Genomic DNA, 72,089 nt, shown 5'->3' with positions numbered 1-72,089 from the left:
TCTCTGAAGGAAATGAAATAGATGACACCAAGGTGAATGTGAGTCAAAAGAAAGGTGATGGGGATATATTGAAGGATATTAACAAAACTTTAGGCACCACCAAGTCAGGGAGGTCCCTGGAGATTACCTGAAGCCACTTAAGACAGAATTTACAAGGGGAATGGTTTTACCATTTGAAAACTTTGGCAACCCAGGAATTGACTGCTGAAAGGAAACTGAGTGAGAATACCTTGCAGGCCTCATCTCCAGTGGCATTGGGGGTAAGGATTCCCACTGTGGCAATACTCATGATGGAACTGTTCAGAACAGCTGTGAAACAGCTGTGCAGCATCTTCACTGTGAAAGATCTGGTGCAAAAATTTTCTGAAAGGGGAGGGAAATTCCAGATGTTTGATTGGCACATCACCCGTGAATATGTGAAATTGTTAACAAATAAAAAGATCATCATGAAATGGAGATGTAGGAACTAGCTAGAAGAACACTATACAACAGTTTCACTGAATTTTATGTCTGCTTCAGGGCAAATGGAATTACAGTTCAAATGTAAAGGAGTTTCTGTCTCGAAAGAAGAGAACATGAAATTCTGTTGGCAGGAGCAACATTTTGAATAAATAAAAGGTTTACTGCAGCTGACCACCTTAAATGGCTAATTGGAAGATTCTATAAGGGCATTACCTTCTGTAAGCAGAAAAGGTGTCAAGTTTACTTGTTCCCTATTGTTACTTTTAAAAAAGAAAACAAAAACTATTAGTTTATATTGAATGAAATCCATGAACTTATAGGAAATTTAAAGCATTGTTTCAATCTTTACTGTAGCTAGATTCTGCATCGAGTTAAAAGCAGCAAGAAACCCGAAATCAGATATTAATCTCACCTCCCATAGATGCTCCTGTGGGAACAGGTTGAGTCCCTGAGTAAGATAATTGAAATTTCCCAAGCTAAAGTTTGTCTGAGCCAGTTTAACTTGCACCTGTGGTTTTAGTTCAGGAAGAAAAAATAATAAATTGCATGCTGATACTATTTCTTTACTGAAAAATCAACAATAAGAAAAACCAAACCAAACCAAAACAAAAAACTCAAAAACCAACAATAAAACAAAACAAAACAAAAAACTCAAAATGGAAACCTTAAAACATATTTATTTCTTTTCATGTTTTTACATTTTAGTTGAGAAGTTCTACTTGACCTCTCATTAAGTTTTCTTGAAAAGAGCAATGCACCTATTATCTATTCAAATTGTTCTGCTAACAAAACAGGAAAAAAGCATGGTATTTACCAAATTATTAATACTTTAGAACTGTAATAGACATTTCTGTTTACATTTTGAAATTAGACCCACAAAGGAAACAGACCATACATTATGGAAAATCTTTAAAAGTTCAAACTACAATTTTAAAATAACCCCTTCATTCTCTCTATTCTGTTAATATAAGGTGGATATAGATAATATATTAGCTTTGAAAAGGAAAGGATTCAAAAACTATGAAGTTGACTGGCCTGGAAAAGGAGAGAGACCCAAGTCATGCCCCTAGGTTTACTGCTAGTTGTAAGAGCAACAATTGCTAACAAACTTCACTCTTGCCTTCATGCAGTGTGAAGAACCTTTACAAAAAGCTATGAAATGAAGCCCTTGGCTGTTCTTCAGTTTCAGCATGACCATAAAATCTCAGTCTGTGCAGAGCAGTTCTGGTGCTCCCCTGAGGGTTGGAAATAGTCATAGAAGAAGCCAGCCTTGGACCCAGCACAGTCAGAAGATTCTGTGTGAAATGAGGTAATGAGGTTTTGTTGAAGTGGGGATCAGTTTAGAATGCTCCCAAGGATCATGAACAAAACCGGATGGTCTCTGAGGTAAACTGCCAAAGTTCCCAGGAGTTCTTAGACTAGGAATGATCCATCCATGACTCTCCTATAAACTTCTCTGGTCCCTTAATGGGAATAGTCCTTTCAGAATTTCTGTAAATCTCTAAATTTACATCTGTGTAAAAATTCATGACTGGGAAAATTTCTGTGCTGCTGACTCCTGCCCTCAGATGCAGTCATCCCACACATTGGTACTGATCAGTTGCCTCAAATTTACAGAACTCAGAGATCTGATCTCACCATAGGACATCCAAACACCCCAGGGTCTAGTGCACAAGCAGCCAACACAGAGGGGTCTGTTCTTTGTGTGAAAGAGTTTCATATGTTGCCTTGTGTCTTGCAACCTTGTTATAATCACTTATTAGCTCCAGGAGGCTTTTGTTTGTTTGTTTGTTTGTTTTTTGGTCAATTCTTTTGCATTTTCTACATAGGTAATCTTGTCATCTATGTCATCTATTTCTTCATTTTCAATCTGAATTATTTAGTTCATTTTCTTCTTTCTTCCTGAGAGTTTTTATCATGAATGGTTGCTGGATTTTGCCAAATGCCTTTTTTTTTTTAATATGATCATGTGATTTTTCTTTTTTAGCCTATTGATGTGATGAATTACATCAATTAGTTTTTGAATGTTGAACTAGCCTTGCATACCTGGGGTAAATCTCAATTGGTCATGTTGCATAATGCTTTTTATACATTGTTGGATTCGATTTGCTAATATTTTGTTGGGGATTTTTGCAACCGTGTTCATGAAAGATATTGGTTTTAGTTTTGTTTCCTTGTAATATCTTTGTCTGGTCTTGGTATTAGGGTAATATTGGTCTTATAGAATGAGTTAGGTTTTATTCCTTCTACTTCTGTCTTCTAAAAGAGTTTTCAGAGAATTGGTATAAATTATTCCTTAAATATTTGGTAGAATTCATTTTCTGTGTTCAGAGATTGTTAATTATTGATTCAATTTCGTTAATAGATACTGGCCTATTCAGATTGTGCATTTCTTCTCGTGTGAGTTTGGCAGATTGTATGTATTAAGGAATTGATCTACTTCATCTAGGTTATAAAATGTGTAGGCATTGAGTTTTTCATAGTATCTAGTTTGCTTTATTGTTCTTTTACTGTCCAATCTCGATCTAATTTCCTAAGTTGAAAACATAGATTATTGACTTAGATCTTTCCTTTTCTAGTATATTTATTTAATAATATATATTTCCCTGTACTTACTGCTTTCACTACATCTCACAACTTTTGATAAATTGTATTTTCATTTAGTTCAAGATATTTTGAAATGTGTCTTGAGATACTTTCTTTGACCTATGTGTTATGTATTTTTTATTTTTATTTTTTTTAAGACTTTATTTATTTGAAGAGAGAGAAAGAGAGTGAATAAGAGAGCACAAAAATGGGGAGGGGCAGAGGGAGAGGGAGAAGTAGACTTGCTGCCAACAGGGAGCCTGATGTGGAGCTTGATCCCAGGACCCCGAGATCATGACCTGAGCTGAAGGCAGATGCTTACCCGACTGAGCCACCCAGGAACCCCACCCCATGTGTTATTTAGAAGTGGGTTTTATTTCTGACACTATTCAATATATAGTCCATTTTTTCCTCAATGCTTTTTTTTTTTAAGATTTTTTTTTTTAATTTATTTATTCATAAGAGACAGAGAGAGAGAGAGAGAGGCAGAGGGAGAAGCAGGCTCCCCGCTGAGCAGGGAGCCTGATGCGGGACTCGATCCCAGGATCCTGGGATCATGACCTGAGCCGAAGGCAGACGCTTAACCATCTGAGCCACCCAGGCGCCCCTCCTCAATGCTTTTAAAATCATACTTACAACAAGCAAATTTGTATACATACAAAAATATATTTCATGCTTCTTTTCTTTTACTGATATATTTGTCTATTCTAGTGATATATTTGTATATTTGCTTATTTGGTTCATAGTGTGACTTGATATTTTCCATATCACTAATTCTCAATATCATGTTGCTTCATATCACTAGGGAATATTTGGAAGGTATGGGGTATTTTCAGGTGTCACAATGATTGAAGGTGTGCCTTTACTTACTTTCACTTTTACTAAGTGAAGGCGAGAAATGTTAACATATTCCAATAAATGAGAGAGTGCTGTTGAGCAAAAAATTATTTTAATCAAAATGTCAACAATACCTTATTTGAGAAACCCTGTTCAAGGAAAAATAAAAATAAAACAAAGCAGAAAGCAAACAAACAAAAATCAAATAAAAAGCAGTTTAAAATCATTTGGTAAAGTTCAATTTTCAAAAATGAGTTTGACTTGGCATTCTTTTAAACCTACTAACTAATTTGGAGGAGAATTAACAGTTAAGGAGAATTAAGAATGAAGATTAAAGCTGATTATCCAGGAAAACCAGTGTCTTCAGGAAAGTTTATTTTTTTTTCCCTCTACTTAATTAATTAACAATAATCCTTGTCAGATTAATCTATAGGAGCCATATAGGTTTTCCTACTACTGTGAATGAAATTTGTCTTTTATTTTGCGTGATGTTTTCTATTATATATTTCCATTTTATTTTCTAGTAGTTATAGCCTGTGTGTAAGAATGGGAAAGCCATCAAATATTTTTTTTTTTCTGATACACTCACTAACTTTTTAGAACTCTTTTCTTGGGCCTAATTTTTAAAATTTATTTGGTTTATTAATTCTCTTATTAGCTGGAGATAGACAACCATGTTTTTTGCAAGAGAATTTTTTTTTTCCTACCATTCAAGTATCTCATGTATGTATTACTTTGTATAATTACATTAACTAGGAACTCAAGTAGTAGTAATACTAGCATCCTGTTTCTCACTTTAATGGAGTGTCACTAATATTTTATCATCAAATATACTGCTGACTCTCTTTCTATTAGATATGCTTAACCAAATTTTCCTTTTATTCCCAGAATGTTTACTATTTTTATAAATAAACTTTAATCTGAAGACAAATGTATAAACTCTGCAAAAAACACTTATTCAATTATTATGATTTAATTGTTCAATATAAGATGAAAAGTGGGAGACACCTAATTGACCAAGTTGTTCCAATGACAGTTTTAAAATTAATTGTAGTAACAATTCCCCAAATGCTCTCTTCTCTTTGTATTTACATATTTGTATTTATTTTCTTCAAATTTGAAGTGGCTCTAATATTGTTTTTACCTCAATATTACTACTACTAGTTAACTAACACCTATAAGGTACATTCTATATACTGGATACTACTCTAAGTGTTTTGTATATATTACTCATTTTTCCCATATGACGTTCTTATGCGGATATTATTACCTTCATTATAGAGATAAAGAACCAATCACAGGAAAGATAAGTGACAATACAACTGATAATTGACTATAATGGAAGATATTGGATGAAGATGGCATATTAATCAAATGTCTCTTAATATTCTTCCCACTTAATCTCAAATATTGAATGCCTTCATTGCATTCCTGTGTATCACTGACAGATATGACCTTTAGTTTCTCTTTGGTTTGCTTTGCATTCTTTCTGATACTTACCAGTGATCTGCATTTGGATTTATGTCCTTTAGATTCATGACCTATCATTTTCTGGGGTGTGTAGCATTGGTTGTATCCAGCAGCAGATCTGTACAATGGCACCAGTGGTACCTATGGGGCATCCAAACAATTGCATTTCTTCAGCATAATCTTGGATGTGGTTCCTCCAGCAAAACGTCTGTTGTTTTCTGCCAATTTTCCTAACAGGTCTTCCATCCTGCCAGCTAATTCTGTGAGCTATCCAGCATTCTTTCAACAAATTTATTTTCTCTTTTTATTAGCTAGAGCTATTTTTGCTGCCCACAACCAAAATCCCTAATTGAGAAAGTGTTACCAGGGAATGGGGTGCATTAGAAACCTGCAAGGGAATGTGGAGACTATCAATCGTTTATCTGGCATAGCTGGGTCAGAAACTAGTCAAAATCTTACTTAAATGTCAATATGGGAATTCAGCAGCAGTGAAAAAGCTAATCAAATCATTGCCTGTGGTCACATGGCATCAAGTGCTCATTGCAGGCATGACTTGTGGGGATTGAGTTGCTCCTACCATACAACAGTAGGATGTACATGAAGAATTTATGGACTTAGTAAGGGGGCAGCTGCTTTAAACATCAATGGGTAGCTTAAAGAAAGAGAATGACAAGTTAAAATCCTTGAATTCTAGGCTCATAGTACTGACTGAAATCCAGAGAGTTACTAGGATCAAGATAAAAAGAATCTCTTATCTTTTGTTGCTGCAGGGACTGAGCTGGGTAAAAAACAAAATGTGGTCTTGGAGATAGTAAAATCAGACTGTCAGTTGAATTGAGAGCTTTTCCTTCTCTCTTATGTGAAAACCAGAGAATCGGCAGAAAAAGAGTATGTTAGTGTTCTGAACACTATGAATGAACTTCCACTCATAGTCCATTGACACTGAAGAACATACTAAAAAACTTCCTCATAGTTGTCCCTAAAGACAGCTGTAGCCGCTTACCAAGGTAAAGGTTTATTCCCTGGGGAAGTGGAATACACAAATCTTTGGGAGATTCTTATATACAAGCCTTAAGCGTATATTGGCCCATTGTGCCTATTGGGAGGATTTTCTTTCTTTCTGACCTACAAGGCCACTTGTGGAGCTCGTGGAGCAAAATAATGCCACAAGAGGCCCAGTTTTCTCTGGTACTAGTATGGAATGTAGAGCTTCACAACTGTTGCGCTTTGCCAAAATCTACCAGAATTTATGGGAAGTGGCTGATTGTTTTCCTAGATAATAAGGAATCTCAATGGAGCTGAACATGGAGATTAATAACAAGGATTTGGGGGAGAAGGGAGAATTTTAAGAATTTCTTAAAATGAGCTCAGGACATAAAAAATGTCCATGCTGCATGTTAACTCAAAAGACATTTCTACTCATACTAATTAAGTGGACAAGAGAACATAATTTTTTAGTGTTAGTTGTTTCCCATTCATAGCAACTTCAGAATTTACTTAATGAACCAAGTGGCTATGGTGAGAAAGATGAGTGATAGTCACAAGTGCCGCAACACAGGATTCCCTTTACTAGTGTATGGGTATAATTTTACCAAAATGGTAAAAGTGAACCTATAATATTGTGCCATATGTTTTGGTGTCAGGTGATTTTTTTTTTTTTCACTTATTTTGTCATGGAGAGTTCCTATAATGTGGATTAGATACTCATTCTGGATTTGGATTTAGATTTGATTTCTCCATCCATCATGTCTCAAGTAATCATTACTATGAATGTCTGAGACAACTAGATGCCTTGTTCAACATCATGATATCTCTCATAATTTCTTCCAAGCAGGGAACCTAACTTCCCATAAAAGAAGAAAGACGATCAGGTAATGCCCTCAGGTAACTTTAGTCTTATCGCATACCTTATTGAAGAATCAGTTATGGCACCAAATCAGAGGATGCTATTTATGATTTGAAATATTGACTAATATATGTACCATTTCTTGCAGAGTTGCTATGTATGAGTCCAAAAACTGAGGATTAGAATTGGAATTAACACCACTCCCAAATATACCTCATCAACCACATTTTTTTTATTCCTACTCCAGAAATTGTGGCAACTGCTGGTTTAGAAGTTAGTAATAACTGAAAGAAGAAACAATCTACCAGAGAATTCAGCAATGTTACATGGAGGTAACCCATGCCATCTAGACCATTTAGAGTCTGATGACAATGAGTCATTAAGAATTGGGGGTGATATATCCTGAAAATCAAGAGAAAAAGAGGCTTGATTATGCATCAAGGAGGATGAGGACCCAACTGTTCCCTGGGAATTTTCATACAAATTCTACTTGTGAAAGACTAAGACTCTATAGATAGGCCTAGCAAGAGCTCAGAATCCCTAGGAATAAAGGGTTGGTGACACTACTGGCTAAAGAACTCTATAATAGCTCATAACAAAAGAAATATGAGAGAAAAATAGAAGTCATATATATAAAACTTTGAGACCGCTGTAAAAATGATTATGGCTTCAATGTATATATCTAATCTTCACACATGCACAATCTCTGCAAATCTGATTAGTTAAAATATATACCCATAATTGCAATCTATTTCTCCTTTCCTTTCCTTTCCTTTCCTTTCCTTTCCTTTCCTTTCCTTTCCTTTCCTTTCCTTTCCTTTCCTTTCTTTCCTTTCCTTTCCTCTCTTTTCCTTTCAGTCATTACTATGACAAGAATAAGTGATAGTAAAGGTCATTTATACTTTTGGTTATATTTTACTGAGTATTAAGACTAGCTCCAAGACAACTAGGGTCAGGGATGGACACTATTCAAGGATTCTGGTCTTGGAGTTAAACGCAGTGACTAAAGAGACTTAGTTTTCTCCTTTTGAGACACTGGTGAAAATGGATTTTTCTATGAAAGGAAATTGCGTTGTGTTAGACAGGAGTTTTTTTCTGTCATAATAAGAAGAAGATTTTATATGAATGCTGGATTGCCAAAGGGACAATTTTTAGTGGACATATTTGGGGACCATCATACAAATGCTTGTCTTATTTGGGGAATAAAGTCCCCATTATGTGGATCTTGGAGGGAGGCAGGGTTCAAGATCAGACAAATCGGGTCAAATACTTCTCTTTCTTTCCTCAGGCACCTAGAGCAGGACAACTGACCTAGGCTCTACCAACTGGATGCCCCATTTTTTTTTTTTTAATTTTGAGGAAATGATAAAAATAAGAATTTGTTAAAAATTGGTTGACCATAGTTGTTTTCCGTTGTAGCAATGCCCAGTGAAAGCAAGGCTAGTACAGAGATATCCCGGGGCAGCAGAGCAAGTGGCACCTGTGTTCTAACCAGGGAATTCCTCTGATGGAACTTACCTGTGGTTTTTGGTGCCTGACATTCCTGTTTTCCACAATATGATTCTCTAGCTTCAAGTCAACTCCAATCTCAATATCACCTCCAATGGAACACTCTGTCTGACCCTACATAGCTCATTTAAATGCCACTTCAAAAACCTCGTATTATTATCTCTATCATGAGATGTCTTATATTATAATTGCTTTATCATATTAACTGCCCAGTTAGAAACAGGACTAAAACTTTCCTTGCTCATGCTGTGTATCCATTGTCTAGTCTCACACAGTACCTGATATAAAGTAGGAAATCTGAAACTGTGTTTCCAGTAAAGGAATGTGACTGATTTTCTGGCCATGACCTATTCCAGTTATTAAGTATTGCCTTTCAGCTCAAACTCTTTCTTCTAGACTCTGTTCTGTGACGTTAGGGCTGGAAATTTGCAAACTATGTTTGCTTTACCAACTGCCTCTCTGTTAATCTTGGCCAGTAAAAAGCAGCAGAGGGAGCTGTAAGGATGGTGGAAGAAGAGGGACCCGCTGCATCTTTGCTTGCTGTTGGCTTCCTGTTGGCTTCCTGTGGCTTTCAACATCACCCTAGCCTCATCTCACCTCTTTTCCCTGGCAACAGCAGTTTGTTTCAGTAAAATGTTGGATTGAGTTTTCAGTGTTTTAACACTTGCAGAATCAGCCTCGATGTGCTGCAGGTGCTCAGTATCCCTCTTCAGATGTCTGGGTCCTGGGTCCCATGAGGCTTCTCCTCCAATCAAAGAGACACCAGCACAGGTCAAGGAGCAACCCCTTCTCCCAGGTCTTAGTTTCAGCTCTGTGGGGCCCCTCCTCCAAATTTGTGTATTTGCCACCTGCAGCCCTAGGATGGTAGCTGTAGCCTGTAGACACTCCTGTATAACTTAATTTTCCTTCTTAATTCTTTAATACCTAATTGTCAACTTTTTAAAAACGATTTTGTTATTATTTGAAAGAGAGAGAGAGTGTGCACATGATGGGGTGAGGAGTGGGGGAGGAGCAGAAGAAGACTATGAGCTGAGTAGAGCCCGAGGTGAGGCTCAATCCCAGGACTCTGAGATCATGACCTGAGTTGAAATCAAGAGTCAGACACTTAACGAACTGAACCACCCAGGCACCCCCCCGTCAACTTTTATATAAAATTATTCCTGTTGAAATAATTGTTCTGATTTTTTTTTTTCCTTCTGACGGGACCCCGACTGAGATAAACTGCTTTCAGGGTAGTGGATGCAAAAGCATGCTCTATTGTACCCTGAACTTCTGTTCTGGCCTATTTAAATCCAAACTAGCTCTGAAAAAAATGCATCTTTCTGCTTGCGTTTCTGCATGCGATACATTGACTCAGAGAACTAGAGAAATCCAGGTGCTTAAGCCGATCTGAATTGTATTTTCAGTATTCACAATCAAAATATGTAATGAGGATGTTCATGTTTTACTCTATTTTTGTATTGTTTGAATAATTTACAAGAAGAATCATGTATCAATCAAGGTCCTGCAGAAAACAGGTTACATATTCAAATCAGGTAATTTGAGATGAATTTAATAAAAAGACTATTTATGAAAGCTAGGGTAGGGTATAGGGAAAACAAGAGAGATGATGCAGTACCCCGGGGTGAGTTATGTGGACGGACCTGTTACCACCCTTAGATCTGAAAGGACTAAAACCCATAGGGAGACCTGTCAGCAAGAATCACCTGTCAGGAGCTGTGACCTTTGGCTGAGGTACACAGTCAACCTGCAGAGAAGGAGCGAGGGGGGTAAATTCCCCCACCCACGTCTGATCTCCTGCCAGGGATCCCCATTAGCAGAGCTCAACTGGAAACCGGAGGGCAAGGGAATTGCTTGATGCAGTTCACGGAGGTCAGTCTCCTGGGGTTCTAGCTGGGTGGAGAAGGGGGAACAGAGGATCTAGAGAAGTAAATGAAGGATACCTTGCACATATGGGTTAATTGCCAATGTAATAAAAATGCTTTTATTGACAGCAACATGTTTAGGAAGAAACTGTTTTTGAATCAATGAAGAAAATTTACTGAGGGCAGGGAGGGAGTGGGGCAGGAAGAGAAGAGGAACACATTCACAAAACATTTCTGGAAGCACAGAAGTTAAATATCAAAGAGAAACACTGTCATCTGAAAACATGAAAGGAATTGGAAACATAACCGTTCGAAATAACATTTTTATTTTTAACAATAAATACAGATTTTTTAACAAACTTCCATCTTGATTCTGGAAAGCATTTTAGTGCTAAATAGCACAAAAAACACTGAAACAGTTTGACAAATACCTCTACACACATGTGTATATATGTATGCTTTAACATTTCAAAATATAATATGTGATAAGTTGCAGAGCATTTATAATTAATTAAGCTGTTTTCACAGCCCTCTAGAAGAATATTTTTCCAGGATAGCTGACTGCATAATGTTGTGCATGATTTATTTATAGACTACTAATGAAGACATATCTAATCATCATAATTAATTGGAATTTTTGTGCTTTGGGGCCTAATCACAAAATCTTTCATATGCTGGCTCAAAGTAAACCTGGCCATGGGGCAAACATTTAGGACAAACCCTGCTTGTTTTTTCTAATATACAGCTCCATCGTATTGATTTATTTATTCAACATTTCTGGCTGTTATTATACAATGCCAGGGCAAGTAGCCCATTTGGTCAATCCAGTTTTTAAAAAGATTTTCTTGAATAAATCAACAAACAAAAAGAAACCAGAGGAGTTATATGTGGCGTAATAGATGAACATGTGGGTTGTTTACATTATTTATTTTGTTGTATTATTGTCAGATTTCATACTATTTATAAGAATTTTGATTATCTTGAAGTCAAAGCAGAATTTTGAAGGAGCTTTACCACTGTAGAATCAAAAAATACATTTTTCCCTTCAGATTTACTTATTTTTTTTTCTTTTTTTACGTATGTGAAAAATAATTCAAACTCATTGCTATGAAACAGATAAGGATCTTGTTTAGTCTATTATAATTATTGGGAGTTTCTGAGGAAGACCCTCAGAGTACTCTTTCATGTTTGGATACTGAAATAGTAAGGAATTACACAATGAGTAATGATGGATATGGTCAGGTTTAGGGCGTGGATTATATTTGCAGAATTAGGCTGGTTCTTACCCTCCATTCAGAGGAAGCCCCATGAGGAAGGCTTGTCCTGGAACAGCGTGGCAGAACCTAAGCTATCTTCGAGCAGCTTCCAAGAGGAGGAGGGGCAGAGTGGAGCCACAAATGCCCAGCTCTTCTTACCCAAATTTACAAATTCCATAAATCACTCCACCTCTGAATAATAGAATGAGTAAAGAGGTAGAGAGAGAACCAGTGTTATGCTGATTGATATCCTTTCAAAGGAGAGTTGGGGATAAAAGATTTGGTTCTGTGACAAAGAAACAGAAAACAATATTTTGTTTTTGCCAACAGCTTTTTTCAGTTTTAGTGATTTTTTGAATATTTTAGGATTAAAATATTCTAAGCATTTCATTTTATATGTCTGCTGGTAATCAAGCGATCTATACCATGGTTGCTGTTCCAAAGGAGACAATAGGCACTTGGGTATTAAGATTTCCAACCTGTACTATTCACCCCAGGTAAAATGTGTGGTAAAAAGGAATTAGCCATTTTGTGGGTCTAATGGAGCAAGAGCTGTGACCAGAACATGAGTAGATGGCCAGTGTGGTCTTCCACAGTGAATCAGTTTCTTCAAAGGTAGCCAGGTGACCTAGAAAGGCTGGGTGATCGGGTATGGACATGGCAGAAAGTAACCAAGGGCAACCCACTTATTTTGACAGAGTCCGCATTTTGTATTTTTTCAAGATATTCTGACACAGAACTTCATTTAGGATGTTCAGAACTTACTTTTACCCACACTGGAATGGTAGTGGGTTCATCCTAAATATCTAGGTGTCATGGAAAAACTGACATGTGCCAATCTGATCCTACTCAGCTGTAGGGAGGGGACAGTCAGCAGATATCACCAGCAGTCAGCTCTTTCAGGATACGTCTCAGCTTGAGAGAGCTACTTTGACCTTCCCAGAGTGAGTAGCCCCCATCCAGTTGCTAAGTGAAGTAAGGGTAAAAAGGCTAGCCCATTCGGGTCTAAAGCAAGACAACTCTCATGGGCACCATTGGCCCAGACTCGATTGGGTCTGCCTCATAATCTTACTTTTCTCTTCCCAGAGGGGTCAATCCCTAATAAACATCTTGAATCCCAAACTCCACCTCAGTATTTGCTCAGAGAACACAACCTGTGACAGGTGCCCCACCCACACTTTTTTTATGATTGTGAGCATGTTCTCATATTAAAATAATAATTAAAATAGATCATAAGGCAATGATCAAATAAAACAATATGGTAAGAAATTAGAATATACCCTTATATATTTAGCTTCCTATTTAGACTTAACCAAGTTTTTGACCACTCTTTTACTTTTTAACTAGAAACACTATTTGTTTGATCTTCTGCAAAGTATAGTGTATCTTCTGGACATTAATTTCTACTGCATTTCCTGGAATTGGAATAACTTTCATAATTAAATTAGTAAATCAGCTAATTTTCTTTTTTTATGATGCTTCTGTATCTGTGCATTTCATTTAAGTCAACTCCTTATTGATTCAATGTTATTTACTTACTTCTATAAAACTTAAAATAATTAAATCATTCCTACTGAAGACCTCCTGAGAAACCACTAGAATGACCAAAAAAACAAAAACAAAAACAAAAGTGAATACTCTATCAATAAGAAGGAATCAGACTAAAGGAGCAATAGGTTAACATAATTGGAATGAATTAATCTGGTATAAGTGCTTGAAAATTCAAGTATTAGGAAAAGCTGCAGTAAAAAGGGGGCACATTCCTAAAGCAATGCATTTATGAAGATGTGAATTATCTATTTGTATCAGTCAGCTTGGGCTATTAAAATAAAACACAGCAGACTGTATGACTTAAACAACAGACATTTATTTCTCACAGTTCTGGAGGCTGGGAACTCCAGGATTAAGGTGCTGGCTGATTCAGTTCCTGGTGAGAGCCCGCTTCCTGGATCACAGATGACCTTCTCTCTGGATCCTTACTTGTCACAGAGAGAATGCAATCTCTCTTTCTCTTCTTATAAAGCCACTAACCTGATCATGAGGACCCCACCCTCATGACTTTGATTTAAGCCAGCTTCTGTCCCAAAGTCTTATCTCCAATAATGCTTTGACATACAAATTTTGAGGGTACACAACTCAGTCTATACCACTATTCACAAAGGAACATTTTGAGATGAGCAGAAAAATGAGTTTTCCAGATTGTAGAGAAACATTCAGAATCCATTGGGTGTTGTTAGGAGAATGCTGAACTGAAAGTCAAGACACCTAGCACTGAGTTCCAATGACTTGGCCCAAGTTAGGAAACATCTAGGATTTTGACCTTCTATGGGAGTAAACTGGGACTACCAAAAGATTTTTCCATGGGGTTGTCATGTATTTCTAAATTAGATGAGAAATATACCGTGTCAAAATAATAATGGAAAATTACAGGTAAGATATCATGGAGATGACTTCTTCATTTTAGAGATTGACATATAAGTTTTTAAAGCATTCATGAGACTTACAAACTGTTTAGAGAAAGAGTAACTTGGAAAAAAGAAGAGTTGGTATGTAAGAAAGGTGTTTGGGGAACTCTCTCTCTCTCTCTTTTTTTTTTTTTTTGAAGATTTTATTTATCCATTTGTCAGCAAGAGAAAGAGAGAGAGAGAGAGAGAGAGAGAAAGAACACAAGCAGGGGAAGTGGAAGGCAGAGGGAGAAGCAGGCTCCCCACTAAGCAGGGAGCCCAACACAGGACTCAATCCCAGGCTGAAGGCAGACACTCAACCAACTGAGCCACCCAGGAATCCCTAGGGAACTCTATTTGAAGCTTTCTACCACTGATTGTCCTACTAACACTTCTATACTCCTTATTGGATATTGTTCTTCCCAGGAAGTTTTATTTCCTTTCTTTAAAATGGAATCTATGAGATTTTAAACTGTATTTTTTGCATTCAATTGCTCTAATCACTTAAACAGAGTTGAAGGGTTTCTTAAGCAGTGCTGTCAGAACTGATGGGTAATTTGTTAAAAAAACAAAACTGTAAGATTGGGAAGAGAGACAGGGCATATCAAGAGACCCTTGCGACTGTGTTAGAGCATTGGGTTAATTATTACTTTCCAGAAGTTAATGATGAGAACTATTGGCTCAAACATGAGAGTGAGGAAAAGAACACAAGTAAACTCAATAGTTGTTTTTCAAGTATGAGAAAGTATCATTTCCCTGGAATGTGACTATTTTTATGGGTACACAGTTAACCTTTAGGGACTGTGCCCAGCTAGCATCAGATATTAGTAATAGATGTGCTGCAATACGTTTGATTAGCACTACCAAGCGGATATTTTCCAAATGAACATTTTGTGTAATTTTATTAAATATAGTCCCACATTCTCTCCTCCCCCCCAATCTTCCCCTACTTGTTAAACGTGTGTCATCCATCTTTAAAAATTGTGTAGAAGACATGAAAGCCCTTTACAGTTTGAACAATAAATTGTGCATAGGAGATACACAAATTTAGCTAGCATAGGGACAGAAGACCTGCTGTGTTTTATTCCAGCTATAAAAATAGAAACGATCCCCAGTGTAGTTTGATAGATAATGATGGAGGTTGCAAAAATTATTGTGACTAATTGTGTTTATCCTTTTTGGTTAAGCTAATTGAAAATCAAAGTGGAATCTCCCTCTAGATAAATTCTATATTTTATTATGTTTATAAAATCATAAAACAGTATGTCATCCTCAATTTAAAAAAATAATTATATCGTTCTTGAAACTGTCAGAACATATTTTTCGATGGTATATTACATAAAGAGGTAAGCAATCTGATACGGTGACCTAAATGTTCCCAGTTTAGCCATTACAAGACTTGGTTCTCTGCCTTCTCTTTGGAAACAGTGAATTAATTGCATCTTATAACCTGTTTGCCTATGGTAAGGGATCTATTATGACAGCATACCAAATACTGTAGATTTTTGTTCTATAAAAGATCTCAGGATCTTAACTTCTTCATTAGGGTTATACATTAAACAAACTTTGATGAAACTAGTATCTTTTTATCTTCCTAAGATAAAAGGAATCATTTAAATCCATTTTGAGAATCCAAACTTTGGTGGTCAGTCGTCTTCTTTTGTTCTCTAAGTTTGCAATTAATGAGATTTAAATAAAACTTCAGTCTGGTGGATAAACCGGTTTGGGCTTTTGACTTAATTGATTGGTCAGTCTGAAAATTGTCAATCAAATAGTTTGCTTCTACCCGCCCCGCCCCCCCATCACCTCCAAGACCTGGATTGAGCTGTTTATCTGAATAACTTATTAGCCTGGTTTTATGTATTAGCATAGTCTTGGGTGAAGCAGTTTATCCAAATGTATTTGCACTTTGATAAAGCACTTGTTCAATAGAAAGGGCCATAAAAGTATTTATCATATTTCTGATGTGTATTAGTCAATAAAAAGTACGATTCATTGATATCTAACTGGGTGCAGTATTAGATGGGGTGTCAGCTCCAAAGGGAAAGTAGAGATCTTTCCCTGATGGTGAGAAAGCTACATCTACATCCAAGGATGCTGCGAAGCAGGCAGCTGGATGAAATCCTGAATCACCTCACACACAGCTGCTGCTTCACTTTCTGCGAGAGCAGGGTTAGGCTGATGAAGCTATGAGTATTTGAAGAGGTGTTGTTGTTGTTGTTTCTTTTTCTCTTGTCTGGCCATCTGTGGAACATGGACAAACAGGAATGTGTGGTTCTCGCCCTGAGGCACCACATTACCAATCCAGATACTCCTCTCTCACATATAATTTTGCCCTTGTGGCCAAACTGTTTTTCATTATTTGATCGGGTTCTGCATTTTCTTTATCTTTCATCCTGTGTCTTCTGCCTAAAATGATTTTACTCCAATCTTCATTTATCAAAAGGTACCAATGACCACCTTTTCACTGAAATCTTTGCTTATCACTTGTTCCCGTATACTTATAAATGCTTTGCCTATACCACCATTATGGGAGTTTTTATACATAGTCTCGCATTTCTTTCTTTCTTTCTTTTTAAGATTTTATTTATTTATTTGACAGAGAGAGAGAAAGAGAGAGAGCTCACCCAGAGGGAGAGGGAGAAGCAGGCTCCCTGCCAAGCAAGGAGCCCGATGCCGGGCTAGATTCCAGGGTCCTGGGATCATGACCTGAGCTGAAGGCAGACGCTTAACACCGACTGAACCACCCAGGGGCCCAGCCTTGCATGTCTTGTTGTTATTTTAAAGATATGTCCACAAATTCTTTGATACTCCCTGTTGCACAAGGTTCAGCTTAATTCAGCAGTCCCTTGAGTTGGGGTTGGACTTAGTGACTTTTCTAATGAATAGAATTTGGAAGAAGTAATGGAGTGTCACCTGCAAGAGTAGATTATAAAGATCTGTGGTTTCCTTGCAGGATGTTATGTCTTATTCTCCCCTGAAGCACTCTCTCTGGGGGAAACCAATATCATGAGAAGACTCAGACAAACTTCGGAGAGGCTCACGTGTTGAGGAGGGACAGAAACCTGCCAAAAGCAGTGACCTTAAAAAGGAATCCTTCCTATTGAACCTTGAGATGCCTCCAATTACAGCCAACAGCCTGACTGAAACTTCATGAGAGACCCCAAGGCAGATTTATCCAGCTAAACCACGTGGAACAGGTTTTGATCCTCAGGAACAGTGAGATAATGTTTGTTGTTTATGCTGCTAAGTTTGGGGTAATTTGCTTTGCAGTAATAGATAACTAATACACTTATATTTCCTTACTTTCTTTTTTATTTATTTTTATCTATTTATATTTTTTTAAAGATTTTATTTATTTATTTGACAGAGAGAGACACAGAGAGACAGGGAACACAAGCAGGGGGACTGGGAGAGGGAGAAGCAGGCTTCCCACGGAGCAGGGAGCCCAATGCGGGGCTTGATCCCAGGACCCTGAGATCATGACCTGAGCTGAAGGCAGACGCTTAATGACTGAGCCACCCAGGCGCCCCATCCTTACTTTCTTTTTTATTAAAGTATAAACTTTTTGACGACTATTGATATATTTTTAGTCAAGATAATACATGCCTACGGCTGTAAAAATGAAATCTCAGAAACTTAATCCAATAACAGTTTATTTTTTACTAACACCAAATCCAATATGGGCATATTTTCTCCAAGTGGTGGCTCAGGTATTTAGGCTCCTGATATCTTTTGGCTCCAGTGGTCACAAGAGTCACCTCAGAGGCATCTGTTTCTTTCCCTGCATCTGGATGGCTGAGAAACAAAAACAGAGTAAAAGAGGCATGCTGGCTCTTTAATGTCTTGGAATGGAAGAGATCCATTCCATTTTCACTCACATTTCATTCCATTTAGAACTCAACCACATGGATCCACCTAGTCACACAGGAAATACACCTAGAAAATACAACTTTCTTTTGTTCCTAAGGAAGAAAAGAACCAGATATGGGAGAAAACTAGCAATGTCTTGCACAGGTTTCTAACCTTTATAACATTTAAGTCAATGTTTTACAAAATTAGTGCTCTAAAGAATTTGTTGAATGGATGGATAAGTAAATTAATGAGTTATCATAGAATAAAATATTAATTTAAAATTAGCTGTATAAATGTTACATTCAATATTAATTCAAGTCAAATATTTATTGAGCAGTTACTATGTGACAGATTCGGTTCTACCAGTTAAAAAGTATTTTGTGGGCAGCAATGAAGAGGCTGGAATTCTTTGGACAGTTTTATGCAGAGAGATAACATAATTTGATATAGATTATTGAACTTTCACTATCTCAGGTTGGGTTTTCTAGAAGCAGAGCATGAGACAATAAGCAGTATCAGGAGGGAAACAAGAATGTGGTCTCAATGGAGACTAGCTTCAGTCTGATCCCATGGGAAGGCGCTAAAGCAAAAATTGCAGCACAGAGTTAGTCCCCGAGGCAGGAGCCAGCCTTTTTTATCCCATCTATCAGTCACTGGCCATTTTCTATCCTGGAGCTATAAGAGGGTATATAGCCTCTGGAAAAGCACCTATTTGATGTAAGTCAATACTCCAGAGGAGACCAGGATGAGCTATGTATTATCAGCCAATCCTCACAATAGCTGGAAAAGGAGGCCAACATGGGTCTCCAAGAATCTCTACTACAGTCACATTGGCTGTGGAGTGGAGAATTGATTGTGGTGGTGGTGGAGCAGAGCAGGTGGAGAGAAGGAACACCAGTGAGTGGACTACTACAATATTACAAATGAGGGGAGGGATAGATTAAACTGACACTGGACTTAGAGAAGTGCGGTTGAAGGAACCAAGAGATAGAGGATATATTCTGGAATGAGAATAATGAGACTAGATGTGGATTGAGAGAACGTGGGGATTAAGGATGACTTTTTTTTCTTTCATGTATGTATAACTAGAAACTGCCACTTACAGAGAAAACTTATGGAGGGATAAATAAGATTATACATCTTTCCAAGATCCCCCAAGATAATTTCTTTTTTTAAGAAAGACTTCATTTTCATATATCACTTGGGGAGAACAGGGGAGAGAGGTTTCAAGGGGAGGAAGGAAAAGTGGAGAAGGGAGGTACAGGTCTGAAAGGAGAGGGGTGTTTAAAGAGGTAATAAGATGCAGAACAGTAGGGCGCCTGGGTGGCTCAGATGGTTAAGCGTCTGCCTTCGGCTCAGGTCATGATCTCAGGGTCCTGGGATCGAGTCCCGCATCGGGCTCCCTGCTCAGCGGGGAGCCTGCTTCTCCCTCTGCCTCTCTCTCTCTGTCTCTCATGAATAAATAAATAAAATCTTAAAAAAAAAAAAAAAGATGCAGAACAGTAAATAAGGTAAGGAGAAAGAAATAAAAACATGTACGAAAGGGAAAAATAAAGACCAAGGATAATGAGTGTGAGAGGGTTAAGGAAGAGAGAAATGTGAAAGTAGAAGGGGATCTATAGAGCCATGGTTCTCAAAGTGTGATCTGAGGAGGCCTGGAGATCCCGGAAACACTTTTGGAGGTCTGGGGGATCTTTCTTTGTCCCACTCCACATCTGTTTCAGGTCAGGCTTTCTTCATATACTTCAACCAAACTACATCAAACTACATATTGCAACACATTGAATACAGAAAGCAGGTATGAGAATCCAGTTATTTTCTATCAGTGGGGCACTAAGGAGACTTGCGAAAATTCAAAACAATGCCACTCATTTTTTTTTTTAAACTATAGTTATTTTTTATAAATATTTTATTTTAACATGTAATGTATTTGTTATTTTTAAAAGGCTATTTTAAAACTTTTTTTCCAAAAAAATAAAAAATAAAACCTTTTTTCCGTTATGTTTTCTGATAAGGAAAAAATCAAGATATAACACAGAGAAACAAAAGCTCCTTGGGGTCCTCACTAATTTTTGAGAGGAAAAAAATTTCCTGTGACCAAAGAGTTTGAGAACCATTGCTGTAAAGATTATCTAGGTTTTGTGCTAAATGGCAATGAATATACTCTTCCACTGAGCTGCTGTTAACTTGGGAAAAAGTATGGTGTCATCTGGTTATTTAGTAATCATATTTCAGAGGTTTCATTCTGAAACAAATATCCAGGGTTGCTAGATAAGAAGTAAAATATTCTGCATGACAGCAATTTGCTCATAGCTATGTCAACTCAAAGTCTTTGCACTGAATGGAGTCAAGTCAACATCAGAATGGGCCCAACATAATAGAGCATTGTTTCTTTATCCTACTTTTTTTTTTTTTTTTGTCTATCCTACTCCAGTGTTCCATGATTAAAAATGTAGGTATTTTATAATGTAAATAACAGAGAAATTGAGGCATCCCAAATTCATTAGTATTCCAAGAAATTCTCTGAACTGATGAATTGCTTTTGATGAAGTATGAAACTCACTTAAGACCTCTTACGTAGAAGAGATTTCAGTATAAGGATAGTTGAGACCTAAGTATAGAGCAGTAGCATTACTATGGACAGAGGGCATTCTAGGAACCAGCTAAACACTGACTCTCGGTCCTGGTCCATGTTGTTTTTGCTTAATGCCCTTCACACTTCTTGTTTCTCCTCTTTTCACCGCATGGTACCCTGTATTTTCCAGGTCCAATTCTACAGAGGGTCACCTGCTCCCATCATCCCAGGCAAGGTGCCCACAGGTACTGTGGCAGCACTGTGCCCCCTCCCAGCCCATCCTTGGCTGCTCCGCTCAGAATTCATCTGCAATTGGCAACGGAAATGTTTCAGTGAGCGGGCAGCGAGGGCCACGGAAGACGTATAGTACATGATTTATTTTGTACATCTGTTTAATAATTTTTAAAAGAAGCTACTTTTCAAAAATCCCAAAATTGCAAGTTATTTTGAAAGCTCTCATGGTCGGCACTCATTTATAATAGAGTCAATGTCGTTATTCAGGCCGATTTTTTTTTTTTTTTTTCCATTTAATGTTGTCTTAATGTGGACTTTCACGCTTTGGCCTAAAATTAGAAGTGGAGAAATCGAACGTTTTTCCTCCAGGTCAACCCTTAAATATGTTAAAATTGTTCCTTTTTTTTTGGTTCAAAATATCCTCTATTCATTCTACTAAGGATAATTTTTGAAGAATTAATCAGAGGAAAGCAGACAGATTTAAAAGAAGATAGAAAAATCTGAAAGCAGGCAAACGCACAAAGGTCTTGACATAGAGGTTGTCATAATGTACGGTAGATATCAATAGCAGTCGTAACAAGTTACTGAGAAAGTGCTTGTCATTTGGGGCTTGAAGGCAGTTTCTATGAAGAGAAATCTTTCGCCATACACTAGGTCTTGTGGTAAATTTGGGCAAGAGAATACTCTGCGAGATATGATAGGGAATATTAGTCACATGGTCATTATCACCATGAGCCCTAAAAAATAAAAACATAATATATAAAGCATGAAGATACAGTCACAGCTCCCAAACCATGTGACTGATTCAGACTTGCAGCAGCAGGGCGGCTTCCGGTCCCATTGTACTAATGGAAGTGTGAGATCTCATCCACTGCAGATGTGCGCTCTAAGCGCACAATTAACTTCTACTGAGATCCATAATCAGGGATTGTTTCTAGTTTTAAATTTAGACTGTTTATCTGAAGAGGCTTTTCAGAGGCAGTTTTAAGCCAGGAAAACTGATTTTTTTCCCCAGCTTTATTGAGATATAATTGACTTATAACATTGTGTAAGTATAAGGTGTACAATGTGATGACTTGCAAAATGATTACCACAGTAAGGTTAGTTAACACATCTATGACCTCACATGGTTTTCATTTTTTGTATGATGAGAACATTAAAATGCTACTCTCATAGCAACTTTCAAGTAAATGGTACAGTACCTTAACCACAGTCACCACGCTGTATGGTACATCTGCAGAACTTACTCATCTTATAAATGACGGTTTGTAGCCTTTGACCAACACCTTCCCATCCCCCTCACTCCCCAGCCTCTTGCAACCACTAATCTACTCTCTGTTTCTATAAATTCAACTTTTCCGAATATTTTTTTAATTTGGCAAAAGATTATTTAGAGATAGATTTTATTTTTACAAGAATTTCTTAGACACTGTGAGGTTTTGATATGTTCAAATACTTTTGATTTACTTTAACTTTGGACCAAAAAACTCATTAATATGGGAAATCAATTACAGGGAGGAAAATTCAATTAGCTTTATAAAAAGTTCTTAATACAAAGATAGGTACACAAATACTCATGACAATATTCAATGAAAAACTGCTAGGTATTTTAAATCTATGTAAGATTAGCTTATCATAAATAATGTATTATTACACCAAAATATATTTTAAAATATATTAAATTTCTTCCAGATATCTTCATTGCTCTATTAGTATTCTTAATGTATCCTCTCCCTCCTCTTTAATTTCAGGTCTAATTCTATTTAAATCATCATAAATTCTCAGTTAGTGAAAATTGCATTGCAAAGATTTTACGGAATTGCTGAGAGTATCAGTCCATTTTAATTTGGAAATTAAATTATAAACTGTTTTGTTACATGATAAAGAGACATGTTACATGATAAAGGGACAGTGATTAAGTAATTTTAAAATAAACATGTATTCAGTAGTCATTTTATAATTCTCACAATTCTAGATTATAATCTCTCTCTCCCTGTCTCTCACATACACACCCCAAATGAGAAAATGTGGAAATAGAGATTCACACAGGTTAAGTAACAATGCTAAAATCACAAAACTAATTTCACTTTAAGTTCTGCTTGATACTAAAACAAATTGGATTTCTTCTTGCTTTGAGAAATTTAGTGAGAAAATGACAATTAGAGACAGACCCCTATACTCTGAGGTAGAAGACTTAGTTGTATAGAAGCTATGTGTTTCTTAAAAAAGAAAAAAAAAATATCCTGAACTTTTAGCCACTGGCTTTCTCTTTTGCAAAGCCGGTTGGTATTACCTACTTTACAAAGGTGTGAAGATTATATCCAAAAGTCCTGTTTTACCCAGTTGTATTTTTTCCTATGCTTTTTTTTTTTTTTAAGATTTTATTTTTTATTTGAGAGAAAGTGAGCGAAAGAGCATGAGCAGGGGCAGAGGGAGAGGGAGAGGCAGACTCCCCGCTGAGCAGGGAGCCCCATGCTGGGTTCAATCCCAGGACCCCGGGGATCATACCTGAGGCAAAGGCAGACGCTTAACTGACTGAGCCACCCAGGTGCCCCTTTCCCTGTGCTTTTTAAATGGATTGGGGCATAAAATGAGAAGCCAAAGGGGAAAGATACTCATTTGTCATGCCGTGCATGTGAGGAGAGAACTGCACTAATGATCAGCTTTGGCTGCAGAAACTCAGCTAGGTAGTGCAAAGCAAATGTTGTCACTCGTAGTAGTGATCAGTGAGGGTTCCATGACAGAGAAAAAGGGTTCCATGTACCTGGAATCTAGATAGACAACTGTATTTGTTTTCTACTGCTGTGTAACACATTTCTACATATTTAGTGACTTAAAGCAACACCATGTATTATCTCACAGTTTCTTTAGGCCAGACGTTTGGCCATGACTTAGCTGGGTCCCTGCTCCAGGTCTCACAAAGTTGAAATCAAGGTGTCACCTGGGGCTATAAACTTATCTGTAGACCAAAATCCACTTTCAAGCTCGGGTTGTTGGTACAATTCATCTCCTTGTAGATATAGGGTAGAGGAACCTGGTTGGTAGAGTTCATTCATTGTTCTCTGCCATATGACCCTCTCCACAGCATGGAAATTTGATTTTAAGGTCAAACATGAGCATATCTACTGCTGCTTCTTATCTTTTACCTCTAGATCCTCTTTTACATGCTTCACCTGATTAGGACAGATCCACCCAGGGTAAGCTTTTTTGATTAACACAAACTCAACTAAATAGAGACCTTAATTATATCTTCAAATTCCCTTGATCTTTTCCATATAAAGGAACCTAATCACAGGAGTGATCTCATTATATTTATAAATCTTACCCATCCACAACCAAAGGGGAGGAATTATAAAATGGGGTCATGTTACAGTTTCATCATAGTTGGTATTATGGTTGGCATCTCATGATCTATTTCACTTCGTGCCCTTATATAGCAGTCATACAGTTTGGGGACAATACTTTGTCTCCTAGAGTAAGTCCTGATTAGAATAAGCAAGTGCTTTTGAACATTTTTAATGCAATTGATAAATGAATAACTATGATGTATTGCAATCTAATGCAGATACACACACACATATATAAATGTATAAATGAAAACATCTAAGATTATGATGTGTAATTCACTCTATTGTTTTCTAGTCAAGTTTAGCTTATTCCACTCCATAATTACATGTTAGTTGTACTTCAGCAAATTGAGATCACAAACCCATTAATGTGTTACCACCATGGGAAGTAAAGAAACACTGGACTAAGACAATCATTGTTATTCTATTCCCTTGCCAGTGACCATTGTAAGAAAGCTAAGCATTTTACCCCTCAAAACAGGACAGACTAAAAATTCAGATGGAATGAGTTCTCCAGCGGGGTAATTAGTAGGGAAATTAGGGCATTTAAAAGCAAAGAATCTGGAATACATGAGAATACATGTAGAAATATTTACAAATATAAATGGAAGACACATTACAAATTAATATTTTGTTCTCCCTCTATGGCTGTCCTGGGTTTTTAGTAAGCCTTGCTAGCATTGATGGTGTCCCTATTCATTCTGTATATTCTTCTCAATTGAGTAAAGCAATATCGTGGCTGAAGTCTTGTCTCGTTTCAGTTATTTTATGTTGCCATGCTTAAGAATGTAATGGGAGACTTGGAAGCTGGTGTCATGGTTTTATGTGCACAATGGCAGTACCAGTTGTCTGAAATTCAGATTTAGAGGATCAGATTTTTGTACCACGTGAAGACTAATTGTATAAATGTCAATCTTTTTCGGGGGCTCATTAAATTATGATACTTAATTAACATCAATGTCAGTGAAAGAAAAAAATACCCAAAGCTTTCGTAAAAGCCGTTCATATTCAAATATATGTTGATTGATAGAAGCCTATTGTTTCTTGGTGCCTGGTAATGTTCTTCACTGCATATATTACCTGGAGATTCCACCAAACACTGAGATATTTGGAACTCTAATGAAAAAAATAGCTTCTGTTGTTAGATAGAAAGTGCAATTTTATGAGCAGACTTAGTGACTCTCCCTATCCATCTACTCAGCATGTATCTACAACTTGACTGATTTTGACACATTCTTTACTAGCTGGTTATTGGTCACAGAATCCCATGAATAAAAATAAGAATCTATTTATTGGTTGGCATATCAGAACATGTTAGGAAAGCATGGTTTCAATTTATGAAGTATCATCTTGACTCCATTTCTAGGTAACATGGAATAATAATAAACATACACCTATGTGATTTCTTAATTTAAATTGACTTATCCAATATAATTTAAATTAATTTTGTAAAACACTTAGTAAGTGATTACTAAATAATGAAAACAGTTAGGCCAGGAATAGGGTTAGACTCTAAAGAAACCATGCTGCTATCAAGTAAGAGTGTGAATGGAAATGTGAATCTAGTCACATCTTTCTTGAGCCTTATTATTGGCTACATAAAATGTATTAGTTCTATGATATTTGTAAACAAAAAAGTGATTCTAACTTCTTTTGCAGAATAGGAAGAAACATGAAGTGATGAAGCTTATTGAACAATGCGGATGGTAGATAGCCATGATCAGTTTCAATGCATATTTGTACTATTTGAGATGAATAGGATATAGCGATCACAGTGATCCTACAGCAGGGTAGAGTATAAAGAACAAAGCGACAAATTAAATAAAAATAAAACATATTCATTAGGAAGCACAAAATGGATGGCATGTTTTTATTTCACTTACAAATACATTGTTTATCAAAGCCTTCAACATACGGCAAAAATGAATTATTTCTTTCCCTGTACCCTAAAATGCCTTTAAAGTCATCAAAAAAAGAATAATGCAGCACTAGAGAATAGGCCTAGAAATACAAAAAAGAAGTAGAGAAAAACACAAACAAGTGAATCTATAAACCAGCAATTTAAGTCCTAATGAGAGAGGAAAACTATAAGAATAGATTCAAATAAAAGCTACAGTTATAATATAATATTAACCTCCAAACAAAATGTAATTAAGTATAGAGGCAAGACCTAGTTCCATAAATAGCCATCCATAATCATATACAATTGGCATGCCATTATTTTCTATTAGAAAAAAAAGTAAATGAGGATAAAATGCAATATTAAATGTCTGATAGAATTGAGCTCCTAATTAAGTCTTCAACTGAATTAAGTAAGCGTTTCCCTTTCACTTTTTCTTTATGTGTCATGTATAGGCTGTTAAAAATGCTTGGCATAATTACAGTCAAAATAGATGTATTTTTGCCTGTTCTGAACAACATGAAGTTTGGCAGGAAATGAAGCACCCAACAAACCACAGCCAAATTACTGAATCCTTGAATTGCTCATGCAAGCAAGAAAAAACTAAGGTCTCCTAAGCTGGAAAAATAATTATACTTTTGTGACTTCTCTGTCCAACACATAGTTTACAACAACAACTTCCTGCCACATCCAAAATAATCCTTACTGGCATTCAACTGTAAGCAGTAGTTTAATCTACTGAATATTTATGATAGGATCTTCACTAACATTTCTTATATTAGTAAATCTTAAAGAAATGTTTAAGTTCTTCACCATTTGGAAAGGGTGAATTTTTCCTCCAAATTGGTCACATTTCATTAAACTGTTACATTTTGGCCTTTTTAAATAAGCTTGAAATCTCTATATTTCAATTCCTAGAAAGGCTCAATTTTGTGGCTGAGGGAAAACATGAGGAGATATGTAGTCTTTCACCACTAAGTTTTACATTTAAATCCAGTGTCCATTGTCAGTAGCCAAGTATCCTTGCATCTCATGACCATCCTAGAGCTGCTACGAAAGATTTAGTTGCCTCAATTTAATTTCTAGTGAATATGCTGTATTTATTACTTCAAACTAAAACCATGTCTGGCTGAAAGTCTTAGCTGAGTCTGCAATCAAATGATTTGTCAAGAAATAAGCTACACTCTGAGTCTTAGTTGTGTGTGGAAATTCTAGTTCATTTGGGAAGATTTTGCTCTCTTCTATATTTTCTAAGAACTTTAGAAAGAAACAGAATATTATAACTCAAATTTTTCCATAAATATGTTAAAATTATAAAAAAGTTAGAAATTGACTAAGTTATGAAATTTTAAAGTAAACTATGTTTCCTCTATATTAAAAAACAAAAGCACTTAGGACTTCTGATTCTGGCCATAATGAAGTAGCTGGTATTATCGTTATTATAGGAGCTTCTTCTTTTTGTCATAAACAACTATAAATACTGGAAATATATATATATAACAACTTTTTGAGACGTTAGATAGTAGAGTGCCGTAGTTCTTGAGAAAAGGACAACACATGAAGTAAGCCACACATTTACCTTGACTTTCTCTCAGAAGCCATTTTCCAAGTTATGTAACAAAGTAGAGCTTAAGCTGAGAGCAACTCTGAATAGGGAAGCAGAGATTGCTATTCAGGCTTGCTAAATGGGGCTGAGTTGGGGGGCAGTGAATAGAAAAGAAGGGAATCATAAGAGACTCTTAATCTTAGGAAACAAACTGAGGTTGCTGGAGGGGAGGGGAGTGGGGGATGGGGTAACTGGGTGGTGGACATTGGGGAAGGTATGTGTTGTAATGAGCAGTGGGTATTATATAAGACTGATGAATCACAGACCTGTACCCCTGAAACAAATAATACATTATATGTTATTTTTTTTAAAAAAAGGTAAAAAGAATAAAACAATGAACAGTCATAATCTTACAACCCAGTTTAAGAAATAAAACTTTACCAGTGTAGTTGAAAAAAAAAAAAAGAAGGGAAACACAAAGACCAAATCTCAAAATTCTGCATAAAAACTCCCAACAGATCCTTGGCTAACTCATAAGTTATGCATACACAAGGCAAGACTTAAGGAGGCATAACAGAGCTGAATAGAGATTTCAAAAGCCGCAAACTGCTGTGGAGATAGTAGAGTTCAAGCCCAGCCAGAGTGGAATGAACCTGATGAACAACCTAGACATTGAGTTGAGACTTCAAAGGGCCAAGCTCTTGTAGTCAGGGCTATACTTAAGAAGTAAGGACAAAATTAAAATAGACCTGCTCCAGAAGAAGATTAAAACCAAGCCTTGAAGTGACTCAACTGCCCACTGGAAAATAAAATAACCTTCTTCAGAAGAATGTAACGTAATCTAGAACCTCAGCAATGGCCAGCATCCAATACAGAATCACTAGGCATATGAATAAGAAAAAAAACAAGTGACAGATATTCAAGAGATAAAGTAGTCTGTAGTCACAGACCCAAGGAGGAGCTAGATGTCAATATTAACAGCAAAACTTCAAATATGATTAAATGTTAACATTAAAAAATATAGAAAAATGTGAATGCAAAGGACTAACAGATGCAGTAATTAAAAAGAGAATAAGACCATTAAAAATGATTAAAAGACACTTTAGAATTAGAAAATAGAGTATCTGAAATAATTCTGATAGCTCTTGATTTTTATCAGCAGTGTTACTGCAATTGAATGGGGAAAGGAAAGTACTTTAAATAAATGGAGTTATAGCAAGTGGATAACTATATGGCAAAAACATGAACCTTAACTCATTGCATTCCATTAACAAGAATCAAATCTGAAGTGGATCAAAAACCTAAATGTGAAAGTTAGAACAATAAACTTCTATAAGCAAACATATGAAAACATCTTCATACTTCAGAGAATGCAAAGATTTTAGTAATACACAAAAAAGTCCTAACAATAAAAGGAAAACTATAAATTTGACTTTATCAAAATTTGAAATTTTGCTCACTCAAGATACTATTAAAATTGTAAATTCAAGGCAGATACTGGTAGAAAACATTTGCAATATGTATGTCTGACAAAGACTTTTATCCAAAGTACATAAATAACTCTTACCATCAGTTTGAAAAAGACAAACAAGTTTTTTAACAGACAGAAGTCTTGAACAAGCATACACACAAAAAATCAAAAGCAAAAACAAATATCTGAATGGTCAATCAGATTGTTCCTCAACATCATTCATCATTAGGAAATGAAACTTAAATTTATAAATTAGAGTTAAAACTAAAACATACTTTCCAGATTGGGTCAACTAAGCAGACTGGCAACATCAAAAATTGGCAATGATAGAGAGCCATATATCACTAGTAGTAGCTTGAAAAGCATAAGCAATTTGTAAAATGTTTGACAGTATTTTATAAATTGACACAGTAATCCCATTACTAGATATATACCCCAGGAAAAAAAGTACATTTTTCTAATTCAAGGCCAGTTTATTCACAATAAGCTACTACTAGAAACAGCCAGGCCAAAACTCAAAAAACAGGAGAATGGGTAAATAAATTGTAGTACATTCATTCAATGGAATACTACTCAGAAATAAAAAAAAGATTGAGATATTGTTACACATAACAACATGGATAACCCTCAAAAAGCATTATGTTTATTGAAGTTAGCCAAGCAACAGAAACATTGTGTGATTCAATCAATTTTAGGTAAATTAAAGGGAGAAGGAGAAATCTATTTATGGAAATAGAAGTTATAAAAATGATTACCTCTCTGAGGAGCAAAGGGAAGGGAGGCAATTGACACAAGGGAACATTCTAGGTAATGGAAATATCCTTATCTTGATCTGAAGGTGGTTACATGAGTATATGCATATATAAAATTCATTAACCTGTTTACTTAAGATTTGTACATTTCAATATATGTCAATTATACTTCAACTTTAAAAACTCATCAGATAGCTGTAACAGTTGCCCAGAAACTGCAAAACATCTGACTTATGACTTGAAATACAAATGAATAAAAAAGTATTTAATTTAAGCAAAAAAAGAAAACAAAAAGAATAGAAAAACAAAATGAACACGTGGGACATCATCAGATCTAATATATGCTTAATTGGAGTCTCAGGAGGAGAGTTGAGAGAAAATGGGACATAAGTGATACTTGAGAAAATAATAAGCCAAGAATTTTCTAAAACAAATAAAGAAATTAATCCACAGTTTCAAAAATGGCAGTGAACTTTTTCTAACCAGGAAAAAAAATAAAGGAAAATAATTAACCCATATTATGGTCAAAAACTGCTAAAAACCATAAAATAGACTATTAAAAACATCAAGAGGAAAAGAAAGACATTACCTTCAGTGGAACAAAAGAAATAGGTCTGACCTTTCAACAACACAGTAGAAGCCAAATGACAGTGAATAGGTATCTTTAAAATGGTAAAAGAAAAAAAAAATACCTAGAATTCTATATTTATTTAAAATATTTTTTTAAAGATTTTATTTATTTATTTGAGAGAGGGAGAAACTGAGAGACAGAGCACAAGTGGAGGGGGAGGGGCAGAGGGAGAGGGAGAGGCAGACTCCCTGCTGAGCAGGGAGCCTGATGTGGGCCTCTTTCCCAGGACCCTGGGATCATGACCTGAGGTGAAGGCAGATGCTTAACCAACTGAGCCACCCAGGCTCCCCTAAAATATATTTTTAAAGTAAAGATGAAATATAAAGATTTTTTTTAAAGCTGAATACCTGTCACCAAAAGACTTGCACTACAAGAAATACTAAAGAAAGTTCTTTAGCCTAAAAAATTATCTCATATGGAAGCATGAAAGTGCAAGAATGAATTAGCAGCATAGAATGAATGTATGTGAAAATGTGAGGGAAAATTGACTGTTTAAAACACCATGAATTTTAATGTTTTATGGGGTTTATAACATATGAAGAAGTAAAATATATGAGAATAATAGAATAAAGATGGGCATTATAGATGAAATTAAACACTGGGTGTTGTATGGAAGTGTTGAATGACTATATTGTATACCTGAAACTAATATTACACTGTATGTTAACTACCTGAAATTTAAATAAAAACTTCAAAAATGTTAAGTAAACTCTTTTGAAGGTTTTTGCATTGTTTGGAATATGGCTAGAATACTATATATAGTAGACAATAAGGTAAGAATGTATGTTGTAATTTTAGTGTAATTATTAAAAAAAACTAATAGAAGAGATAAAATGGATTAGTGTGAAATTCTTGTTTCACACAAAAGAAGGCAGTAATGGAGAAATAAAGTAACAAAAATACCCTTAACATAAATAGAAAGCAAAAACGGTGGAGCCAAACCCGTTTCATCAAAAATTACATTAAGCATCTGATGTAGGTGCAAAACATACTTCTAAAGCCTAACCATGTATTAAATATTCAAAAGTCCAGAAGCTATAAATAATTCTTAAAAATTAAAAAAGAAACAGATTTTTTTAAAGATTTATTTATTTATTTGAGGGGGGCAGAAGCAGAGGGAGAGAATCCCCAAGCAGACTCCCCACTGAGCCTGACTTGGGGCTCCACCCGGGGCTCCAAGAGGGGCTGGACATGGGGCTTGATGGCCCGCCCCATGAGATCATGACCCAGGAGATCACGACCTGAGCTGAAATCAGGACTCAGTCACTCAACCGACTGAGCCACCCAGGTGCCCCGAGAAGAGACAGATTTTAAAGTCTAGTTTCCATTCTCATGTTTATCTGTCATGTTCAATTTATTGTGTAAGTATGCTATATTATTATGAACAACAGGTGATATGCTGGATGGATATACTTGATATCACAGGAAATGCAATCATTCATGAAGGATAAATATGACATAAATCTATCTGTATATTAAGAATATTTTGTATTTTTCACATTTTGCTTTAATATTTTTACCACAGTTCAACAATTTTGTTAAGTAAGCATTTGTGTATCAGTGAGCATTTGTGTATCAGCATATAGCTACTGATTAAGTGAATATGGTATCCCAGAAAGATAGTGCCTTAATGTGATATTGGTATAAATCAGAGTTCATGAATACAAACAATACTGTGTGAAATCAATCAGTGTAGAGTTCCAGTCAATGGCCCTGTTAGATTAAAACTATGAAACACACTTGAAAACTCTTCCGTAGTGCTTAAGCAAAATGACCTTCATTGCTCAGTCAGTTCAAGTCTCCATTTGCCAGGACTTGATACCTCTCTAGGATTCTATGAATTTTTCTTTTATATTTTCAGGTAGAATTTTTTTCCAAATCATCCCAGAAATACAAATTTATAAATTTTGATAAGTACACTTACAATATTATTGTTGTATAATACAGAACACTTAATTATTAAATTGTGAATACAATTATCATTTTTCATCAGTTGAGAGATATTAAGAGAATTGAAAGATAATGTAAGCCAAATGCAAAAAATAAAATAAGGGAAGCAAGACTTTGCAGTGTTTAGAGACTAATTCTTTTATCAGCTTCTAAAATACAAACAGCTTGGTAAAATATGAACAGCTTCTATTCTGATAGTGTATTACTTCTCATTGCCTCAGCAAAACTATTTTTGAATCTACAAAGCTTTTGCCACTATCCTATTCATGGGAAATCTATCACAGTTCTGCAAATCACTCAAATTTTGTAGGAAATTATATTGCTGAAAATGATCACACAAGGCTCCATTTTAGCTTCAGCCTAGTTCTGTTCTTGGATATCAGAACATGCTGCAGGTGTTTAATCCTGAAATGACTCTATAAAATTTGGTTCTTACTACCAATGAGGCAGTCATTCTTTTCAAAAGTCATCAATTTCATATTAATCATGATTGTATCTTATGCAATTTTTATAGTTACAATATACATATTAAAAAGTTCATGTTTCCAATTATTTAAAATCAATATTTTTATATTTACTGCTAAAATTTAGTAGTAAAATATTACATTTTGAACATATTCTAATTCTAAATCGATCTGCCTTGAGGTTGAACATTACCACAATTTGCTAGAGGATAAAGTAGGGTAGGTGATTTGAAAGGAAGGAAAAATCTATTGAATGGAGTTAGGAAGTGGTTCATAAAAAAAAAGTAAATGGACTTGGGAAATGAGAACACACATACTTTGTGCAAGTAATAGCTATTCTTGTTGGCTGTGGCTTTACATATAATTTTGGAATATTAGAACGAAAAGCTTATTTTTCTTGTTATTTGATTGATTGATTTGGGGCCAGTAATGACTTACTTCTATCAAAGTTAAAACTTATTTAAAGGTATCATTTGTGGGCATGTACTTTTAAATTTTCTTTTCAGCTAAGGCAAATGAAAAGTTTAAGATATTAGAAAAATACTTTTCCAAATACTGCAATGTTCCAATAACTTCATAAAATTGCATTAAAATAAGTAAATTGACCTCATAGGCCACTAAAATAAAATTAACAATTAAAAGTTGGCATTTGAGATATTAGAAGATATTGAAATAGATTTATTTCATATGGAATATTTGACTCCCAAAATATTAATTAGTTTCATGATTACTATAAAAGTTTTAGACCAACTATGTATTAGAATTAGATTTAAATCAGAAACTAATTAAGGTTTGTTATAATTATATGCATTCTTATGTAGATTCTCACTTATCCATCATAACCAGATTTCTGTTTTTATAATCCAGAGACAAAATTGCTAAAATTCCCATATGAGATTAGGATAAAGTCAAGCAAATATAGGAAAACTTTGTTTCTTCCTCCCTTCTCACTCTCTGATGTGAAAAACGGGATGCTGAGGGAGTTCAACTTTTCTGAAAACTTTAAGGAGCACAAAATCTTGTCATTTTCTAGTAATTCCTGCTGCTAGGTTGGTATTACCAGGAACAGACCTATTTTGATGGTCAGACCTGTAGTAATTCTTGCATAACTATTTCGTAAATTATTTGAATTAATTAACCATAAAAGGCCAAATGTATTTGAGCTATGGTTTCTCACAATTCTAAAATTTCCAATACAGTTACCTCGGCTCATAAGACACATTCGTCACTGGTCACGTAATGTTTTATGGAAAGAAAATCCTGGTACCAACTTCAGCTCAAAACCAGAGTCGAGATGATCAAGCCTGTGAAAACAAGTTCTTGAGATCCTGTGGGCAAATAGGCAATACCTGAATTTTTAAAAGATTTTTATCAGGATCGTGTAATTCTAAAGGGGGTGTGCTTGACAGTTCAACAATTAGTTCCAGCTGTGCTAGTGGTGGGGCTTACGCTAGTTTCATAGCAGCCTGAATTCTTCGTTTTCTCAACATTAAAATGAGTTTATTAATTTAGCAAGGAATTGATTACTTTCAGGCAAAAAAACAAAACATCATGCAGTGAGTAAAAACAAAGGAAGTCTGGTGGTGTAGGAATATTAAAATAGGTATTTCGTAATACCCAAGGATGAGTCAAGCAATAGGGCCTCAGGACTATCTAGAAACAAGAACTTAGAAAGACATTAACCATGCACCAAAGACATGGCCCGTGTTACCTGGGGAAACAGGGGCTCACACTTTCACTTCTCTGTAGCTCTGCTTGGTTATTCGTTCTTTCTGCAGATTTTTTGTTCTGCCTCATTTACATAAAGTGGATTTACATCACTCTCTAATTCTAGCAACAGTGATATAGTACTCTTAACAATCTGCAAAGTAATTTCAAACTTTACTTAGTAGTTTACTGTCAACAGCGATATGATAGTGTAATTTTGAAGCCATCTTATAAATGTTGTCTGAATATATATGTTTGTGTAAGAATAAGTAGATAGATAGGTAAATAGGTAGGTAGATAGGTAGATTTATTATGAGGAATCAGCTCACATGGTTATGGGAGCTGAGAAGCCCCAGAATCTGCCATCTGCAAACTGAACACACAAGGAAGCTGGTGGTGTTAATTCCACACTGAATCTGAAGGCCTGAGATCCACGGGAACTGATGGTATAAACCCCAGGTGAAGAGCAAAAGACTGATGTCACAGCTCGACAGGCAGGGAGGAACTAAAATGGGTGAATTTTTCTTTTCCCTCCATTATGTTCTACTTAGGCCCTCAAGAGATTGGATGATGCCCCTACTTGACTAACCCTACAGATTCAAATGCTAATATCGTCTAGAAACATCCTCCCTGACACAGTGGAAATAAGATTTAATCCAGCCACCCCCATGGCAATGAAGTCAACACCCAAAACTAAATATCACACCACCTCAATATTGGTGATCAAATTTGGCATCATTAATGGTGGGACAACCTAACAATATGTGACTTCTGCATAACACAATAAAAAAGCATACTGCCTATAAAGTACAATTTTTCTGCTACAACAAGTATCTGCATAAGGCAAATGAACTTATACTCAATTGGTAAATTGGGATGTAATGTCAATGGAATATAGAAGGTGTGATGGTTCATTTATGATTTTTCTTAGTTAAGAAGAGAAGGAGTAGAATTATTACCTGGCCTAACGTTGCCAGAGAAAACCCTAGCTCTAAGAAGGAAAGATCCTCAGGGCTTAAGGCAGGAAGTTCTCAGCATGTATAGAACCAGTCAGTAACAGTCAAGAACAGGTACAGGTGTATTCAGAGGTGGGCTGAGGAAGAAGTTTGGGACATTATCACAATTAGCTGCAATCATAAATATATTCTTCCTTGATTTCTTCTAATAAAGGCTTTATATTAATACTTTTCACATTCAGTACTGCGATTCATATAGAATGAGATTTTGCGTACGGTCTGATAGAAATGTCAAAGTTTGTAATTTTTTAATATACGCATACTGTTTAGGTGGCATCATTTATTAAAGAGATTGTGCTCTTTCTCCTGCTCTGCAGTGTCTCCTTTGTCATAAACTTTCTCTGTTGGTGTGGGTTCATTTCTAAACCCTCTATGCTGTTTCATTGGTCTGTTTGTCAATCCTTGTCCCTGTTGTACACTATTTAGTGAGGTGTTACAAGAAGATATTTTCTCTAGTAGTTTAAGATTTCCAATTTGTACTTATTCAAGGTTCTCTTGACTATTCCTGCCCCTTTACATTTCTATATAGCATTTAGAATTAGCTTGTCATTTTCCAGCCCCTCCAAAACTAAAAAGGAACACTAGGATTTTTTAGAGATCATAATACCTCTCTATAAAGTTTGGGAATTGTTTTCTAATCCATTGGACACAGTATAGACCGTTATTTTTATTTTTCCTTGTACCTCTCCATGTTTTGTTGTTTTCTACATATGGTTCCCACATAACCTGCATTAGACTGATGTGATTGTAAATGGCATTATCTAAGAAAATAATTCTTGTTTGTGCTGGTATATATAACTACAATTGATGTTTATAGTAACTTCATGTCCAGTCCAGTGATGTAACTCAATTCATTAATTCTAGTAGTGTGAGTGTGTATTCTTTTGAACTTTCTATGCGAAAATCACGTTGTCTGCACATAGGAGATTTTTATTTTGGTTATCATCATCATCATCATCATTATCATCATTTTATTACTATTTGGTTTTTTGCCCTGGGTAGGACTTGCAGGAAAATGTGTAAACATCATAGGAACCATCCTTGTTTCACTCCAGAACTCAGAATCCTTCATTTTACAACTAAATTTGTTTGTTGTTTTTTTAAAAAATAGATGCTTTGTACCAGAATAAGAAAATTCTGTTTTATTTCTAGTTTCCTATTATTTAAAACTGTGAATGGGTTTTGAGATAATTATTATAATTACTTTCATTATTTTGTGCTAAATTGGAAAACTACATTGATTTATTTTAAAATTTTAATCGACCCTGGAAGTCATGGAATAAATGTAATTTTTACAACATATTGTCTTCCTTCTGGGGGAGGGGCAGAGAGAGAGGGAGAGAGAGAATCTTGAGCAGGCTCTATGCCCAGTGTGGAGCCCAATGCAGGGCTCGATCTGACGACCCTGAGATCAAAACCTGAGCTGCAACCAAGAGTCAGACACTTAACTGACTGAGCCACCCAAGTGCCCTTGACATATTGTCTTTTTAATTAATTGATGGACTCCTTTTGATAATATTTTCTAGCGTTTTTATATCTATTCAGGAAAGATAGCGGTCTTTTAGGGTCTTGGTATCAAGCTGGGGTCATAAAAAGAGTTTGGAATATTCCTTCTCTTGAGTTTATAAAAGTAGTTACTTAAGATTGGTATTTTTTATTTATTTGTTTGTTTAAAGATTTTCACTTGGAGTTTTATCTGAAACACTATTTTAATTAAATTCAATTATAAAAGGACTCATTAGATTTTTACCTCTATCAATTTTGAGAAAACTATTTTTCTAGGAATTTTGTTTAAGTTTCCATATTTATTGCCAGAAAAACAGCTTATCCTTTTTGTTTGTTTGTTTTTGGCCCCACAAGACCTCTGTGAAACAAACTACCTTAAGGATTATTGGCTTAAAACATACACTTCCTTTTGTGCGTTGACTCTGTATCCAGGAACGACATACATTCATTAATTTTAGAGGTTTAAATGTGGATTTTTAATTATCTATGTAGAAATATATCATCTTCAAATAAAAAGAATTTTGTTTCTGTCTTTCCAGTCTTACACATCTATCATCTATCTATCTACATCTATGTTGGCTTTGCTCTTTCTATTTTGTCAGCTTGGCATAGTTCTTAGGGTCTAAGCTGTACTTGAGGCGGGTCACATGCTTCATCAGCCAGCTGTGTTAAGCTGGGCAGTTTTGCTGATTTGGGCTGGGCCCCTCTCCACATAACTGGAGCCTCAGCTCTGTCTTTTGGGCTTATTCAGCTGTGCTCCACATTGTCTCTCATCTGTTCAGACCAGCTTGGGCTTGTTTATAAGGAGAAGGTAGGGGTCCAACAGAAAGAGAGTGGAATCATAGAAGGCATCCTGAGACCCGGGCTTAGAAGTCACATGCCATCTTTTCCACGATATTTTATTAGCAAAGAAAATTATAAGACCCAGTCCAAAGGATGTTAAAATAGACTCAACCTTTCTATAGGAGGAGCTAAAAAGTCACATTGAAGAAAGCAAAGGTAGAGGGAAAAATGGAGATAGAAGGCATTTTTGCAATCAATCAACTACACTCTTATTTTCATTGTCTTTATCAATGTAGTGTTTTCACTTTTCTCATTTATGATATTAATTGTGCCCCTTTCTTCTGTTTCTTGGTAAATTTTTTGGGTTTCTTAGTTATTGATCTTTGCAAAAAAGCAAAATTTAACTTTGCTGCTTTTTTTCCTTTTCTTTTTTATTTCATTAATTTCTGCTCTTCTTATTTCCTTCATTCAGCTTTTTTATGGCATTATTTATCTGTTGCAACTTTTTACAGAAATTTTAAATAATTGATGTTTAAGTGTTCTTAAATAATTGACTTTTACATTTCCCTAATATATATGCATTTTGGATATTTTCTACTTTGCAATGTGATTTCTTATTTGAAAAAAACAAAAAGCTACTTATGTGAGTTGCTTTATTTCAAAATACTTGGGAATTGTTATCAATAAGTTTTTATCATTTCTGTATAATTTTATTCTTGTCAATAACAAGCTACAAATTTTCAATTTTGAGGTGTTTTTTTGTTTGGTTGTTTTTCTGCCCAACATATGATTAATTTTTTTCTGTTTCATGAGTATTTTTTTTTTTTTTTAAAGATTTTATTTATTTATTTGAGAGAGAGAGTGAGAGAGAGAGAGAGCACAAGAGGGAGGAGCGGGAGAGGGAGAAGCAGACTCCCTGCTGAGCAGGTAGCCCGATGCGGGACTCGATCCCGGGACTCCAGGATCATGACCTGAGCCGAAGGCAGTCGCTTAACCAACTGAGCCACCCAGGCACCCCTGTTTCATGAGTATTTGAAAAGCATGTGTAGTAATCATTGTCGGCTGCAGTTTCTTATGTGTAGCATTAGATCACGTTTGTTCATCATTCTACTCAAATATTCTATACTTATACTGACTTTGTCTGCCTTTTTTCTTCTGGAAAAACTATGCTACAATTTCTACCATGATTGTGGATTTACTTATTTCTCTTTTTTAATTCCTTCCATTTTATTTTAAATTGTTAGGTATGAGCAATTTTGAATAAGAACTGGATATTAGATGATTTTAGGAAATTATTACTGATATTCTTAGGTATGACAATGGCATATTTATGTTGGCTAATATTATTTTTAGAAGATGCATAATGAATAATTTAGGGAAAAAGGCATATGACATTGAAACCTATTATCAGTATTTTAGGAAATAAATTTTGTTTTTTATACACATGTATAATTTTATAGCAAAAAATTGACAATTACTGATGCTAGGTGTTAGGTGTATGTGTGTTACAGTATAATTATTTCAATATTTCTATATGTTTAAAATTCTTATAATTAAAAATATTGGACAGATATTCAGAATGTTCTGAACTTGCTGAACATCCTGCTGAATAGAGAGAAAAAAGAATTCCTACAGCAGGATGGGTTTAAGTTTCTTTTTGTGTGTTAATGCCTGCACTTCAGTACCTATGTTAATCTTTTTCTCAAAATCTTTCCTAATATATTCAGAAGTAATCACCTAACCCATTTGTCTCTGTAATACCAATCCATTTAGAATATTCTATGACAGAAAGTATCTGATTCCTGATATCACACCCTTAGTGAACATGTGTTGAGTGACTTCAGACAAAGATCTATGTTCCACAGTATGCTAATTTTCCAATTTAGGGCATTAACAATTAGTTCCAATTTTATCCAATAGCAATTCGATGTACTCCATATTTTCTCTAAGGGTCTCATTGCTTGCAATTCCACTCAAGGAATAAATACCAATATTGAGCCTTGTTTAATTGCAGGAGACAGAAGCCTACTTAAGTTTGATCAAGTAAAAAGAGATTTATTATACAGCTATTAATGAAAAAGGGAATGCTGATCAAAGCCTCAGAAAGAGAGGAAATTTGGGCTGTCATAATTTGTGTGTGTTTTTTTTTTAAAGATTTATTTATTTATTAGACAGAGAGAGACACAGGGAGAGAGGGAACACAAGCAGGGGGAGTGGGAGAGGGAGAAGAAGGCTTCCCGCAGAGCAGGGAGCCCGATGTGGGGCTTGATCCCAGGACCCTGGGATCATGACCTAAGCCGAAGGCAGACGCTTAACGACTGAGCCACCCAGGCGCCCCTGTCATAATTTGTTAATAAGAGATTGCTTTTAGCTTCTTTTGGGTCTTAGTTTTTTGTTTTGTTTTGTTTTGTTTTTTATCTTCTTATCTCAATATCTGTGTCTCAGATTTATCAGGAGAGACTCTCTGATTGAATCAGTCCAAATGATGAATTTTTCTTTGGAGAAGGAGCCTTTCCCGTCCATTCAGATGCAGTTAGGTGGGAGAGAGCTTGTATGTCCCGTATTGCAGATGGAAAAACCATAGCTGTTGGCCAGAGAGATTCTTTCAGAAGAGATTGTGGGCTGGGAAATAGTGATCAACATCTTCAAGACATCTTGTCAACTCAAGCATTGTCAAGGTCATTAGCAAACTGAGCCAGTTTTCAGCAATGATTCTAACTTGGAAAAGTAAAAGGATTAGGTCTGCATGTGCATGAATTCAGCTAATATTTTATAATAAATGAGAAGAACATTTTAAAAAATCTTAGATGTTTCACGATCAGCTTCTGGAAGAAGAGACTGCCCTGAATACATTACTTCATTAGTATTATACTAAGGACCTCAGACCTTCATCAAGGTGTAGCAAAGTGTTTAGATAAAATAGCCAACTTGTAATTACAGCACTGATAGAATCTGCTCTGTTATCTGATCCACGGGTCTGGCACAGGAAGCTCCTTGAATCTATGCAAAAGAGGGGAGAATAGATTTACATTTACATCTGTCTTCCTACAGAAATGTGAATGAAAGGAATGTCATGCATTTTAAAGAGGTTTCCAATGGATGCACTCCGGTTGGACCCACCTGTCTCAGGGAGGTATTTAATTCAACTTGGCAATTACAGCTTAAGAATACTAAGTTTTGTGGGGAAATTAAATACAAAGTCAATGCCCTCATAGAACTTAAAGTGTTTTATGATTATAAAATACACATTAGTTTGTGAGCAAAACTGTTAATATATTAATGTATCTGTTATAAACTATGTGAAAGAGTAGTCTGGAGCAAGAGTTAAGAAATTTTCAGGCATGGTGTGTAATGACCTTGTCAAATAGGTAAATTCTGGATAAATGGAGATGAAAAGGGAGACACAAGCAGAATGGAGGAATATTATAAATAGAGTGTGATGAATTAAAGTTAGGGTACTAAAGGCCACAGGCTTAAACCATTTATAATTTTACGAGAAATATTTGAAGAAAGGCCAGGGGAACATAACCTCTCCACTATAATTTTATGGAGGGAGTTGTTGTGCTTTGTGGAATTAGGACTGGAAAATTATGCTGAACAAGTCTGGTGAATTTGAAAAAGATGTTTCATTTCTTTGCTAATCTAACTGAATATTTAATGACTCAGGAAGATGCAAGTGTCATTTTTGTGATTCAGTATTATCTATTTTCACAAGTACCGTCCAAATACTGAAACAAACACAAAGACAAACCATGGATTGTCTGCTGCTTCTTGGCAATAGTACAGTAAATTTTACTAAACAGTTTTACTAAATTATATGTTGTTTTTCAAATATTGTAATGAAAGTCTGACAAAAATTCTATTAACTAATTTTTTTCATTAAATACTCACACTTTATAGGGATCTTTTAATTTGAAGTACCAAGGATACTTTTGACTATTTTTCCTAGGAATCTCTCAAAACCCCGAAAATTCTTTTTCATGTAGATTAAAAGTTCATGTTAAGTAATAAAATGTGTAATTTATTGTTATAGCTTATCACTGAAAAATAATTCTTATCTTTTCCTTCCACTGTATCTTTAGAACTTGCACATTTAAAAAAACTATCTTCCCCACATTTTTATTTATCAAATGTAGTTAGTGATATCTCTCTGTAGGATTATAGCGGGAATTAAATGAGATATTTGAGTAGATTTAAATGTATAAACCTGAGTAGCGGCAGCTATAATAATCTAAGCAATAAGCTAACAACAAAGTATATCTATAGAGAGCCATTTTTAACATTATTAATGTCACGTCAAACACATCAGCAGATAGTATAACTACATTGTAAACACACTACCTTTTTACTCCTCTCTTTAGACATTGTTTCAACCTATCCTTTATTTCTAACCAATATTAATACTCTTCCTTGAGGGGCACCTGGGTGGCTCAGTTGGTTAAGCGACTGCCTTCGGCTCAGGTCATGATCCTGGAGTCCCGGGATCGAGTCCCACATCGGGCTCCCTGCTCAGCAAGGAGTCTGCTTTTCCCTCTGACCCTCCTCCCTCTCATGTGCTCTCTCTCTCTCATTCTCTCTCTCTCAAATAAATAAAATCTTTAAAAAAAAAAAAATACTCTTCCTTGAAATATCTCTTTTTCCACCAGCCAAACTATTATTCATCAACAAACACTCCTTCAATATTTAGAATGTAAGCATTTAAATGCCAAGTTTTATATAATTCATAATATATCTGGGCTCTCTGTTGTGACTTGAAGATGTGAACTGGTCTTTAAGAATTCTGAACAGGGGCACCTGGGTAGCTCAATGTCTGTCTTTGGCTCAGATCATGATCCTAGGGTCCTGGGATCTGGCTTCTCCCTCTCCTTCTGCCCCTCCACCCCCCATTTGTGTTCTCACTTGCTCTGCTCTCTCTCTCTCTCAAATAAATAAATAAATCTTAAAAAAAAAAAAAAAAAGAAAAGAATTCTGAACAAATTGAAGAGTAAATGTAGCTTCAGAAATGGCCCAAAATATTAACTTCTTTTTTGGATTGGAGGATGAGATAAGTCATTACTGTTACCACGAGGAGGGGTTAGGGTTAAAGCTGGTAAGAGCTGGAGGAAAAGTGGAAATGTTTTATCCATATTCCCCTGGAACAGCAGAGGATGTTGAAAGAAATTTCTTTTTCATGGACCATGGGAAGAAAGCAGAAAATCGCAAAGACATGTCCTTCTACACCATGCTACCTGTTCAGTGTTGGGAAATACAACCTATATGCAGTTCCTTAGTGATCAAGAAAATATTTATACCAAAGGGGTTGTTAACAAATATTCCTCTGAGGTTTCAAAATGCATGATTCCCTGATATGCCTGTGATAATTCTACTCTTGACCTTCTGTCTCATCCCAATATTAATGTTTTCAACAAAATTTCAATCTCTATACTATTTTAATAGATTGTTGCTCTTGAAACTAAGAGACTACTGTTTTAAGTGAATCCATAAACTTCTTCTTTTATTCTAAGACCTGATAATTCTTTCCTTGAGAATAGCCTAAGGAGTCCCATTACAGCAAAACTTGTTGTGAAAGTCCTCAGATCTTATTGAGTAGTCCTTAAATTAGAATACCTTCATGAGGGCGCCTGGGTGGCTCAGTTGGTTAAGCGACTGCCTTCGGCTCAGGTCATGATCCTGGAGTCCCGGGATCGAGTCCCGCATCGGGCTCCCTGCTCAGCAGGGAGTCTGCTTCTCCCTCTGACCCTCCCCCCCTCATGTGCTCTCTCTCTCTCTCAAATAAATAAATAAAATCTTTAAAAAAAAAAAAAAAAGAATACCTTCATGATTAGTTAAACAAAGCTTTTCTTTTTATTTAAATTTTTGGGCCTTTTCTGGAGATTTAGCATAGAGGTTTTATTAAGAAATAGGCCTATATTATTTGAAACCTCTGTGAATACATTCACAAGGCTGATATCTCACAAAATAAATTCCCTCTGTATTCCACTCTCCTACCCTCTAGTTAATGTGACAATCTTTTTTGTTTAGATATCAATCATTCATCATCCATTTAGGTTTTATTCTTCATACACTGAAGATAAAGCTACTAACAGCATAACATATTTAATTTACTGTTGGTATTGTATAAAATGACTTCAGCTACATGTCATGGAAACTGATTCAAACTGGCTCCAACAGTCAAGAAATTTGTTGTCTCATAAATAGTTGTCCAAAGATAGGATAAATTTCAGGGCTAGCTGATTTCAGTTTCCCGGTTCCACTTGTGTGTGTGTGTATATGTATCTTACTTGTCTGGGGCGCCAGGGTGGCTCAGTCGGTTAAGTGTCTGCCTTCGCCTTGGGTCGTGATCCCAGGATCCTGGGAGTAAGTCCCGCAGCGTGATCCTTGCTCAGTGGGGAGCCTGCTTCTCCCTCTACCCCTCCCCCTGCTCATGCTCTCCCTCTCTCTGTCTCTCTCAAATAAATAAATAAAATCTTTAAAAAATATATCCTGATTGTGCATATTGGCTTATACCACAGGCTGTATTTCTTACAGTGGCCCCATTTTCCACACTAGCATATTTCAGCATGCAAAGAAAGAGATGAAAGCTTCTGTCCTAATATCGCTGGGAAAACTCTAAGATTCACTAAAACTGGAATGTTTAGCTCATATATGCACCCTGATGTTTGTCATGGGAATAGAATACACTGATTAATTTAATCCAAAGTTAGTTATTAGGGATATAGTTGGTTATGCCCAAGGCCTAGCTATGGCTAAAACTTGGATATCTTAACCAGTTTAGGATTTATATTACTAAATGGGAAGAAGCTGTGTAAGTGATCAACCTGCCCACTAAAATGATCCTCTTTTGAAACAGAACCTTTTGTCCAGTGTCCTTTTTTAATGATCAAAGGCAGTTTTATTCCACATTGTGCAAAGGATAAGAGTTGCTATGTGTTGGTGTAGAGAATTTTTTCCCCTTTATAAATCTTGCAAGTACATATTTAGTTAAATATCATGATCCTTAGCATTTCATTTAAACCCTTGGGCTAATTATCTCAAAGGTGATCCATTATATGATTAAGGACAACATTTAGGTTACTAAGGTCTATTGATTATTTGTCTAATTTATTCACAGTGATGGTGTTTCTAATCATTTCAATCAGAATGTGCCATCTACTCATACTTGCTAAAACTGTGTTTTAAAAGTAATATTTTACAATCATCCTTCAAATATTCTGAGGTTTGTATTCCCGGAAAAATCAGTGTATGTTAAAATGAGGAATATCAGATCCAATGTTCCCGTAGAAACAATTTTATAATGGGAAATTATGTTGCAGACCAAGAGCCTGATGCATTTTTAGTTTTGTTTTGTTTTAGAAATGGCTACAAATAAACTGCTTTATGAACTCTTAAATTAAATATAAAAAAATATACTTGTAAGACAAATAGTATGTTTTTCAGTGGGTTTATTGAATTGGGCAACATCGTGCCCACATACATAAAATGTTACGAATTCTGATAGAATTCTAGAAGAATTTTTTTTTTTTACTTTAAGAAATTAGAGGTATAAAAAAACGTGAGTCAGGAACATAGAATGTAAGTGTCTCCTTTGAAACAATTTTAGCAGGAAACTTTAAGCTATTTTTAGGGATACAGAAGATGACTGCTGGATTTTGTTTGAGTATTTAGTTGTCTGTTTTCTTGTTTGTTTGGAAGTTGGTTCATGAATGCTTATTTTGATAATTTCTATTGATCATTGTAATATTCTCTGCAGCAAAAATAAGCTTAGAGTCCTCTGTATCTGACATTGTATCTATTTTTTCATGACTGGGTAATATAATTGTGTTATATCTAAATTGTTTCAGAAAATTTATATGCACTTAAAGTGCAGTGTTAGAACTGTCATCGCCAATACTTAATGATCTGTTTTTATTTTTCCACCTTTATTTATTTATTATTTTTTTGGAAGCAAAATATTGTAGAAGGAAGGAACACAGATCTTCCCATCCAAATGTTTATTCATTGGGAATTCCTTTTTTGGGGGGTTGGGAGGGTTGGGGTGGCATTCTTTTTACTGCAGGATTGACAATGCTGTCCATGAGAGATGTTAGGGAGAAACTCAGTTCAAGCTAGCTGAGGCCAAGACAGGGGTTTTAATCAGCTCACAGAACTAAGAGAGTCAGGAAAGTAGCTAGGCTGAGGCAAGAGTGGACATCAAGAGCCCTCTCTTTCTGTTCAGATTGTCTGAGTGCTTGTCTCCTTCTTTTCTCCTCTAAATATGCCCCCTGCCCCATACTACTGCCAGCATTAAGGTTTAATCAGTTTAGCTCCAGATTCCAGTAAAAGAGAGCCTTTCTCTCTGTCTCCATATATAAAACACCAGGCAGTAAAGTCCAAATAGTCAGACTGGACTCATGAAACGACCTGTCATATCAGTGTGACATAAGCCAAAGTCCATGTGTATAATCCTGTGTCCAAGGAGAAGTAGAGACCTGTGATTGGACTCCCTCCATCAAATCTATATGCAGCAAGAGAGAAGAAGTATTTTATGAAATGAGAGTGAATATAACAAGAAGACAGGATGAAGAGATGATGGGCAAATAGAAACAGTAGGTACCCAACTGTCTCTTTATACCTATGGTAGGTTGAATAATGGCCCTAAAAGATAGCCACGCCCTAATCCTTGGAATGTATGAGTGTTACCTTATGTGACAAACAAGGACTTTGCAGATACGATTAAGTTAATAATTTTGACAAAGGGAGATTATCCTGGTGCTCTAAATGCAATCTCATGTTTTTGTTTTTGTTTTTTTTTTAAGATTTTATTTATTTATTTGACACAGAGAGAGAGAGAGAGAGAACACAGCAGGGGGAGCAGCAGAAGGAGAGGGAGAAGCAGGCTCCCCGCTGAGCAGGGAGCCCGAGGCGTCTCCATCCTGGGACCCCGGGATCATGACCTGAGCAGAAGGCAGACGCTTAACCAACTGAGCCAGGCAGGAGCCCCCATTCTCATGTATTCTTATATGAGAGAGCCAGAGAGCAATTGACACATGACAGAAAAGAAAAGATACTGCCCCACGAGGGTAGAGATTAGAGTGATGTGACCACAAGGCAGGGATTGCTGGCGGCCACTAGAACCTGGCAGAGGCAAGGAGTGGATTCTCCCCTAGGTCCTCAAGAGGGCGTGCAGGCCTGCCCACACCTTGATTTGGGGCCAGGGATACTGATTTAGGACCTCTGGCCTCCAGAACTGTGAGAGAGTAAATTTTTTTTGTGTTAAGTTACCCAGTTTGTGGTAATTGTCCCAGCAGCCACGAGAAACTAAAACACTGCCTGGCAGATTGATATTTGCCTCATTGTAATTGTTCTTTGATGATTCCCGACTGGATGTCTCAACAACCAAAAGTAGGTGAATCTGTTTTTCTTTCTTCTTGGTCCTTGTGGAAGTTTTTCAGAAGAACACTCGTGGATTTTCTTGTTAAGGCTGCATGTAGATAGCTTTGTGTAATCCTGATCCCTCAGCTTCCTTCCACTCTACTATAGTGCCTCAAATCCTTTTAGGAAGGAAAAATGGATGAGAAGAATGACCGTGCCTATTTTAATGAAGAGAAATAGGTTCAGTGCTGGTTTCAACCTTTTCAATTATTTGATTTTGTATATATTAACTGACTTCTTTGATGGAAATATATGCACACATTAATGGCACTCTTATATCGGAAATTTGGCATACTGTAGGTACTAAAAAACTCTTAGTGACATTATTCAATTCACCATCACCTTCCTGTCCATACACATGTAGAGATATTCCCTTTTGTAAATGGTCAACATATCTCTTAAAATATTGCACCAAAATCAGTGTAATTATTAGCATAATAAGCCATATGTGGACTAGTTAGCATATAACTAATTCATATTTCCCATTATCTGGAATACACACACACAAGTTATTGATTACAAAGTATTTCAAGTGATCATAAAATAACATTACAGATACTAATTGCAAGATTGTGATTTATAAAGAAATATACATTTTTGGTCAACCAGATGACCAAAAGATATTTCTTATATACGTTTGTCTTCATCCATGGCTCCTGGCTCATAGCTCCTAAACCCTTGGAATTTCCTAAGTGTTGAGAGTGATAAAGGTGTCTTTTGTTAGGTCAATAAAGCAACTTTTGGAAAGTACGTAAGGACGGAAGCTGGTTGCCGGTGGAGCCAACCTGTGATTAGAGTGTTGGAATTTTAGTCCCACCCCTTGGACTTTAGAGAAGGGAAGGGGCTGGAGATTAAGTTCAATCACCCATTGTCAATGATTTAATCAGTCATGCCTATGTAATGAAACTTCCATAAAAACCCAAAAAGATGGGATTCAGAGAACTTCCAGGTCGGTGAACACAGTGGTGGGACTGGGAGAGTGGTGTACTCATGGAGCATGAAAACTCTTTGACCTTTCCCCATACCCTACCTTATTTGTGTCTTTCACCTGGCTGTTTCTGAGTTATATCCTTTTATAAGAAACCAGTATAATCTAGTAAGTAAAATGTTTCCCTGAGTTTTGTGAACCACTCTAGTAAAATAATTGAACCCAAGGAGGGATTCGTGGGAACCTTTGATTTATAGCTAGTTGGTCAGAAGTCCAGGTTAACATCCTAGACTTGTGAGTGGCATCTGAATGTCAAGGAGGAGGTCATGGGAACCTCCGATCTATACCGAGTTGGTCAGAAGTATAGGTAACAACCTGAGTTTGTGACTGGCGTCTGAATGTGTGTGTGTGAATCTTGTGGGACTGAACCTTTAACCGGTGGAATCTGATGCTATCTCCAGGAAACAGTGCCAAACTTGAGTTGAATTCTCAGACACCCTGCGGGTGTTTGATAACTGTTTGTTGGTGTGGGAAGATTACACACACACACATTGAAATCGGGTCCAGGAACCCTTTTACCAATATACCCCAAACCACAATAAAGTAGATGTTAACATTGGGTATTATATCATTGCTTCATGAAAAGAAATAAAATTTGACAGGCTTAATAAAGTCCATCCTCACTACCCCCACTCACTTTCTTAATCTCTACAGGGAAAGACTCACCTGAAATCGGTATATTTCAATCTGATATAGGTTTTGGTCACTCGGCAGTGACGCAAATAACCATTGCGTTATTGCTTTCTATGGTTTAAAAATACAAAAATGGTGTATTGTATATACTACCTTGTAATTTCCTTTTATAACTCAAAAAGATTTTAAAGATTTATCCATGCTGAATAGTGCAGAAATTGTTCATTTATCTTAACTATTTTTTATTATTCAACTGTTTGTTAAATGCATATATTCAAATCATTTCATTTATACATTCCCTTGCTGAGGAATAATTAGGTTGCTTCTGTCTTCCCCTATTACCAGCAGTCATGCAATTAACATGCTTAAATATATTTTCTTGTGCAGTGTTGCCTGTGAACTCATGAGTGTAAATTATTAAATAATAAAGAATATGAAAATTTATAATTTTATTACGTATTTTCAGATTGCTTTGCAAATGAATTGTACCTCATTGCTCTACCGACAGCTATGCAAGACAAATTCTATTTCCCCATAGCTTCGTCAACACTTAGTGTTTTCAAGCTTCCTATTTGTGATCATATGATTTAATGATATCTTATAATTTTGATTCACATTTTTTGGTTTTTAGTGAAATTAAATTGACTACGTGTTTAATATTGTCAATTTAATTTTCCTGTTCCATAAATTGCCTTTTTATAACTTTGCCTATTTTTTTTTGATGGGTTTTTTTTTTCTTTTTCACTTAATAGATCTATGGAAGTTTCATATTCCCTAAATTTTGAACTTTTATTAATTAGATGTGATGCAAATATTTTCTCCAAGGCTTTCCTTTGTTTTTCATTTGGTTGATGGTTGTTTTTGTTTTTAAGATTATTAATGTGAAAAGTTAAATGTCAATGTTATCAAATTTCATGACCTTATCTGATGTCATAAAGATATCTTCTACATCCTATTGTAATAATATTCATATTTACATCTTTAACCCATTTGGAATTTAATGTATAGGTATGAGTTAGGATCTGATTTAAATGTTTCCGTATAGATTGCCAGTTATTCCATTCTTTCTCCAGTGTTTGTAATGTCATTTCCCATATATATACAGATATCTGTCTGTTTCCAGATTCTCTCATTTGTGACATTGCCTCCGTTTTTTTATAGCATTCTTAAAATTAGTCTAATTTTATTGTGAGTTTTATATGTTGTTGGATAACTCTTCAAAGCAGCTGGGCTGTTCTTGGACTGTAAGTCTCACATAGACATTTTAGCATAGCTTTACAAGTTCATAAAATATCATGTTGGGATTTTAATTAAAACTGCTTTATATTTAATTTCATATTTAACTTGGGCGAGATGACATCTTTATAATTTTGAGTCTTCTGATCCTGAATATGTTATAATCTCTCCATTTATTTGCCCTCTTTTATGCCCTCCAATAAAGTTTTATATTTTTTTCCATAGAGAATTTGCACTAATCTTTGGTTGGATTAATTCCCAGAAATCTTATGATTTGGGTTGATTTCATGAATGTTACATTTATTAAGCTGCATTTCTTAATTATTTTATTGTGGCAAAGTAATGCTATTGATTTCAGAAATTGTTCTCAGATCCATCGAACATAATTAACTATATAGTCTATCAATTATGAATAATTATAGCTTTTTTTCTCACTCACTTGCAGTTTTTTTATTCTTGTCTTGTGCTGAATAGGATCTCCAGTACAATGTGTATAGATTCAAAGATCATGAACCTTTTGCCTTGCTTCTGATTTTAAAGATAATGCCTCCAGAAATACAACAGTAAGAATATTTTCTATATTTTATTGTTAGTTACAAATACCTGGTTAAAGAAGTTTATTTTAGTAGTTTGCTGTGAGTTTTCTTTATAAACGGATGCCATGTTTTTTTCTGCATTTAGTGAAATTATCTTTTGTTTTCTCCTTTAATCTGTTAATATGGTGACTAATATTAATAGATTACCTTATATCCAATATCTGAATTGAGGAGATAAACTTTCCAGAAGTCAGGAAATATGTCTTAAATTTTCCAAATGCAGGGAAATCAGAAGCTAGTTTTTCTTTGCCTGTACTACTTTGCATAGTTTTGCATCATGGACAGGTAAGCTGACCAACCATCCCAGTTTTCCTGGGGCTGTCTTAATTTAGTACCAAAAGTCCTCCATCCTGGGAAACTTCTCTCTGGAACTCAAAGAGTCCCATTTTCACTGATACATGTGGAAGTTTGGGAGAAAAGTACAAAAGTTATATAGCAACCAAAAATAGGTTCTGGAAGCAACATTGTTTTTAGTATTAAATGAACACAGCAGGGATGGTTGCCTTCCATTGTCCCTGTTGCTAATTTTTCCTGACCACTGATGTTGGCAGTCATGATTTATAGTTCCTGATAATGAATCATCCAATGTTGCCATCACTTGATTGATGCGAGGTAATTGTGTAACTTAAATGTGTTGTATTTGTGAACATTAACAATTTGCCTTTTGCCTGTGGATTAATTATTGTCCTTGTATTAAGATACCACTAGTTTAGTTTTAAACATTGTGAATACTGTGACCAGCTTTTCCAAGGGTTTAGATAATGAAAATGAGAAAAAATATAATATTAACATCAGCATTACCTAGAACTCAATGGAAAAGAAGACTAAACAACTGTTTAATTTTAATGACAAATAAAAAAAGATTCAGGAGCTATGTAACCAAACAGATCATACCGTAATATATGTAGAAAATAATTTGAGGGTGGGCATGAGGGGGAGAAAGCCCGTATGAAAACTGAATCCATAAGTCAAAACCAGCCAAGTACTTCTAAATCAATCATGGTATTTTTTTTTATCTCCCAAAGACACCACTACTTAGTCAAAAATTATGGTTGCTGAATTAGTTTGAACAGATCACATGTGTAAACACACATGACCATAGCTATCCCTTGATTGCTCAATGGCAATGAGTAATGTTACATTTCCTGATATAGAGATTGCAATTAAAATGTGTTGTGTTTAAAAAATAATAACAAAATGTCTAGTGTTTGTTCCTTATCAGGTAGAGCTGCTTCTGTCAGATCTTACTAATTATCATGGTTTTTTATAGTGTATCAAGTGAATAGGTCAAATTACAGCAAGAAAAACAACAATAATGACAAAAAATGTTCCCCTTAGCTCCTACATACTTTAATTTCTGAAATGAAGGTTCAAATAGTCTGCTTAATTTCTATGAAAATTTTAATGAAATCATAGAAACTACAAAAGCATAAATTGCTGATATCTCGTCTAAATACAAACTAGGCCATGCTCATCTGTCTGCATATTCAGCAGAAAATGTACATATAAAACTTGGCAAATTCCATTCATCTATAAACTTCTTGCTAAAGAAAATGAACAACTCTAATATGCAAAAATATCCTGCATATCTTGTATACTAAAAAGAGGTATAATTTGCTTACCTATGATATCGATGCTGTTATAATAAAAATTTTTTTTTAAAGATTTTATTTATTTATTTGACAGAGAGAGACACAGCCAGAGAGCGAACACAAGCAGGGGGAGTGGGAGAGGGAGAAGCAGGCTTCCCGCGGAGCAGGGAGCCCGATGCGGGGCTCAATCCCAGGACCCCAGGACCATGACCTGAGCCGAAGGCAGATGCTTAACGACTGAGCCACCCAGGCGCCCCATATAATAAAATTTTTTTGTCACTTTTCATTTCATTAAAAGTACATAACATAATGAAGTCTTTAACTTGTAGAAGTTCTTATAAGATGTATATCATTATTGCCTCCCATAGAAAAGATTTTTTAAAAATCTGCTGTAAAATCATATTTTCAAAATGTGGGAAAGAAGAATGTCCTTCTCCTGTTTGGAAATTCATTAATGATGAGTGCAGAGAAAACAGTTATAGCAAGATAAAAATTCCTATGCTATTTCTCTGAAACTCTTTGGTGGTCTTTTGAAGAAGCCATAGGAAGTCTAAAAAAAGAAGTTAACTAACTGCGACCTGAATTGCTAGCTGTGATGTGAAGGTTGTGAAAAAAACTCATATTGGGAAAAATGAGCAATTTTTTAAATAGAAATAAGACTGCTTCAGAACCCAAGAATGTGATCAGAAAAGGACAGTGAGGTAAGCAGGACTTCTTCAATTTCTTTATTAAAACTGTAACTTAGTGGGATGTAATTTCAATTTCACAAATTCTAATTGCCTCTATGCTTTAAAATATTTTTTTTCCTGAAAAAGAGGTTAAAATCTGATGACATTCAATGTGATTCAGTGTTTAAAAATGTTGGCTATTTTAGAGATGGATATTCTATATGATAAATTTATAGATGCGAAGGACTTGATTGCAAAAACTGGCTTACTTAAACAAGACTGTAGATACAAGGTATAGGGCAATTTTGGAGAACCAGAAAGTAATTCCAACAAGTTTAAAAATTTGCTATCACAGGGAAGGAAAATACTAGTATTCCATGCTCAAATGTTATTATTGAGAGGTTATTCAGCTTGATGTTATTAGAATGACACCAGAAATGAGTGTAATGGGGACTTGCTCAAAACAGAAATGGAAATTGAAATTAATCTTATGGTTGATTGTATTCAGTTTTACCTCTAAATAAAAGAAAAGGATGATGTCCTAAAGGCAGTTCAGGGAAGAATTGTCGGAAAAGGAAACAGAAAGGTAAAAACACCCTACTGTATCTTGAAATAGAAGGAAACATGCCGTTATTATTTCATATAGGTAAGATATGTTAATTAGTCCTATTGTATTTATAAATTTTAAACACAGCATATCTTATATAATTTAATAGTCAATAAAAGTAAAAAAGAAAATAACTTGCTGTGTCAGAACGCAGAAACAAAATTTCAAGTGAGCACCAACTGTTCATATTTTTTAAAAGAATAACATGTACGTGTGTAACTATTCTATAGTATTTACTCTTACTTATTGTTGTTGTCATTATTATTATCGTCTGGTGTGGCTGTGTTCTGAATTTACTCTCTAAAATATTGACTATGCAGGGCTCCTGGGTGGCTCAGTTGGTTAAGTGTCTGTCCTGGGATGGAGCCTCCCCCAACCCTGGGCAGGCTCTCTGCTCAGTAGGGAGTCTGCTTCTCCCTCTCCCTCAGCCCCTTCCACCCCACTTTTGCTCTCTTTATCACTCTCTCTCTTTCAAATAAATAAATAAGTCTTTAAAAAATAAAAATAAAATAAAATACTGACGAGGCTAGGTGCAGTTTATATAATATGATCTTTGGTATTTGTGGTACTGTTTAATACATGCTTAATTTTTGCTTGAAGAGAATATAATCATTAATTGTAAGGGTTAAGAGTTTAATATACATATCAATGTATAGAGATTAATATTTGTTTTGTTTAAGTCATTTATATTCTTACTTTTATCCTGATTGATCTATTAGTTTCTAAAAAAAAAAAAAAAAAAAAGAGTTATTATTGTCCCCCACACTAACTGAAGATATGTCCAGTTTTCCTCACAATACAGGCAGATTTTGAATTATTTATTTTGAGAATGTTTTAAGTTCATACCTGTTTTGAATTATAGCATCTTGTCAAATTATTCCTTTAATCATTGTGTAATGATTTTATCTCTAATAATCATTCTGCCTTAAATTCAAACCTGATTAATACCATTATATCAACTTAGCTCTCCTTAGTATTTGCCTATGTCACTTCATATGCTTTCACATGCAATCTTTCACTGTCATTTTGTTTTATGTGTGCTGCTTATTTACATCATATAACAGATTTTTTTCTTTTTTTTTTTTTGAAGATTTTATTTATTTATTTGACAGAGAGACACAGTGAGAGAGGGAATACAAGCAGGGGGAGTGGGAGAGGGAGAAGCAGGCTTCCTGCGGAGCAGGGAACCTGATGCGGGGCTCGATCCCAGGACGCTGGGATCATGACCTGAGCCGAAGGCAGACGCTTAATGACTGAGCCACCGAGGTGCCCCTAACAGATTTTTTTTCAAATACATTTTAAGAATTTCTGTCAACTAATGATATTGACTTGTATCTATTTATTGTGATTACTGATATATTTGGATTTATTTCTGCTGTCATATTTTATACTTTCTATTTACCATGCTTTTAGTTCCTTTTTCCCTCCTTTTTAAAAATTTAATAAATTGTATTTTTAGAGCAGTTTTAGGTTCACAGCAAAATTGAGTGCAAAGTATAGAGAGTTCCCATCTACCCCCACTTCCCACACATGCACAACCTTCCCCACTATCAATATTCCCACAGTGGTACATTTGTTACAACTGATGGACCTACACTGACACATGATTATCACTCATAGTTTGCATTAGGTGACTTAGTTCCTTCAGGCTTATATAATAGAGCGTCATAAACTGAGTGGCTTATAAACAACAGAAATTCATTTCTCATACTTCTGTAGTTTGCAAAATCCAAGAAAACGTTCTGGAAAATTCAATATCTGGTGAGAGCCAGCTTCCTCGTTCATAGATGGCTGTTTTCTTGCTGTGTTCTCAGAGTGGGAGAGGTGAGCAGATCTCTCTGGGGTCTTTCTATAAGGGAGCTAATCCCATTCATGAGGGCACCACACTTATGATTTAATCATCCCCTACAGGCCCCATCTCCAAATATCATTACGTTAGGAAGTTCAACATATGAATTTTGAGGGGACATAAACCTTCAGCCTATAGAATTAAGGTTCAGTCTTGGTGTTGTACATTTTATGGATTTGGACAAATGTATGGGGTATGCATTCACCATTGTAGTATCACACAAAATAGTTTCACTGCCCTAAAAATCCTCTGTACTTCTATTTATCTCTCCTTCTCCCCAACCACTGTCAACCGCTGATATTTTTACTGCCTCCATGGTTTTGTCTTTTCCAAATTGTCGAATAGTTGGAATCATACAGTTTGTTGCTATTTCAGATTGGCTTAGTAATATGCATTTAAGTCCCCCCTACCCCATGTCCTTTCATGGCTTGATAGCACAATTCTTTTTAGCAGTGAATAATATTCTATTGTCTGGAGGTTACAGTTTATTTATCCATTCACCTACTGAAAAACATCTTGGTTCCTTCCAAATTATTTTCAATTATAAATAAACTTGCAATTTTTTGTGTGGGTATGTTTTCAATTCATTTGGGTAAACACCAAAGAGTATGATAGCTGGATCATATGGTTTTATAAAAACTGACAAACTGCCTTCCGAACTGGCTGCACCATTTTGCATTCCCACCAGTAATGAATGAGAATTCCTATTCCTGTTGCTCCACATTCCCACCAGCCTTTGATATTTTTAGTGTTTTGGATTTTGGCTGTTCTAATAGGTGTGTAATGGTATCTCATTGTTGTCTTAATTTGCAATTCCCTAATGATATATGGTGTTGAACATCTTTTCACATGGTTATTTGCCATCTGTTTATATTCTTTGGTGAGATTTCTGTTAAGATCTTTGGTTCATTTTTTAAAGTGGGTTTTTTTTTTTATTGTTGAGTTTTAGGAATTCTTTGTATATTTTGGATAACAATCTTTTATCAGATGTGTCTTTTACAGATATTTTCTCCTGGCATATGGCTTGTCTTCTCATTTTATTGAAAGAGTCTTTTACAGTGCAGAAGTTTTTAATTTTTATGAGTCCAGATTATCAATTATTTCTTCCATAGATCATGCCTTTGTTGTTGAATCCAAACAGTCATCACATAGCCAAGATCATTTATGTTTTCTTCTATGTTATATACTAGGAGTTTTGTAGCTTTGCATTTTACAGTTAGGTTTATAATCCATTTTGAGTTAATTTTTGTAAAGAGAATAACTTTTTTATATGTGGATGTCCAATTGTTCCAGCACCATTTGTTAAAAAGATTATCTTTTCTCTGTTGCATTGTCTTTGTTCTTCTCAAAAATCAGTTATATTAATGGGGATGTATTTCTGGGCTCTCAGTTCTGTTCCACTGATCTATTTGTCTATTCTCTCACCAATACCACAGCGTCTATTGCTATTTTATGGTAAATCTTGAAGTTGTATAGTATCAGTACTCTGACTTTGTTCTTCTTCAATATTGAGATGACTATTCTGAGTTTTTGGCTTATCCATATATACTTTAGAATCAGTTTGTTGATATTCACAAAATAACTTGCCTTGGATTTTGATTAAGATTGTGTTGAATCTATAGGTCAAATTGGGAAGAACTGACATTCTTATAATATTGAGTCTTCTGTCCATGAATATGGAATATCTCTTCATATATTTAGTTCTTCTTTGATTTCATTTATCAGGGTTTTGTAGTTTCCCTCATATAGTAGATCTTGTACACATTTTGTTAGATTTATATGTAAGTATTTTGGGTTTTTTGAGTGCAAATGTAAATGGTATTGTGATATATAGTTATATATAATTTCAAATTCCATTGCTTTATTGCTAGTTTATAGGAAAACAATTGACTTTTTATATATTAACCTTATATCTTGCAACCTTGCAATAATTGTTTTATTAGTTCCAGGAGATTTTGTTTAGTCTTTGGATTTCCTAAATAGATGATTATGTCATCTGCCAACAAAGACAGTTTTATTTCTTCCTTCCTAATCTATAATATGGGATGTTAATGATTAATAAACATTAATCTTATTTATTAGAGTTTACTAACCTGTGTGCTGAGGAACATAATTTGCTTACAAATAGGCTAGAAAGGTGCTGATTTAAGACCTTTGATGTATTTCCCACCATCTGGAGGAATTCAATGGGCAGGGAGAAAAGCTGATATACAGGGAAGAGTTAGTAAAAGTGGCAGAAAGATTCCTGGAATGATTTTGAATGCCTGGTAGTTTTTGAGACTGAGCAAGAACACTCCTCTTTTCAGAATTTGAAGGTTAAAATTCCCTTCAATTTTTTGATGTAAGCTACTGTCTTTACAACAGTTGCTTCTTCCCCCCCTAAACCAGTTTGAATGACTTTTCTGTCACTTGCATACAAATGTGTCTTGATATAATCACATTAGAATGTTAGGATAAAAAAAATCAATGGAAATAAAACTGTATTTACATGTATAACAACAACATGAAATATGCAAAGTCAAATATTTTTAATTGTATAAAAAATCAGAATTCATTAGTTCATTCACTTTAAAAATATTATTGAGCACATACTCTCTATTAGCCATGTCTTTTTAGGCCCTGGGGTTATAGGTCTTTTGATATTCGGATTACTGTTAATTTTATTTCTTGTTTTTCTTTTCAAAATGTTTTAAAATGAACTAGTAATTTTAAAGAAAATATAGGAAGTGTAGAGGGGAAAATATAACTTTTGTTACAATAAAAGAAATTAGATACAAACACTAGTTGTAACAAGTGCGCTGAGATTATATTGTTAAAATGATAAAGAATGGAGAGAGCAAAACATTAATATTATTTATTAGAGTTTACTAACCTGTGTGCTGAGGAACATAGTTTGCTTACAAATAGGCTAGAGAGGTGCTGATTTAAGATCTTAGTTTTCCTTGGAGCTGAGTGGAGGCTGGGGTAGCCAGGAGCCTAGATTGGTTTCCACAAACTTAAAGAAGACTTACTCAGTCTACCTCTATTACTACTTTCTAAGTGGGCCATAACAGAGGTTTGGGGACATTGTTTTATGTGATCACTTATGTGATGTCTATGAATTTTTAATATAACATTCAGTTCCATTTAGATGACAGATGGACAAAATATGAAACCCTTCTGCCACAAATAGCTAAAAATCTTTGAAATAAAATAATTAATCAAGATAATGTGAATGCATGTCTGAGTTCCTAAAAATGGAAACAAAATTTGAAGTTTCCAAAATTGGAGTGAAAGCAAAAAAATAAATATCTGATGAAGTTATCACATGAGGAGGGCTCCCCCTACCTCCATTTTGACATGTATTCCCTGCCTCCCTTTCCTGGCTGCCAAAGCCATTTTAGGGCTGCTTATAGGTGGAAGATGAAAAAAATATATATCCTGGGGTGCCTGGGTATCTTAGTCGGTTAAGTGTCTGACTTTTGATCTCAGCTCAGGTCTTTCTTTTTTTTTTTTTTTAAAGATTTTATTTATTTATTTGAGAGAGAGAATGAGATAGAGAGAGCATGAGAAGGGGGAGGGTCAGAGGGAGAAGCAGACTCCCTGCTGAGCAGGGAGCCCTATGCGGGACTCGATCCTGGGACTCCAGGATCATGACCTGAGCCAAAGGCAGTCGCTTAACCAACTGAGCCACCCAGGCGCCCCGATCTCAGCTCAGGTCTTGATCTCAGGGTTGAGAGTTCAAGCCCTGCACAGAACCTACTTAAAAGAAAAATCTGGTGTGTGTGTGTGTGTGTATATATACATATATATATATAATAAAAATAATTATTATTTAAAAAGAATAGTATTTATTATTATTAAATAATAATTATTAAATTAAAAATAAATAATAAAAATAAAAATCATATATATATAGATACATGTATATCTATATCTATATATCTATATCGATTTCAGATCCATAGTTCAGGCCCAGGCAAACTGTTAAGGGCTGGGTGAGGGAGAATCTGTGTGGCAGCTTCTATCTGTTCAGAAGTCCATGTCTTTATTTGTTCTCCCATACTCCCATCCTATGCTGATATGCTGTGTGGCTCCCAAGACTGAAAGTAAGGGGCGGAGTGGAGGGATGTGAGGAGGGCAAGAAATCCCTCCACTTCCAGGATTTTTGTCACCCCTCCCCCAATCTTATTAGAGGCCCATATACTTTTTGAACGGCTTTTGTTTCTGTTTTTCTGTCATTTAACATTATTGTTAGTCTTTGGTTTATAACATAAATGTTGAGTCCTTCGATGTGCTGAGCTTTAGCTTTTAAAACTCATGAAGATCATCTTCAGCCTATTGTTGGGACCAAGAGGTCCAAAGGCCTAATTTGCATTTCAAAGCTGGGAATTTTTTGTTTTCTTTTCTAAAGTGACAACCCTTTCCTGCAGCCCCAGATGAATCAGCCTCACATCTAATTTAAGGAGAGAGTCCACAGACTAATAAGGGAATTACAGTAAATAAATAATACATGGTCTGATATCACAAAAGGTTATTCTGTCAGTTTGTTATAGTTTTGCTCTCCTCTCTCTTGTGGAGCAGACCACCTTCCTGGATCATTGCCAGTACAAGAAGATCCAAGGGAAGCAAAGACTGACCAAAAGGCTGAAGTCTGGTCAACTCAGACAAGGCTACAAGGCAATAGACTTCCAGCTTTTCTGAGATCTATGGTTGCCTTCTACAGCGGAAATACCTAGAGAGTAGAACAGATTAGGCCATGAGGAATTTGGCCACAGGCTTATTAACTACACTGACTTAATTAGAGTCAGCAGAAGGATCAACAGAAGATAGTATTTGCCCCATTTTTACGTGAGACAAAACTCAAACTTTGCATACAAAACTCACTGACATTATGGCAATGATAGACAAGCACCCTATTTCATTAATTTTCTGTTACTGCCTTTACAAATTATTCCGAATTTAGTGTTTTAAAACAATAACTATTTATTATCTTTTTTTATTTATATCATTTATTATCTTATAGTTTCTACAGGTTGGAAATCCAGGTGGTCTCAGCTAGGTACTCAGCTTAGAGTCTAACAGGGCATAAACCAAAGTGAAAGCCAGCTGAGTGCTTAAGACTCTAAGATCCACTTACAAGCTTATTTTGGTTTTTGGCATAATTTGGTTCTTTGCGGTTATGGTTACTGATGTCCTTTGACATGTTGCCCCCACCATCTTCAAGGCAGTAACACTGTTTCAAATAATTCTTGTTTAAATCTCTCTGACTTCTGTCAAATCTCTCTGATGTCCTTCTGTGCTTTAAAGAGCTCATGTGACTACAACTGGGCCCTCCAAATAATCCAGAATAATCTCACTATCTTGAGGTCAACAGATCTGTCACTTTAATTATATTTGTAACGTCTCTTTTGCCATGTAACGTAATAAATTCACAGGTGTTACACAAGGGGACAAAGACCATGGGGGCCAAAATTTTGCCTATCACACATGTATACAATATAACAATTGTAAAAATGACATGGATTAACATAGAGCATGGTTAGGTTCTACATTTCAACATTCAAGAAGCATGCCTTGCACATGTTATCTGACCACTGGCAGAAGCAGAAGAGCCTCTTCTAGTCTTTCCTTAGACAGTGTATCACTTGAGATACGTCATTTCATCTCTCCGTGCCTCTGTGTTTTTATCTTAAACTAGGAATAATACATATTACCATACCTAACTTGCTGAACTGATGCAAGCCTCACAAGAAAGAAGTAAATAGTGGTAAGCACAATATTTCAAGAATTTAATGCCTATTTCTTATTTCTCATCATTGAGACTAGACCATGATTAGAACCATTGCTCTTGGTGTAAAAAGAAAAAAAAAAAAAGGAAATAAGAAAAGCCAGTGTTTAGAAGAATATGTATTTAGTATTATTTAACTCTAATGAACTTTGAAAATCTTATGGAAAAATCCGTATGGCGTGTGTAAGTGCAAATAGACAGAAAGAAAAAAATCAGATAAGAAATCTATTTCTTTTCATGTTTCATTTTGCCAGGAGATAATGCAGTCCTCACTCTGAAATCTCATCTGTCACACTGTGCTCTATAAAGTGACGGGACACGATGTGACATGTTGATGAGACCCAACGTGACACAGGGCATGGTTTGTGGTCTGTGTTGGCATAGATAATTAGGAAAACCCCGGAAAAGGGTAGTTTGAGAAGGATTTAATGAAGAACTTTATGACAAATAAATAAAAGGTAAGAAGGAGCGTACCTTTTTTTAATAAAATAAAACATGCAGAATATTAGATGGTCTTCCCCTGGCCCCCAAATTTTATAATCATCTGTTTGGCATTTAACCTTCATATATGATTAAGATAGCAAACCTCATACCACAGCATTCCCCTGTAAGAGGAGAATATACTGATATGAGGTAATTGAATTTTGTTCTGACCCTCTTTGGCCTCTGTGCAGAAGCAATTGGTGAATTATTTAGGAAAAAGGAAAAGGATATTTCTCTCAAGAGAGAAATGCTGGGTGCAAAGAAGAATTTAGTTCAGTGGCGCACTGTCTCTTAGACTACATCTGCTTTCCCAGCTTGAAATGAAAATCGAAATGGAAATTTCTATTCATTCTTATGCATTAACAAGATCCCTTCCTTTCACTGCCATGCTTCGTATGTCCTAAACTAGACCAATGGCAGATCTAAAACTTTACAAATCATGCTGAAGCCTTTGTTATTAAAATGACTATCTATGACTGAACCAATAAAAGAAAGTAACCCCATTGTAAATAAATACGGCACGAACATTTGAGCTTCTGAAGCCAAAACTAAGGCAAATTAAGAGCAGTGTAGATGTTAATTGTAGCATTTCTCTTCCATTATACCTCTTTATATTTACACACTTTAAAAAAAGAACTGCAGCTTACAGGCAAAAGAATAGGGGTGAAATGAATAAAAAATTCTTTTTTTTCTTGTCTCTTTCTTCCGTGTTAAAGTACTTTTTATGTTGTGATTACACAACTTTCCCTCCGAAAGAATAAAAAAATGCCGATATTATCATTGAGCTTTAAAATAAATCACAAATATGTCTAAAGAACACTGTTCTCCAGAGATTACGGATACACTACTTTTTATAGCCATCGACAGTATTGACATGTATGTGACAGCAAAAAGGGCAGAATGAAAATGATTTAATAAAGAAATTCCAAACTAACACACACAAAAATGGAATTGCAACTGGGCTGTCACAGCCTTAGAGAGTTGAGAGGCCAGTATGAAACATTTTGTTTTATTTCTAAAGCTTTGATTGGCCTGCCAACATGCATTTGGGCTGTCACTCTGAGGACCCTTCTTGGAGCGCTGAAGTGGCAGGCAGCTCTTGATTGATGAGTGTTTGCATCCATTTTATTATTTGTTGCATATTTCTTCCCTGACATGTTTAACTAGAACAAAAATTCATACGAGAACTTTTACAATTCTGTGAGTCAACCTGCACCAGAGTTCCATTTCGGTGTGGTTCACAAACTGCAGCGAAGACAAACACACAAACACAACAGGCTTCTCGGAGATAAGGAATATGATGCCAGTTCCTTAACATTAGGAAGAGATTCCTGTTGAAGAAAGGGGGAACAAAGAATCTAATACCAAAAAGAAAAGGTTGTAAAGAAATCAGACGTGGCTAAGAACTTTCTGCAATTGTTCAAACAACTTCGTTACCTTGTTATTTTTTCATTGCAATTTTTCTTTTTTTTTTTGCAAATGGTAAAGAACCTCAAGTTTGAGACTTTAAATTACAGCATCTGTCTAAATATTAGTGAACAGTGTTTAGAGACTACAGTGGCCTTGTAATCGAGGATTTAGCATTCTCATTTCCTGAGCTTCTCGGGGTTGGTACAGTGTTAATGCCGTAAGCCCGAGGTTGGCTCAGGATGCAGGTTGGAGCACACATATTGGCTTCTACTTGGTCTTTTATTGTGCCACCTGGCTGAATAAAATGCATGCAAAATATATCCTCCTCTTGATTATTCTCCTTGATTTCTCTTCCCTATTATAATGGAGCAGTATTTGTGTGTATTAGGGCTCTTAATGTTTCAGTTAAAAAGAAAATAACTCAAACCGGCTTAAATGATACATGATAGGGGGTGGGTTTTGCTTGTTTGTTTTGACTTTTATAACTAGAGGATCCAGGGCTGGGCATAAATCAGGACCCACTTGCTTTAGCTGCTCAGGGCATTGCCACTCTGCATGCCTTGGTCAGATGCTGCCACATCTTCGGACCGGCTTCTCTCCGAGCGGCAAAATGACTGCACGGATTTACGCCTCACGTTCACCCCCCTCACAGTCAGGAGTGAGACACCAGGCTAGCTTCTTTCTCAGAATCCACAGAAAGCTCAGTTGCCCGAGTTGAGTCAGAGGTTCTTTCCTGAGCCAATATAAAGAGCTTGGTGGATGATCACCAAATACCAAACACAAAACAAAATTAAGAGAATTTTAAGGCTCATGAGTTAAGGATTAATGTGTTGATGAGTGTGGTGAAGAAGTTTTTGTGGAAGTCGAATTAATTAGCATTAAAATTTTTCCCGAGAGAAATTATAATTGTAAGAGAGACCAGAAATACAGGAAAGAAGTGTGATGAACTAGGAGGGGTGTGTATATGTACTCACTCCTACTTCAGTACCTCTGTGTAAGCATGTGTGATGCTCTTAAAAACAGTTTCCCTATCAAGCACTATTGTAAGCACTATGCTAAGCTCTTTATAAATATTATTTCATACCATATAATAACCCTGTTTAGAATTAGATATTATTATATTTATTTTGTAGATGAAGAGACTGGATTTCAGAGAGGTTAAATAACTTTTCCAAGATCATTGATAGAAAGTGATGGAGGATAATTTGAATTCATATCTTCCTTCAATTTTTTTTGAGTGTAGTTGACACATAATGTTACATTAGTTTCAGGTTTACGAAATAGTGATTCAACATCTCTCTACATTATGCTATGCTCACCACAAGTGTAGCTACCATCTGTTAGCATACAATGCTATTGCAGTACCATTGACCCATGGTCCTTATGTTGTACCTTTTATTCCTATTACTTCATCCCATAACTGGGAGCTTGTATCTCCCACTCACCTGCACCCGTTTACCCACGCCCTGCCTGCTTACCTCTGGCGACCATCAGATTGAGCTCTGTATTTATAGGTCTGACTCTGCTTTTTGTTTGTTTGCTTATTCATTTGTTTTGTTCTTTATATTCCACCTATGAGTGAAATCATATGGTATTGTCTTTCTCAGTCTGACTTATTTCTCTTAGCGTAATACCCTCCAGGTCCATCCATGCTGTTGCAAATGGCAAGATCTCGACCTTTCTTATGGCTGAGGAATATTCCATTGTGCATGCCTGCACACACGTGCATGTATGTGTACATATATACATATACCACATCTTCCTTATCCACTCATCCATTGATGGGTATTTAGGTTGCTTCCATAGTTTGGCTCTTGTAAATAATGCTGCAATGAACAGGGGTGCATATATCTTTTTGAATAAGTGTTTCCATTTTCTTTGGGTAAATATCCAGTAGTGGAATTATTGGATCATACGGTATTTCTATTTTTATCTTTCAATTTCAAAGTTCATGATCATAACCACTACATTATTGTTATACCTTTTTTTTTTCTTTTTGGTTTACAGGTCAATCTCTTACTATATGTGAACATCCTAACGTCCTAAGGGCAGGGATTTTTTTTTCTGCTTCATTCACTACCATATCATCAGCCCCTAAAATCAAGTCTGGCTTTTGGTAGCTGCTTAGTTAACATTTAAACATGGTTGAATAAAGGACTGATTATATCTCTTTGGCTAAAAAAATGATATTTAATGATTGGCTTTGGGCAATTCTGAAGTTCATTTCTATATAAGACCGGAGGGACAGAATTTACCATAGGAAAATAAAATAACTATAATCTCTAAAATGTCTGTGCATAATCCTTGAGAAAAAATTCTGGATTTGAAATCTGGCACCAATTTTTATTAGCTATATAACTTAAATATAATTTTCTGTGCCTCTGTTTCTCATTTTAAGAATTATGGTAATTTACAGTATACATAACATTGTTTCATTGTGTGTTACTGAGATGATTAGATAAGGTTACATATTAAGACAGTCATCATGCTTTCTGCTGAAAGTAAGCACTCACTGAATATTAAATAGTATTTTTATTATTATTACCCTCTTTTCCTATTTCAGCATCATCCTCCTCATCATCTTCACCACCATCATCATCAGGTATCAAAGTGGCTTATTTATATATATCCTGAGGGATGCCACCTTTATAATCCATTTTAAAGTGTAAAATAGTCCTTAATGGCATCAATAAATCTATTTCAATTGGATAAGTATGCCTGAGAAGAATATTTGGACGTATTTGTCCTAAATCGGAAACTCCCTGGAGACTGTCCTCATCAGAAGTCATTTAAAATTCTATCTAACGAGGGCTTTGCCAGCAGCAACACAAAGAACCTAAAGGATGTCTTTGATATCTAAAAAGAATATTTTTAATTCTGACTTGGTAGACCCAGGTAGCTGAAATAAATTACCCAATTTTCCAGTTTCTAGAAAGTAGAATTTAGGAATTCTGTAAAATACATTTGGTTCTGAAGACTTAATTAAATTTTATTCCCACTCTTTAAGACTGATCTTAAATTCACCTCTACTTTAAAAAACTGTTTTTTTTAATCACTTTTTATCCACTGAAATGTTAATGCTCACACCTGACATTTGTAGCTATTTATCACATAGAATCTGACAGTATTAGTTGTTGTTTAACGTGTATTAGACTTGCTTTTCTAAAAGTTTTTGATCATTATGTATTCTCATGGTGACAGCATTTTCCAACCTGAAAAACTCACAATATAATTAACGTGCATACACACACATACGCACAGAGTACTTAGGAATTCTTTTAAAATACCAACCTCCTATAACATAGTTAGAGCAAGTCATTTTATTTTGCCATCGAGGAAAGTCTAAATTTCAGAGCATTAAGTCATTTATTCAAGGTCACTCATCTAGTAAGTGACAGATCCCAGATTTCCACTCAGGTAGGTCTTTACACTTTAAATCTGGTATTTTGGGCTCTTTTCTAACATAAATATTGCTGCTGTGTGTGTATATTCTTATACTAGATTGGCAGATTTATGAGAGTAGGTACTTTTTCTTGATTTCTTTTTACTTCTCAGAATGTTCAATGTATTTCTCAGAATATACAAAGTTACTATATAAAAAAAATAGGCTTAATTGATAAAAAAGGAAACCGGAAGCATGTACAGAGGCTGCGTGTTGGAATGATCTAGTCCTGTCTTCTGTGGACGCTTTCAAGTAATAGCTTTAAGCAAGGTTGAAATGTACCTTCATAGTTCATAAAACACTATAAATTTGTAGATCAAACTTGGATAACTTGGTCCCAGTTTATTTAAAAACATAGTGATCACAAAAATGTGTGGGGTGGACGGGAGCTGCAGGAAATAGTGTAGGAATCTGGGAGTTGTCTCCATCCTTAGGCTTGAAGAACCTGGGAAGAGAAAAAGTCTACAAAGTAGACCCCCAGCCAACTGGAGGCAACCGTCTCAGAGGGAATCATGGAAAGAAGGAATCTGACTCCACTCTCCTTCCTTTCTTCCGCCAATCTTTTGACATGGCAGAGCATTCTATTTTTATGGTCTGTAGAGGCTGGTCTAGAGGAGTAGAGAAGGGGATGGGGAAGGGCGGAGAGCAGATTTGGAGGTACAACAAAGATTTTGAAAATACACTGTCTTTCTGTATAGTTGTGAGAAATAATAAGATCATGTGCATAAATGTGCCTGGTAAACTGAAATGGATAAAAGTATTCTTTATTTTATGTCATTTAAAGGTTTATTAAATAATTGTTAGTTAATTGAATCAAAGTGTAATTCTTTTTATTAAAAAAAAAATACAGATCTGTAACTTGTCCAGCTAAAGAACACAATTCTAGTTCTAATTCTATTACATTTTCTAGGGAAATATGGTGGTTCAGAATATCTCAACTATTTTTTTAAATTGCTGAGTGAACTAGCCTTGTAGTTAATTAAAAAAAAAAAATCACACAGAAACAAAAATTGCATTTGGGCTGTAAATGTCATCAGCTCTTTCTGTCTTCAAGTCCACCACATGTACTTTAACAATCCTTTAACTGAGCAAACTCATTCCTCTAAAACTCAGAAAATAAGAAAATTAAGTGAAATGACTCAGAATTTTACACTTAGAAGAAAAATTGAAGATGATTAAGTCCTCCATTTTCTATCTACACATGATGGAAATAAAGCTCAGAAACATAAAGTAACTTGCCCAGGGTCATGAAACTCTCAGATGGGATTGACTATGAATCCTCTAAGTTCCAGCATGCGGCTCTTCGCATTACTCTATCCTCATTTAGCTACACCCACTGAAGAGTGCTAATTTATTTAGGCAATCTCTGGGTTTTTGTTTGTTTGTTTGTTTGTTTTTTACTGACTTTTTTCCCCAGTGTTTTTATTTTCTGAACATTTATTATAATATGTAGAATATGAGAGTAGTGTGTCACTCCAGTGACCCTCAGAACTGGTTCAACTTCTTTGACAGTATAAATAGGGGTTCTGCTTTCTTCTATACTCCTACAATCCTTTCTAATATTGTATCCTCAGACAAAGAAGATGACCATTCCATAGAGATGAGGATGCAGACCTTGCTAGAGCCTCTAAACAACTAAATATTATTTAACCAACAGATTATCATTCATTCATCTCTTTATTTGCTTATTTATTTAATAAATATTTATTCAACTCCTATTAGATCGGTGGGGATTTAACAATGAATAAGATAAAGTCTTTGACCTCAAGCGGTTTATAGTCTAGTGTATAGTGCCAAGAACGACATTGATAAAAACCACAGGGATACATTTGATCTTGGGTGTACTACGTATCTATTATAAATAGTTCACATGTGTTGGCTCAATTAATATTCACACATGTCTGAGAGATAGGTATTATTTACTTCATCATACAGATAATACAATAGAGACCCAAATAAATTAAGTAAATTTCTCAAGGTGGTGATAGTTATAGAGTGATAAAATTAGGCTTAAAATTACACTGTCTGACTGAAAAATCCAAGTTCCATACTATTTCCTTGCAGTCCAAGAACTTGGCGGATACTATTACATCACTCAGAAGAGTATACACTATATGGTTATTTGTGTGCATGTGCCATTTTTTCTGCTAGATTTTTAGCCCCTCAGAGAAAGAAACCATATTTCATGTATCTGGGACTTACCCACAGTATCTATCATCATGTTTTGGAAATAATTACTTTAGAAACAAATTAAGGAGTAAATGACCTTTTCTTTGTATACATTTGTAATTAAAGAAAATATATGAATAGTATCAAATATACGGAATGAGACAAACACACGGAGTAAAATTTGCAAGTACATTCTGTAATAGCAAAATGTAGGCTCTTATAGTAAGGCAGGATGAGCTTAATGCTCAAAGAATAATCCTGTTCTATTGTTAAATCAAATAGGACGTCTAATTAGCTAAGCATAGATTTTCTTTCTTTTTTCCTCCCCCAGAAACCCATTCAATTTTTAAAATATTCAAAATTCCTAAACGAAACAATTTTAATCATCTATCTGTAAGTTGGTAGCACTATAGGAAATTGACAGGCTGGCATCAGAGTTAAACACCCTTTTAATTCTTCTTGCTCCTAATTTGTATCATTAGCGTATCTTAGTCTGTCAAAGTAATCAAAGCCATCAGTGGGGGAGAAAAGGTGACTTGTACGTACGGGTATCATGTATTTATTAATATGATTATTTAAATCATTTAGTTGGAGAGAGCTTATTTGTAATGAGTACAGTTGCTGACCATGTATATATTAGCCTCTTTCTACAATGGCAAAGGTCCCATCCACAGTAAGCAAGCTGTGACTAGCATCAAGGATTGATAATACAGCTCTGAGGAATGTGTGCTCATGCACTATGAGGGCATACGTGTGTGGCCTTTGTGTAAGGCATAAGCAAACTGGTAGAATCAAATCAAAGGCATCTGGGATAACATCTCTTATTTCATTACTCTCCAATTAGAATAATATGAGACCTTGCGGGCACATTGTCTGGAATGAAAAACCAAAGCTCACCCCGAGTATGCACACATGGTGCACCTTAATTGTTGACAAGAACTGTTTCTCTCTTGTCCACTAAGTGTCTTTCTCAGCCCATTACCGCCAAAGAGCTGCTTCGTGGGGCTGCAGAAGAGCTTTCTCTGGAACACCAGGTGGATGATTGGGAACATCTACCTGCTTCCTCTTCCTGGCTTCTCACAGCACGGGTGTGCTCTTATGCTACAGCTGCAAATCTTCCGATACCCCGGACTGAGTTTGGTCAGTGCCAGATACTAGGATTGTAAACGCAGTTTGAGGAAACTAACATTTGCTTTTGGCCTTCAGTATGGACTCCTTTTTCCTCTTTCTCTTGACCATTGCCTGATCCTCAGTAAAAGAAAATACACATGAGCATGCATGTGTGTGTGAGCTATACATATGAAAATATATAGTCGTATTCGTAGATGAGAAACACACGCTTACCCGTTCAGAATTCCCTAGGAGGAAGAACGTAACTTAATAAAATGCAGTGTTTTATTTTTAGTTTTGAGAAAGTATTCATTAAGGGTAAACCGGAAAGACGATCAAAGCACATGAAAGAGAAACTGCATTCTTTGTACTTTCCTTGTTGTCTTGACTGAAATTTAGTCCTCTTCACCTCTTGCCCCACTGGATTCACTAACCTCCAGTTTTCTTCTCCCTATTGTGCTAAACTCAAAAAAATGCCTAGAAACGAAAGAATAAGGTTGCCTGTGACTTATGTATGTTTGGAATAGGGAATTACCATACCTAAGCTTTCTCGGAAACTTTTGAATTATTTTTACCCCTCAAGGAAATGGAATCCTTTTTTTTTTTTTTTCTTGTTTCTTCCCTGTCCCACTCCCACCTGCCTTTGCCGGTTTAGATGCTGTCTCAAATAGGCGCTGGGAAAACACTGAGCGGCCGTCCCTCTCCCTTCCAGCCACCAACACCAGAATGGACTATCATCCAGCTACACAACCCTGGATTATTTCCCTGTGTTTGCTTGCTGCACTGAAACTCTAAATCCTGCTGAAGCCCGAAGTTCAGTAGAGACAGGGCAGTGCAGAGCCGCAGAAATAACAGCTTTTCCGAAAAGCGTGTGTCACAAAAGCAAAACCATGAGATTTCCTAGGTCAGCCAAAACACGAAAACTGGAAGTGAAAAATGCCCTGTTCAGTGATCCAGTCAATGGGATTAAATCACAAAACTCCCAACCGTTGTTTTAAGTAATCTCACCCGTGATGTTCTGAGTACAGATGCATATCTCGCGATCCGGTATCCTTTTCTGTCTTCCATGTCTATTCTGTGTACCGTCATCATTTATATGAGTTTCCTGTAATGAAAGCATCTATAAGCTCTAGCATCTGGAGTCTTCTGCGATACTGTTTTTTTTTTTTTTTTCTTTTTACTCTCCAAACGCCCCCTCCCCTCACCCTATCCAAGACATGAATTTGTGTTATGGAGCGCCAAAGCACGCACAGTACGGCTTGCCCGCTGGGGCTTGGAGGTGTCCCAGCACAGGACTTACGAGTCAGCTCCTTCTGAACTCCTGGGCACTGCTGGATGGAAAGTAAAGATTTTTTTTTTTTCAATTAACTTTAAAGATTTAAAAACATGACAGTGCAAGACATTCAGAAAGTAATTACATAATCATTGTGTGACAGTATAAATATTGTAAGCAAAAAAATTCCCATGTGGTGTATCTGATATAAGATATTTAACTAAAATAACCAAAACCATTTAAAGATCCTGAGTTTTCATCAGGAAGAAGTAGGTGGTTTAACCAGATGTCATGAGAATTGGACCTAAATGGAAGTTATCCATACCTGTATCTTTTTCTACATGGAGTCTTTTTTATTATTGATGTTATGCCACTAATAATCTAAAACTCAAAATAAGTAAACAAAGCAAATAAATACATTCAAAAACGCAAAGGCAAATTTGCTCTGCAACACATTCACCGCAAAGTGTTCCGTGTCCCTTAAAAACATTTTTTCTTTATTATAGACTGCCCATAAAGAGTTAATAGGAGGAAGATTTCTTCAATGTTAATTATTACACAATTAAATAAAACAAGTTAATTAATAAGATAAAGTACAGCCTCCAAAACCATGCCTAACAGTCAGAAAAGGCTGTTAAGAATGTATTATTCAAGTAATTTTTCAAACAATAAGAATTTATTAATAATTCCTTCTTTTAACAAATATTGCTTGAGTTTCTTCTATGTGGTAGATTTTGTTGTGGGTTCTGGAACTTTAGCAATGCACAAAATAGATGAAGGCATGCTCATAGGGTGTCTACCTCATATATCAAGCATCTGTCTCCAATTCCACATTAAAAG

Source organism: Halichoerus grypus, chromosome 9 (genome assembly GCF_964656455.1).
Source record: "Halichoerus grypus chromosome 9, mHalGry1.hap1.1, whole genome shotgun sequence".
Classification (NCBI taxonomy): Eukaryota; Metazoa; Chordata; class Mammalia; order Carnivora; family Phocidae; genus Halichoerus; species Halichoerus grypus.
This window is presented reverse-complemented; position numbering follows the sequence as displayed.